The sequence below is a fragment of the Nicotiana tabacum genome, chromosome 18 (assembly GCF_000715075.1).
Source record: "Nicotiana tabacum cultivar K326 chromosome 18, ASM71507v2, whole genome shotgun sequence".
NCBI classification, from domain to species: domain Eukaryota; kingdom Viridiplantae; phylum Streptophyta; class Magnoliopsida; order Solanales; family Solanaceae; genus Nicotiana; species Nicotiana tabacum.
The window spans coordinates 72980152-73052240 of record NC_134097.1 but is presented as its reverse complement, the minus strand read 5'-3'; the positions used below and the strand labels follow the sequence as shown (position 1 = coordinate 73052240).

Here is a 72089-nt window from a genome sequence, read left to right as displayed (position 1 = left end):
AGAAAGGAAATGAGAATTTCAAACACAAAGGGAAACAGAATTGGATTGATAGAGGTTTTATGTATCTGGTAGTCTTTTCTCTTATAACATTTGGATTCAGGAAATGGAATTTCTCCATCTTCTAGGTGTCTTCCTTGTCAATTCAGCATTTTGGACCTGCGAACCAATTTCATGGGATTCTAAATTTGTCATCTTGGTGAGTTTGCTTAACTTTTTCCACCCTGAAGTCCATGCCGAGGATTGCTTTGGCTTTGTGATCTTATCAAACTGTCTCTGTAAGCTATCCATGTCGTTTTGGAGTTCTAGGTACTTAGTTTTAACAGTCTCGAGTTCAAACTTAAGAGTATTGATGTCTTTCTTGGCTGTAGTCCATCCCTCTTGAAATGATTGTGGTGTTGCTTCGAGCAATGATTTGCGATTTGATACCAGAGGTTGATAATGAGAATCTCCTGCATCTTTGAGTGAGTTGTTGGATATTGCATTGCTGATCTTCACCTGCTCAGAAAATAAGACTTGCACCACTACTCTTAGTGGGAGCCGTTCGTTCTGAGCAGCGTGCATGCAAGCATCAATAGAGAGTTTCTGGCAGTCCATCACCCTGCACAACCGCTTTCTTTCATGTTCGGAGAGAGTTGGATGGGCCTGTCATGTTATATAGATACTAAGTTTCTGCAAAAAATGAAGTATTTCGTACAGTTTCAACCTTGAACCATGACCTTTTTCTATTTCTTTGCTGACATTTGAGTTGGATGTTTGTAGTCCCTACCATTCTTTTTGTCCCAAGCCCAATAAAGAAAGGGCTAACTTAGAACAAAGTTTTCGTGTTGTTAATTCCTAGGTGTTGTGCTATCGTACAATGCAGAAAATATGATCACAAATGACATTAAATAGCTGCAATTGAATAGCTGGTGAGATCGCGCTCTTATCATATCATACTTTCACCAGATCGCGGTCTTATCATATCATACTTTCACGATTTGTAACATTTCAGTTCTTGTATAGTGCTTCCTTTAGAGGACTTGTTCTTTACTCATCATGTACATGTATATAAGAACGGCAGCAATGCTTAAATTTGTTTGTGTTTTAATGGGAAAATAGGATATAAATGCAGGCTTATAAACATTAGTGTAGAACAAAATAACTGGCTATGGTTGAGAGCAATAACACTAGCTGAAACTACAGGCTCAACATCGATGACTTCAAGAAATAATGATGCGTGAATTTAAAAGATGTAGAAAATCGAAGGAATTGGATTGAAATACCTTAAGATAGGAATCAATTGCTCGATATAATCCATCATCACAAGTTCTTGCTGATTCCGGCAAAGCCTCTGCCAAGACCTGAAATTTTGTCAAGGAAAGATTTCTATCTCTGGATACTTCTGTGAGGTAACTGTCTACAAGCCTTGCTACTCTCATCTTAGCATTGAGATTGCTACCTCTTTGATTTCCATCATGCATATGTTTATCGGAAAATGAACTTCTACTGGGGCTTGAACCTTCTGTCTGTTCTTGAACTAAGAAATGTTCCAAAAGCCTCTGAACAAGATCAACATCATACAAGGTGTCAGTCTTATTATAGGACGGTATGAGAAGATCAGCCAATGTAGCCTGCTCAAATTGCATCCCGACCCGTTTCTCCAATTCTGTCACAAGAGCAGGAGCCACTTTCAACAGGTTTGCCATTCTCAAAAGACGAAGAAGGAAGCTACACGAAACGCTGTCCTTCTGTTGTGGGATTATGCTAATTAGGCTTTCGATAATCATCCTTTGATCTTTGGCCTGAACACTTGGTACTTCATCTCTAGTTCCTGACACTATCATATGAAGACCCCCTTTCCAACTATTGCTGCTACTGCCATTACTATTATTGCTATTGCTACCTTCATCCGGCGATCCTGATCCTTCTTTAATTAGCCCCGGGAGCCATTTAGCAGCATAGTGCATAAGGGCAGCACCAATTAGTTCATGTCTCATACCCTTTACCTTAATAGCAGTAATCACTCTGACAAAGTGATCAATTCTGAGAATAGACACATCTTCAAACCACCAATCAGGAGGTACTACTTGCTGGTTTCTGCTCGGGCTAGAATCCTTCATTTCGTTCCATTTTGGGCTGGAAACATTAGGGGGTTTGCCTGTGTATTGCCATTTTATTCCTTTTGGATTGGCGCAGGCTTTCCAAGCGATGGACTCGCTGCATCTTCGAACGATTTGGAGGTTTTCTGCCCATGGTGATAACTTGGCACAACTCTTCAATACCTGTATGGAGTCTCTCCATGATGATAAAACCACATAGCTGAGGAAAGCTTCAGTCTTGAATATAAGGTTTCCTTCTTCTAAGTCCTCAGTCATTTCTAGGTACTCTGCTGTACAACGTAAGCCGGAGATATTGGTTGCTGTGAGATCAACAGCAATTCCATAGCAGAACTTTGCAGCTAACTCAAATGCCTCAGGTCCACCTGGTAGGTCATCTAAAATTATTTTGCTCAATTCTTCATCCCTTGAGTCATATATGATTCTGTTCATCTTTCCACTTCTAGAAAGCAAAGGATACTTTTTTTGAGAACAAAAAGGATTAGTTAGTCATTTAATTATCTAAGACAAAGGTCTGAAACAGAAATTAAAACAGTTTTGATCATAGGGTATATCTACCTTGTGTAAGTGGAAACTAACATCTCCAATTTGAACTAAAAGGTCACTGGGGATATCAGTTGCTACATACCTATAAGCCATTGAGCATTTTCATCATTTGCTTCAAACTAAATTCAGATAATCTATGAAGTAACACAGTTATAACATGATGGCATTGAAACAAAATCACAAAAATAGAAATGGTACATACCAAGACTGTCCTTTTTGCTCAAAACCATCAGTCTTGACACCATGTTTGGTACTGCTGAGAACTCCATTCCCATAGTCTCTTCCACTGACAGACTCAGTCTCTGATTCCCACATGATGAGAAGCTACAAAGAAATTAGCAGGAAATCTGCAGCAGAGAAAAAAGCAAGAACAAGAAGATAAGCTGGAGTGAGCTAGTAAAAAAGAAGAATTCCACATGGGTATACTTGGAATTATCTCTAATTGTCGGCTTTTTCAAGGCCCTCTACAAGCTGTGAAGTAATGGGCATTCTATTTGCTACTACTGTGCTGTTTCTTTGGGATCACTTCTCACTAATAATTCCATTTTTCTGTTACCCAAGTGTAGTTATAGTTGTTGTTGTTTGACACAAAGATAAGTGCCAATTCTAACTTGTTTGTGAGCCCACCCAACTTGTTTGTGACTAAGGCGTTGCTGTTGTTGTTATTAATTTGACACTCAAATAACATGCCGACCCCAACTTGTTTGTGACTGAGGGGTTGAGGCATAGTTAGAGTTGTTGTCTGAAAGTCAGATAACTTCCTTTAACCGTAAATCTTCACTTTCTCATTAAGCATTCTCTTTACCTCTAAATAAACAGTAGAGTGCACGGACTTGTTGCAATAAAAAAAAACATTCTCTTTCTGAGAAGAGAAAGAACCAAAAATTATTAATGGAATAGGTTTGGTGTTTCTACAAAATGGATACATCAAATTTAATATAGGAGAATGGGCCACAGTTTTAATTTCATACTGAAGTGTAATCATTTTCTGGGTAAAACATTTCTGGTAACTATAGGAGGCTTTTCCAGAGTCCGGAACCTAAATATTATTTTTTTGGACTCAAATTACCTTAATAGGTGATTGGAATGCCATTAGGGTCAATAAGGGTCACGCAATTGCTTAGTAATCACGCCCAACTATGCCTTATAAAAGGACAATGCGGACGTTGCAAATATAACCTGAGTATTTATGCCCAGAGTCGAATCCACAGAGAATTAACCTATCAATTACTTTCGTTGGACTTACTAAATTCTTTAGAATCAACTTCCCCAAACGTTGTGAATAACAGTTGATGGTATATTTAATAACTAAGATTGAAAGTCAATAAACAGTTGTAAACTAAATATGCTTAAGTTGTGAACAATAATAAGAAGGTTCTAAGGTAGTGATTTCCTCTATTGATGGAATCCCTTCTATTTATATTTCATATAGATTTACCAACACATCTCTATCAATCATGAACACTCTTTTTACCGTGAATCTCTCCCGAGTAATCACGATAATTTACTAGACGCACTCTCCCGAGATACGCTAGCTGGCTTTGTTTATTACTGTTCACTTTAGATTGCACCCAAGGCTTCGTTATCCCTAATCCCACCTTTAAACCCGCAGTTATAGATCCCTCTTATACTTTGGGAGTGGTGTTGTTCAACAATCACCTAAATATGCACTCTCTCTCGAGTTATGCACACTAATTAGGCACAACTAATTGAGGATCCTGTCAATTAACTATAACAAACACGTAGTTGAACAAATAGAGATTAAACTGGCAAACTATATTAACATAATCAAGAGGTTCATCCTTCAATAGGTTCCATCAAAACCCTAGACAAATGATTTAGCTACTCATGACAATGGGTAAATAAACTATGAAAACATTCATGATCAAAATTGCCAGAAAAATAAAGAGAAGAAGAAAATATGATATTTTGGGTGATCTCTCACACTTGTTTTTCTTGCCAAGGTACTCTCTAAAACATTACATCCTCCCTTGGACGAGTTCTATTGTTTAATATAGGGTTTTGGGCTAAAAATCCCGTGTCTTGAACTTCAGTCCCTCAATTTTTCGCTTCCTATCGCGGTCCTACCGCGGTTACGGCAGGACTGCGGCCAACTAGCCTCTCAGAATCCGCAACAGCCTTCTGTCGCCGTCCGACCGCGGTTACGCCGGGACCGCGGCAGTCCATCTCCAGTTCTGGTTTTGCTGCCTTCGCATAGTGCACTTAGCGGATATTGTAAGATTGGCCTCTTTTTCTCCGTAATTGATCCCAAAAGTACTCCATAGACTTCTTTTATTGTATATAGCCTGCAAAGCATGAAAAGCACTAATCAGAGCATTTTGTTATCACTTTTTACCATAAAAACTATACAAGAAGGTGGTTCTTTAGGGACTACTTATAGTCCAATTCACCTATTATCAACACCCCACACTTAAATCTTTGCTCGTCCTCGAGCAAGTTGAACCACACTTCTAGACCTAATCGTTCGATGCATTACCCAGTTTATGTTACACCCGCCATTATGAAAGAACAATCTAAGCAGTGCAACAGCCACACCTCAGATGAAGACTCTAATGCCATGCCACACTCGTGCTTACTCTAGTTACTCTAAACAGAGGTGAAAACTTGCTTTTTCTTCCTGAGTCACATGCCCTCACATCACATTTCTGAGAGAAGTTCCACACACATAAAATCAAGCAACAAGGAACTATAGATAGAACGAATCCACTCACTCTCAGCAAAGAACATTCACATGCCACACAGATACACCATAAGCTTGCCCTTAGTGTAATACTCTACTAATCGAGTTGTTCAGTCCAAGATCAAGAGGTCTTTATTTGGTTATAATGTAGGCTAAGGGACGGGTAGGATATATTTGGATATAGTGACTAACCTCCCTAAGCACTTTTAATACAATCGTTCCCTTTATTCCAATTTCCATGTTCAACCCAATCATTCTTCCACACTTGTTTCATAGGCTACCCCCACTTTTCTTTAGGTGCAACTGACCTCTTTTTTTTTCTTTTAAGTATTTTCCTGATTTTCCTTTTCCCACTCCATTACTACCCCACACTTTGACTTTTATATGCTCTTTAACGATTCAAGTGCTTCTAGGAGGTACAGGTTCAAACAGTCAAACTATTCAAACACAGGGATGTAGGTTATTGTAAGGTTATCAAAGAACAGGCTTCAGGCTCGAAGGGGTTAACTATGGCAATATGTACATGTGGATTCATAATTATACAGGCTACACAAGGAACTGCCTCAATCATCTCTAAGGCCAAACAACTTCTACTTCGCTTTGCAAACACACAGGGCAAGTTCTAGGTATCGCATGCAAGCACAGAATACAAGTATTATCTCACACACACTTGGCATGTAACTCATTCCGAATTAGTTTGTCAACAAACTCACATGAGCGTTCAAGAAAGACAAGGTGTGCAGAATTAAGGCATAAAATTACGAGTCTACAAACGAGCCTAGACGTCGCACCCTCAAGTTCGTTTTAGTTATTTGCAGGTGTGTACATTACGGGTTGCATTCTTGCCTTCACCCATCTTGGTCCAATAGAGTCCTAAGGGTCCTAAAAATATTAAAGAAAAATCTACCTAACCCGGTTCAAGAAAAGCCCTTGGAAAAGAACCGTGGTCAAAAGAAAAACCAAGGAGGAATTACTACACTACCTAAAAAGAAAAATAAAATAAAATAAAAATCTAAATGGACTACTTCCCTCAAGAGTACTTTCCAAGTGGTCCGTCCTCAGGAAGAGTCTCCTACATTTATTTATTTTACAACCAATGTATATGTACACTAACAATACACCACTAAAGTAAGTCTCCCACCCCACACAAAAAGAATATGACATGTCCCCATGTCATAACACAAATAAAGTGTAGAAGGGTAAGAAGACTTCCCTGAGCATCACTCGGAGTCGGAGACGGTGCTGGGATCCACATGACAAGCCCTCCCCAAAGCACGGAACCAAGCTATCATCCGGCTCTCAGACCTGGCCTGCCGCTGAGACATGGCATCCATACGCACATGCAGGCCATCCACCGAGGAGCGAAGATCTGCCACCTCTTCCTCCAAAGAATGCAACATGGGTCGGCTAGACTGTGATCTAGAGAACCCTGCTCCAGTATGGGGTCGCCGAGACGATCCGGCTCCATCACAGGATCTCCTGGATGGTGCCATGGGTGCTGGGGCGTCATCCTCATCATCAAGCTCAATGGTTGTGGGTGCATCTCTGCCCACTGTGATCTTTGAAGCTCTGAATGCCGCTTTTGCGGGCAAAGCTCCATCTGTAGGATTGGTGGTGACACCATCTAGCAGACACAACCTCATCACAAGTGAGGGGAAGTAAAACCCCTTAGATAGCAGAGGTGATCGAAGGATCATTTCATCTTCAATAATTCTCGCCACATCAAAGTCTTTCTTGGTGACGAAGCACCATACCAATAGAGCCCGTAGGTGGTTCACATCTGTCGTGTTGCCCGTAAGCAATAACTGGCTACAAATAATGGTGAACCAGAGCCTCATGTGTGAACGACTTGGAGTGAAGGGTAATGTTTTCCTGTAGCCAGATTGGTCGACCCCCTGCGCAGATTGTCTCAATCATAGTGTCCCAAGTGACCCCTTGGGCGTCGTGGTAATGATCAATGTCACCAGTGAACTAGGGTAGCTGCAAGACCTGGCGAATCTTCAGAATTGAGGCATCTACCACCCTGCCCCGCACAATCACAGATTGGCACAAATGTTCTGGGCAGTTCGCGTAGAACTCCCAGACTATTATTGGGTTTGCCGTCTCAGGTTCATCAAACAAGAACTCCATCTCCCTTCGTCTGATTTCCTCATACATGTCTGCTTTTTCCATACGGAGGGCAGCCCTGTCAACAGGAATCTCAGGGACAAAGCTTTTGGTTGCCTTAGCATGAAACACGTCCTCTGCCTCCTGTGACTGGAACCTGGTGGTATCATATATTGACATTTGGGAAGTTCTTGCCGAGCTCTTTCGCCTTTTGCGGGCCATATTACCTACAAACAATTCAAGGTAACAATCAGATGCATCCTAACATGTGCCAGTCGGATGGTACTCAGACTTCACCACCTGATGGCACCAAACAATTTCCTTTTGTCAATCAATGCCAGTATACCCAATTAGTAAGGTGCCCAGAGTTGACAACCTCCACTATTGCCCTCACACCACTATTAATTCTACAATTTCGCCATATAATACCCCACACAATCTCCCACAAGGGAATCATGTCAAATGCTACCACCACCACAAACTAAGAAGGGCACAAAGTGCTCCAAATTTTTACAACACACCCCAATTTTCGGCCATTTAGGCCCCTCCACCAAGCTTCACCCTAAAAAATTTGTTTAGGCCTCCAAATATTCTAAAAATCACCCCCAAGTTAAGCACAATGAAAACCCAACCATTTAAGCATCAATCATGGCCAAAAGAAGCAAATAATGGAGAAAAGTAAAGAAAAGAAAGAAAAAAAATAAAAAAAATTTACACTAAAACACTACCTAGGGTTTAATTGAAACTAATTTAGACTACTCATTACACTAAGTTATGGAAAAGAAAGAGAAAAGAATAGAGAAGCTTACCTTGAGGATGAATGGAAGGGATAGGTTGTGGAGAGAGAGAGAGATGGAGAAGAAAGGAGGGGAAACAATGGGGGTTTTAGGGATAAGAGATGGTGTGAAAGAGAGAAGAGAGGAGAGAAGGGGATGGGGGTTGCGGGTGGTTTGAAGAAAAGAAGGGTTTGGGGGAATAGTGGGGGATTAGGTTTATTAAAAGGAGGGGAAAAAAAGAAGAAAAAAAATTCTGCACTTACCTGGCCCGCGCTGGTCTTCCGCGGTCCTACCGCGGTTACGCTGGGACCGTGGTAGACCTCTTTCAGAGGGGGTATTTGACCGCGGTCCTACTGCGGTTACGCTGGGACCGCGGTAGACTTCTTTTAGAGGAGGTCCTTGATCGCGGTTACGATGGGACCGCGATCTGGGCGTGTTCCTGCTACTTTTTTTATGCATTACACTTACAACACATTCGTGGGTTGCCTCCCACGCAACGCCTGATTTAACGTCGCGGCACGACGCAGATGAGCACATTTAAGGCTCGCTCGACCTCTGTGGTTCAGTCAGGTGTAGCTCAGACACTTCCTTTGGTTCGCTCATGCCCACATATAGTTAAAATCTCTGCCCATTGACTCTAAATGTACGAGAGTCTTTCTCTGTGGCAATCTCGACAGCACTTGAAGGGAAAACTTCGACCACTCTAAATGGTCCAGACCATCGTGCCCTGAGTTTACCCGGAAATAGCCTTAATCGTGAGTTATAAAGCAACACCATATCTCCAGGATTGAAATTTCGCTCCACAATGTTCTTGTCATGCAACCTCTTTATTGTTTCCTTGTACAACCTTGTGCTCTCAAAAGCAAGATGTCTGAACTCATCGAGCTTACGCAATTCTGTGATTCTCGTTGTGCCCGCAGCCTCGATGTCTAGATTCAGCTGTTTCAGTGCTCACCACGCTCTATGTTCAAGTTCTACTGGCAAATGGTAGGCCTTCCCAAATACCAACTTATATGGTGACATACCAATCGGTGTTTTAAAAGCAGTTCTATAGGCCCAGAGTGCATCATCTAACTTTTTCGCCCAATCAGTTCTTGTGGCGTTCACAGTCTTGGTTAGCACACTCTTTATCTCTCTGTTGGACACTTCAACCTGCCCACTAGTTTGCGGGTGATAAGGGGTAGCCACCTTGTGGCGTACATCATACTTTGCAAGCAACTTCTCGAAAGCTCTATTACAGAAGTGAGTGCCTCCGTCACTGATAATCGCTCTTGGTGTCCCAAATCTGGTGAATATGTTCTTCTTCAAAAACCCCACCACCACTCTTGCATCATTAGTGGGCAACGCTGCAGCTTCTACCCATTTGGACACGTAATCCACAACAACAAGTATGTACTTATTGCCATAGGAGCTGACGAAGGGACCCATGAAGTCAATCCCCCAGACATCAAATACTTCCACCTCTTGAATTGGGTTTATGGGCATCTCATGGCGACGGGAAATGTTCCGGGTCCGCTGACATTCATTGGAGCCCTTCACCCATTGGTGCACATCTTTAAACACTGTTGGCCAAAAGAATTCGACCTCAAGCACTTTCGCAGCTGTCCCGACCCCTCCAAAATGTCCTCCATAAGCCGATGCGTGACAAGCCTGCAAAACAGAAGATTGTTCTATCTCGGGGACACACCTCTGGATCATATTGTCAACACAAATTCTAAATAGGTAAGGCTCATCCCAATAATACATGCGGCAGTCATGATAAAACTTTTTCTTTTGTACAGATGAAAGGTCATAGGGAACTATACCGCAGGCCAGGTAATTTGCAAAGTCTGCATACCATGGCGCTACCTCAAGATTAGTAGCGAGCAGCTGCTCGTCTGGAAAGGTTTCCGAATATCTTCAACCTCAACTGCATTTTCAGCTCCCTCAAGTCGTGATAGATGATCAACGACTTGGTTCTCTGTGCCCTTACGGTCATGAATTTTAAGGTCGAATTCTTGAAGCAGCAACACCCAACGAATCAGGCGCGGTTTAGACTCCTTCTTCTCAATCAAGTACCTGAGAGCTGCATGATCAGTGTATACAATTACCTTAGAACCAATCAAATATGATCTGAACTTGTCGAAAGCAAACACCACAGCCAACATCTCCTTCTTAGTCACAGTATAGTTCAGCTGGGCTCTACTCAACGTTCTACTAGCATAGTAGATTGGATGCATCATCTTGTCCTTCCGTTGTCCCAGCACTGCCCCCACTGCGTAGTCACTGGCATCACACATGAGTTCGAATGGTTGCTCCCAGTTAGGGGCAACAATGATAGGTGCTGTGACCAGTCTCTTTTTCAGCTCCTTGATGCTACCCTACAATCATCAGAAAACAATAAAGGGTCTAACAACTTACAGAGTGGGTTGGTAATTTTTGAGAAGTCTTTTATGAATCTCCGGTAGAAACCGACATGCCCAATGAAGCTTCTGATTGCTTTGACTGAAGTTGGAGGAGGTAGCTTTGCTATTACATCCACTTTAGCACGATCCACCTCAATTCCTTTGCGTGACACCCGGTGCCCCAAGACTATGCCTTCTTGTACCATGAAGTGACACTTCTCCCAGTTCAGAACCAAGTTAGTCTCGATACACCATTTCAGCACACGCGTCAGATTTATCAAGCACTCATCAAATGAATTCCCCACCACTGAGACGTCATCCGTGAACACCTCCATTATGTCCTCTACCATGTCAGTGAATATAGCCATCATGCACCGTTGGAATGTGGCGGGTGCGTTGCATAGGCCAAAAGGCATCCTCCGAAAGGCATAAATGCCATAAGGGCAAGTGAAATAGGTCTTCTCTCTGTCCTCCGGTGCAATGGAGATCTGGTTGTATCCTGAGTACCCATCCAAAAAACAGAAGTGTGACCTCCCTGCCAGTCTGTCTAACATCTGATCAATGAAAGGAAGTGGGAAGTGGTCTTTCCAGGTGGCTAGATTTAGCTTTCTATAATCCATGCAAATTCTCCAGCCCGTGACTGTTCTTGTAGAGATCAATTTATTGTTATCATTCTTAACTACCGTCATGCTACCCTTTTTAAGTACACATTGAACTGGGCTAACCCAGCTACTGTTAGAGATTGGGAAGATAATTCCCGCGTCTAGCCACTTTATTACTTCCTTCTTCACCACTTCCTTCATGTTAGGGTTCAACCTTCTTTGGTGTTCCCTGGAAGGTTTGTGTCCCTCTTCCAGTAGAATTTTGTGCATACAGTAGGCAGGGCTAATCCCCTTTATGTCTGCCATGGTCCACCCAATGGCAGTCTTGCACTCTTTAAGTACCTGAAAGAGTTGTTGTGCCTGCACATCTAACAAACTAGATGAGATAATAACAGGTAATGTGGAGTTAGGTCCAAGGAATTCATACCTGAGATGGTTGGGCAATGGATTTAACTCCAGCTTTGGTGGTTCTTCGATAGATGGCTTGGCTGGAGGAGTCTCTCGATTTTCCAAGTGCAAGGGCTCAAATTCTAGAGTTCTATCCCAGAACCCTCTACCCTCTAATGCCAACACCCATTCCGCCAGTTCCTCTCCATTCACCTCATCCAAATTCATTAAACATGTAGCAAGGGGGTCCTCAATAGTTAGCACCTCATCATCAGTCTCTACGATTACATCCACGACATCAATAAGAGAACAATTGGCGAATTCACTTAGTCGCCTCATAGATTTCTGCACATTGAATGTTATCTCCTCATCGTTCAATCTCATCGTGAGCTCCCCGGTTTCACAATCAATGAGAGCTCTCCCTATGGCCAAGAATGGTCTTCCCAAAATTATGGGAATCTCTTCATCCACTATGCAGTCTAAGATCACAAAATCTGTAGGGAACACAAATTTTCCTACCTGAATTAGCACATCATCCAGTATACCAGAGGGTCATTTCACCGTCCTGTCAGCCAGCTGCAACAACATAGAGGTGAGTCTAGCTCTTCCAATGCCCAGCCTATTGTAAATCGCTAGGGGCATAAGATTGATGTTGGCTCCTAAATCACACAGTGCTTTAGCAAAAACAAAATTACCAATAATGCATGGAATTGTAAAGCTCCCTGGGTCATACAGCTTTTCTACAATTGGTCTAGTCACCACTGCACTACATGTCTGAGTAAGAGTAACTGTGGCCAAGTCTTGGAAATCAAACTTTCGGGACATCAAGTCCTTCATCATTTTTGCATACCCAGGCATCTCCTTCAAAGCTTCAATCAATGGTATGTTTACCTGGATTTGTTTTAGCATTTCGAAGAACTTCTTGTATTGTTCCTCCTTTTGGTACTTAGCCAGCCTCTGAGGGAAAGGTGCAGGAGGTCTCTTCTTCCCAATCAACTGGGATTGATCCTTATCAGCTGCTACATCAACTACTGGTTCCTGGACTGTCTCAGCTTCTTTCTCGGTCGCATTCTGAATGTTGTTCTCTTCCTGGGCAGGCTGGACTGGCACCTCCGTCAGTTTCGTTGACTCATCCAGCTCAATGGGCACTGGTATAAGTGTCTCAGCTTGTCTAGTTTCTCGAGCCCTCTCTTGCTCTACATCCAGATCTTTGCCATTACGTAAACTTACCTCCATCAGCTGCTTTGGGCCTTGATCTTTTGGATTTATCTGGGTGTCTGCAGGTAGTGTCCCATGAGGACGATTGTTCAGAAACATAGAAATTTGGCCCACCTGCACTTCAATATTCTTGATTGCTGCATTATGTGCATCCACTCTCTCATTAATCTTTGCATTAGACCCAATAACCTGCTGCATCATTGCCTCAAGTCTAGCAAACCCATCTTCCTACCTTCCACCATGCTGCTGCTGAGGAGGGTGATACCCCTACTGCTGATTCTGATTATTATATCCCTATGGCCTTGGGTAAGGTGCCATATTGTTAGGGGGTCTCATACCTCCCATGTTTCCATTGTTGAACTGTGGATGGACAGGCCTGTATTGTTGATTTTGCTGGCCCTAATTCTGACCACCCTGTCTCTGGCCTCCATAATTAGACACATAATTCATGTCTTCAATAGTGGTGATGATCATGTTCTGCATTCCAATGGTTACCAATTGGCTGACTAATGCAAGATGCGCACAAGCCCTCATTGGTAGTATCTACGATGTGTACTTGCTGCTTCTGCCCTGACTCTTCCACCTTTTTGGTGAGTATACTCATTTGTGTCAATAAGATGGCCATATTTTCAGCCATATAGTTGGATGGATCTAAGGGCACTGAGTGAACCACTGGAGTGATAGGTGCATTCCTGGTTGTCCATCCCGAATTTTGTGCCATCTTGTCAAGCAGACTCTGGCCTTCTCTCCATGTTTTGCTCAAAAATGCTCCACCAGCTGAAGCATCAACAATGTTCTTCACGCTATCTGACAATCCCATGTAAAACCGCTGCCCCAACATCAGATCTGGAATACCATGGTGCGGGCATATAACCAGCATCCCTTTAAAGCGCTCCCATGTTTCATGCAGTGTCTCCATTGGTCTCTGTTTAAAACTCAAAATTTCATCAATTTGTTGAGCAGTCTTATTGGGTGGGTGAAACTTGTTATGGAATTGCCTGACTAACTCATCCCAAGTTGTTATAGAATTTATGGGAAGTGAGTTTAGCCAAGTTGGGCAGCTCCTGTCACTGAGAATAGAAACAATAACAGCTTGATTGCTTCAGGAGTTACGTTGGGCTGCCTTTGGGTTTTGCAGATAGAGAGGAAGTTCTTCAAGTGCTGCTGAGGATCTTCGACTTGCGACCCTGAAAATAGTCCCTTGTTCTGCAACAAGTGCAGCATGTTATTCGTAATTTGGAATGACTCAGCCTGTATCTGCGGAACTACAATGGCTGTGGACAGATTTTCAGCTGTGGGTTGTGCCCAGTCATAGAGAGCAGCCTCTGGCACTATTGGTACCGCTGGGTTTTCCTCGTGATCCCCCATGACTGTTTCGAATTGTGTAGTTGTTGGTTGTTGTTTGTTTTTCCGATTAGCCTGATTCAAGGCCTTGAAAACTTTCTCGGGATCTGATAATGCTTCAAATACTTCACCAGATCTGGATGAGTTTCTAGGCATGCACTTCTGCAACCAAGTCAACAAACGTTAAAATTTCAATGTAAAAATTGGGTATAGAAAAAAAAATGACTACAATAAGAATTTTTGTACTTCTTTCAATTGTAATTGATAACACCATTAATTCCCCGACAACGACGCCAAAATTTGATCACGCCCAACTATGCCTTATAAAAGGACAATGCGGACGTTGCAAATATAACCTGAGTATTTATGCCCAGAGTCGAATCTACAGAGAATTAACCTATCAACTACTTTCGTTGGACTTACTAAATTCTTTAGAATCAACTTACCCAAACATTGTGAATAACAGTTGATGGTATATTTAATAACTAAGATTGAAAGTCAATAAACAGTTGTAAACTAAATATGCTTAAGTTGTGAACAATAATAAGAAGGTTCTAAGGTAGTGATTTCCCCTATTGATGGAATTCCTTCTATTTATGTTTCATATAGATTTACCAACACATATCTATCAATCATGAACACTCTTTTTACCGTGAATCTCTCCAGAGTAATCACGATAATTTACTAGACGCACTCTCCCGAGATACGCTAGCTGGCTTTGTTTATTACAGTTCACTTTAGATTGCACCCAAGACTTCGTTATCCCTAATCCCATCTTTAAACCCGCAGTTATAGATCCCTCTTATACTTTGGGAGTGGTGTTGTTCAACAATCACCTAAATATGCACTCTCTCCCGAGTTATGCACACTAATTAGGCACAGCTAATTGAGGATCCTGTCAATTAACTATAACAAACACGTAGTTGAATAAATAGAGATTAAACTGGCAAACTATATTAACATAATCAAGAAGTTCATCATTCAATAGGTTCCATCAAAACCCTAGACAAAGGATTTAGCTACTCATGATAATGGGTAAATAAACTATGAAAACATTCATGATCAAAATTGCCAGAAAAATAAAGAAAAGAAGAAAATATGATGTTTTGGGTGATCTCTCACACTTGTTTTTCTTGCCAAAGTACTCTCTAAAACATTACATCCTCCCTTGGGCGAGTTCTATTGTTTAATATAAAGTTTTGGTCTAAAAATCCCGTGTTTTGCACTTCAATCCCTCAATTTTCCGCTTCCTATCGCGGTCCTACCGCGGTTACGGTAGGACCGCGGCCAACTAGCCTCTCAGAATCCGCAACAGCCTTTTGCCGCGATCCGACCGCGGTTACGCCGGGACCGCGACAGTCCATCTCCAGTTCTGGTTTTGCTGCCTTCGCGTGGTGCACTTAGCGGATATTGTAAGATTGGCCTCTTTTTCTCCGTAATTGATCCCAAAAGTACTCCATAGACTTCTTTTATTGTATATAGCCTGCAAAGCATGAAAAGCACTAATCAGAGCATTTTGTTATCACTTTTTACCATAAAAACTATACAAGAAGGTGGTTCTTTAGGGCCTAATTATAGTCCAATTCACCTATTATCAAGTGGTAACTCACATAAAGGGCAAACTTATGGTACTTAGCTATATGCTATATGGTCTGACGATTTGACTGCCACATATAGCGTCTTGTTATTGTATGCTATATATAGCATTTTCTTTTCATACGCTATACCCCAATTTAAATACTGCCCTTCGTCTTCTTCCCCGACCACCCTTTCCCCCATTTTTTTAAAACCCCATTCTGGTCCCCCCTGCCCATTATTAAAAAAAATGTGAGCCCCTCCCGTCACACAAAAGGTTAAGAACGTAGGTCCCACATCGTAGTAGAGCATTATATTGTTGTGGTTTAACTCCTTCGTCTTCAAATTTTCACACAAAACACTCACTACATCGAGGTATTTCGATTTATTTCATGTCCAAACTTGTATAATAATGTATATCACTGGCTATTGAATGTGTTTTCATGTCGTTTTGTGTTTTATTTGCGAAACTAGTATGTTATATTTATCCGGACTTAGATATTAGTGTTCTAAAAAAATGTAAAATTGAGATTTAATTTTTTACGTTAATATCCGAATTTAGATATTAGTGTTTCCATGTCGTTTTGTGTTTTATTTGCGAAACTAGTATGTTATATGTAGTTTTGTTAATGTTATGTGATTAGAATGTATTTGTTGTTTATATTTAGTTTATTTAATTGCGCAGTAAAATGTAGAAACTTCTAGCGTAGTAAACTGTATAGTATTTTAGTGTAGAATCCTTGTAGTTTAAGTATTTCTTATAATGTAGATTGTTATATATACTTTATACAATTAAATAATGAAAATTATAAAACAAACGCACACAAAATTATCAAAAAATTGAATTTGACACACATAAATATTTATGATAAGTTGGTGCTACTGGGCCTCAAATATCGAGCATGGAACTCAATTGTTATATATACTTGGTACAATTAAATACTCAAAATTATAAAACAAACACACACAAAATTATCAAAAAATTAAAATTGACACACATAAATATTCATGATAGTTTGGTGCTACTGGGCCTCAAATATCGAGCCTGGAACCCAATTGTTGTATATACTTTGTAAAATTAAATACTCAAAATTATAAAACAAACGCATACAAAATTATCAAAAAATTGAATTTTACACACATAAATATTCATGATAGTTTAGTGCTACTGGGCCTCAAATATCGAGCCTGAAACCCAATTGTTATATATACTTTGTACAATTAAATAATAAACATGCAATTAATGTTGTTTAATTTACAGTTGACGACATGAACACGCCTATACATCCCGGCCTTTACTCTCGTGAGCTATTAGTGCTTCAGGGCGATCATAGGTCTGCCCATTTTTGGGAGGGAGAGTTACTGTCCCAGACTCTCTGCGCTAGGAGAGTAGATGACCTGTGGGATTTTCTGAGGCATAGAGATCTCCACGAGCGTGTAGTCCATCGCCTCCAGGATACGAGATTCTATAGGATTATTGAGATCGGGCAGATACAGGTTGATTGGGCTTTGATCACGGCATTGATTGAGCGGTGACGACCGGAGACGCACACTTTTCACCTTCTCATTGGCGAGGCTACCATCACGCTGCAGGACGTAGAGGTTTTATATGGCCTACCCGTTGATGGCATGCTCGTTTCACTGCCTATTGCTATGAGATTTATGTCGCGTGATGCTTATTTGGACATGCTGCAGCAGCTCAAGGGTTTCAGGCCACATGACGAGACTACATCGTCGGGTGCTAGTCGGTTGACTTTGACCCCTATTCGACAGCACCTAGAGCTACTCCACCCCAATATCACCAACGATACAGAGGAGGTACATATCACCCAGTATACGAGTTTGTTGTTGCTTCTTCTATTTGGAGGGGTCTTGTTCCCGACACTCCGGGGAACCTAGTCAGCCTGAGATTTTTGCATCATCTTTACTGCTAGATGAGTTACCCTATTACAGTTGGGGTGCTACTGTTCTCGGCTACATGTATAGGCAAATATGCTGGGTGAGCATGGGCACTCAGAGAGAATTTTGTGGTTTTATGTCGCTTCTACAGGTGACAACATAATCAAATAAAGTGTTCATCAGTTCCAACTCTACCTAGTTAGACATTATCTTAAACATTACATCAACTTTTTATATTAGGTTTGGGCTTAGGAGCGGTTCTTGCAGTTTCAGCCACCGCGACCACAATTACCTCCTACTGTAGCACCTCCGTTTCTCCCTCTAGCCAGGAGGTGGGTTATCCGCCGTACAGTTTCACGAGAGTATGATGCTCATCATAATCTCCCCCTCTGCAGGGATGTGTTGGATCTGCTGGAGGGCGCACAGGTAAATATGTACCTAAACTTACCTGGTGTAGATTAACTTAGTGTTGCGCATACTCACGTTTCATGTTCTTATTTGATAGTTCATCTGGACACCATACAATGACGATTTGATAGCTTCCCTACCACCTTATTGCTTGGTCGGCCGATTGATTTGGAGCACTTCTGCCCCACTCATATGCCTCGATATTGTGGAGCATCATGCCTCAGAGTGGGTACTTCGGCAGTTTGGCCGTCCGCAGTATATACCGAGGGGGCCTATATGGGAGCCTACACATTATCAAAGGGATGATCGTTGCAGGGCGGACGACGTATTTATGGCATGGTTAGCGGCGCAGATCCATATTTGGGACCATCGAGATAAGATGATTCTGCCCCCACCTACACATATCCAGGAGGTTTATCTTTAGAGGTATATGTCCTGGTACTACCACGTCACCCGAATTTTTATCGGGAACCCTATTCATCAGGCTGGCGGTCGGTACGTTCCATACACCGGGCGACACGAGGCCCTGGTATGTTTTCTATTATTATTCATTATATAACTGTATTTTAGTGCAATATATGTAGTTTATATTTTATATGTTGTGCAGGCTATTGGACTACACACAGTCTATCAGATGGGACTATAGATGCAGGATTATGTCGGCGATCCTGCGGATGCCTTGCAGGATTATAGCCGTCGATTTGTAGAGTTGGCTGCCCGGACACTGCAGCGAGCCCGAGAGGATCAGCGTTTGGCACACATGCCTGATTATGTGGATCTAGAGCAGTATGAGCGAGGCCCTGGTATGGCACGAGGTGGTGGTGCCCGACGAGGTGGAGGTGCCCGACGAGGTGGTGGTGCCCGACGAGGCGGGGGTGCCAGACGACGTGGCGGTGGGCGGAGAGGAGGTGGTCCCCAGCAAGGGGGCGTTGAGGCCCCTGCTGATTATGTTGCTGCCGATCTGCCGGGTGGCCTACATGAGACGGACATGCCGTCATATAGCCTTGGGATGGATCTCACTCGAGGGACTTTGCAGGTGACCCCGTCAGGTCAATTATTGATCACGGGCACGCACCTTTCTGGAGTGGATTGAGATACATACTTTCCACGCCCGTCTACTGTTGCTGAGGAGCGGCCGACCTGAGATTTACAGAGTGGGCACCAGCTGAGTTATGGTTCATCATCACGTTCATAGGTATGGTTTTCATAGTATTGAATTAGAATTTGTCTTTATTTTCCATAACTTTGTTAATTTCCTTTTTAAGGCTGAACGCGATGTTGACATGGCTGCGACAGATGATTACATTCAGGAGCTCGACGAGATAGTTGTACGACAATTCAAATTATTGTGACTTATTATATACTTTGTTATTCTGAGCTTTTTATTCTTATGTAGGTTTCTACTGGACTGACGGCCCCTTCTTCTGATCCTGTCAGCACCACTGATAATCATGCAGCGGCGCATCCGGCTATAAGGAGGCGACTTGATGATAACGATCCCGATAGCGTACCCAGGCGGGATGAGATGCGCCTCAGGCCAGCGGTTGCGTTGAAACACATTGGATGAGGGACACATTGATTTTATTCTTTTTTTTTGTATTATATGTAAATAATATTTTTGTATATACATTAACAACAACTTTTATATAATATGTGCATTAATTTTTTATTTCTCCGTTAATTAGTTAGTTTCGTACTACAACACAAACACAGAGTTTCATCATCGTAGATGTTTAACTCCGAGTAAAAAGCAGCCCCTTGCGGAGTGACAGAATACAGATATCTTCCGGTTACTTTAAGTATCACTGAACGTTTTCTCACACCCATTTTTTTTGCGTAACAACGATATCAATTTATCGTACTCTATTGTAAGTGGTAATTTAACATGACCACGTGGAGATAAACTATACCTCACAGAGTTATTCTCCATCACAACCTCACCCCCAATATAGTGAAACTCTTATTCTACGCTCTTCAGACATTACGAAAAAAATGCTTCAGAATGCTTTTCAACAAGAAAAGTTGAACGGGAGTTAGAATTTTATGTGAACGAATTTTCCTAAAATCCCAATCACTTTATATAGGAAATGGCTAGCCCGAGATATGGAATTTTTTTGCCGTATAGCGTTCTTTAAATATACGCTATAGACATTTAAATTATTGTGTTTGTCAGTTCACTTATTGGTGGGTCCATATTCAGGGTATAGTGCTTTTTTGGGTGTTATATGTATAGCGTATGAATAAAAGACGCTATACCTTAACGACAGACGTTACCGTTAATGTATATTGTCTTGTTTTTGCACGCTATATATAGAAATATATTTTTTTTAAAACACCTATTAAGATAATTTGAGTCCAAAAAAATAATATTTAGGTTCCGGACTCCTTTTCCAGATATATGTGGCAGCTTTGAGATAATGATTATTCTTTCTCTCTTTGTATATTATTTGTCGTTTTCTTTTGATTGATGGTCGTAGGCATGGACCAAGAGAAATTGCCAATGCCAAGTCATTAATTAGTTTAGGGGGGAGAGAGAGAGAGACAGCAGTTCCCCAGGCCCCTACATATACGACAGATGGTTTCTTCTTTCTTGTGAAATTGGCTCTCTACTTTACCTCTCAATACGATATGTCAATATGTAAGTTATATGCTTTGGATATGCAAATAATTTTTGCACCTAAGTGTATAAAACTTTTTAAAATTTGTTATCTTAAAAGCTTAACAGTTTGTTTGGATGGTTGTTACCTAATGTATCGTATTGTTACTTTAAATATGATGTTTGTTTTGATTGTTATTTAAATTTTATTGTATCGTATCGTTAAATTTGTCGTTATGTAACGACGAAATATGTCACTATATGTAACGATCAATCTGGTGTGGTTGCGTTCTTATCTTTTTCTTTCAATCTCACCCTTCATTATAATTAAATAATTTATTTTATCATTTATTCAATATTTTCATATAATAATTTTATCCCGTATCATAATTTTTGTTTATAATATTGCAAGTTTATTCTTCATATTGCTGGTGCGTGATATCATAAAACGACGTCAGACGATATAATCTATCCAAACATTGTATTCATTAAACAATAAAATACAGTACAATACAATACAATATGATACATTATGAAACGATATGTAACAATCATCCAAACAAGCTGTAACGGATAAAAATTTTGTGGAGTCATGATATTTGTATGGTTATAAAAGTTTCTCATTAAGGGTAAAATGATTAGTTTAAAGTGGATTATTTCCAATTGTAGAAATGTGTCATTCTTTTTGGAACAGACTAATAAAGAAAATATGTCATCTAAATTGAAACAGATGGAGTAGTTAATTTTCTCGCGCTTCATGCAGTCGGATAAATATTTTTATAAATTGGGTTGACATAAAAGGAAAAAAAAATCTATGGTGTCTATCAGTTGATTTTCATGTTATGAAATCAAGATTATTATGGATGAAAAGAATAATACCACACCATTAATGTACACAAGATATATGTTTTATTTAAGTGTGAAATGCATAATTTGGAGTAGGAATCCTACTATACTACCCTTTTCTCTATAAGGAACATTTATGTAGACAAACCAGTTTGAATCGTATTATCAAGAAGTCATATTTTGAATTGAGTTAAAATTTTATAATCAATTACAGTGTCGGGAGTTTGAATTTTAATAACTTGCTAGCTTGTCCAATGAATCTTTCCTACTCTTTTGTTGATTATGAAGAAAAAAGAATCTTCTTCTTTTACAAATTTTATAATCTCTATTGTCAGCAGTATCAAAAGGAAAAATTAAAGATAGGAAAGAGCTCTAGTTACTCTAATTGTTGCAGCATGTGTTTGATCTTTTTAACGTTTGATAATAAGTAAAATGATAAGCCGAATTTTTGGTCATAGATAACTTAATTCCTAGAACTGGTGGCACAACAGCCAAGCAAGATGCTATAAGGATGTTGTACACTTTGGCTGTTAAAATACAGTGATCGCTGATTTATTAATTTAATAACTCAATAGCTATTCAAAAAATGTGAACTACAAATTACTATCACTACTCCTTTTTTTTTTTTTTTTTTTTAAATGAGTGAATTATTTCTATTGTTTCCTAGATTAGTTAAAAGGAAGAAGACAAACATTGCCATTAGTTTAGACACTTTTCACTGCAATGATTGATAGAGATAAGGTTCGTGGTTTCCTTCTACTCCACATTCATTCCTATCCCTTTTTATTATTTTTAGTTTTTCTGAAAGTGGCACTGGCCGAAAAAAGCCAGTTCATTGTTCAATCAATCAGAAAATCATGGAACAAGAATGTAAGAAATCATATAGATTGGCATTATATTACCCCCAGATCTTCTTTATCAGTTCTAGGGACTAGGAATGTGCGATTCGATCCAGTAAAAGAAAATGGAAAGAGATTTGATTTTCTAATCTGAAAAATAATACTACAACTATGACTGCTTACTAAGAACCATACCGCACTTATTTTTATATTTCATTAAAAATAAATTTTGAATTATTTGTTGATGCAAATCGGCAGAAGCTATCAATCATTGCAGAATTAAGTGATAGCTTTGTTAGTACAACTGTTACCTTGTATCCTGCAAGAACAAAGGTACATTTCCTCTTATCATGAGAAAATAGTAGTAACTGTTTAATATCTTACGCATTTGTGAAGCAAGAGAAATTTGATTCATTAAGTCATGATCACTCTGATTTGTGTTGTGTTAAGTGGTCAAATTGGCGCATTATATATTCCCATTTGACACCTCAACGGAAGAATAATAGCTTGTTTGGCCAAGCTTCTTTTCGGTCAAAAGTGTTTTTTTTTGTTGCCAAAAGCACTTTCGGCCAAAAATTGAGATGCTTGGCCAAACTTTTGGAAGGAAAAAAAGTGCTTTTATTAGAGAAGCAGAAGCAGTTTTGGAGAAGCAGAAAAAAATAGCTTCTCTCCAAAAGTATTTTTTTGAGAAGCACTTTTGAGAAAAATACACTTAGAAACAGTTTTTTAAAGCTTGGCTAAACACTAATTGCTGCTCAAAAATGCTTTTCAAACTAATTAGCCAAACACAAACTGCTCCTCACTAAAAATACTTTTAAAAAAAGCACATTTAAATAAAAAAACACTTTTCAAAATAAACTTATTTTTCCTCGAAAGAAAGTGAATTATCGACAAGTGACAACTGACAAGACAATATCCATCTTGATGAATGTATGGGAAAAGATATGGATAATTGGAGTGAGCTATTGCATGTGGGCTAATCTATAAAGATTGTTGGATATTGGTGTGACAAGATATGTTGTTAAACCAATGGAGGAGCCCATTAGATTATAATTAGTAATATATGAATATGATAGTGATGCCAATTGCCAGCTTCAAGTTTTCAAACCTGCCTAATGTGAAAACTCGAAAGTGAGAGTTTCTTTGTATTTTTAGTCAAAAGAAGCAAATTCGGCCCAATAAACGCCTTGGCCATCAATTTAAAATTGTGAAATTTTTAAAAACCACCGTTGTTTAGTCGCTATTAACTTTCTATAGCTACCATATACGTAATTACTTCGTATAGCTACTATTTAATTGTTACAGTGGTGTATTCGCTGTATTCGAGCTACTGTATTCATGAATATAGCGGCAAAAAGCGCCTAAAAATCAGGGTAGTCCAGCTGTACGCGCATGTATTCACATGTATTCATGAATACAACAGCAAAAAGCGCCTAAAATCAGGACAGTCCAGCTGTATGCACATGTATTCGCGCCATGTATTCATGAATACAATAACGACAATCACCTTAAAAATAGGTATGTCCAGCTGTCTAAGAGAGGAAAAACATATATAGTGTATTTCATGCCGTATTTCATGCCTAAATGGTAGTATATACCACAAATACTTATTTTGCTATAAAATATAAAAGATTGCTATAGAAAATAATATTTTAAAATTTTTTTGATTTATAATAAATAGGGTGTATACCTTTGCTAAATGAGATAAAATTTCCTTTAAAATTAGAATGTACAATAGAACCGGCTAGCCAGTTTTCGAACTGGTCATTGAAAAATAGCCAGCGTTTGCAAAGTTATTGAAAAATAGCCACTACTCTGTTGCAACACGGAAAGTTCCAGCATAATATACTGGAGATTGGTGCATCTGTGTATGAATGTTTCTGTTTTGAATTAATATACAAAATATTTCTATTTCTTCTCTTCGAATTCGGACTGTGAGCACGTGATTTTTGTTTCGCACGACAATCGCTCCAAAAAGAAATAAAGAAATAATAATTGGCCCTGCTGTACAATTTTTGGATTTCTGTGCGGCACCTTGTTGATTTATTTGTGACTTCGGCCCATTTTTATTTATTTACTTTATTAAAACAAAATTCAAAAATATGTGTCCTGCATAATTCGAACCGTAATCCGGTCGTTAGATAGAAAATCATGAATAGGCATCTTCGTCCGTGATTTTATTTTGTCTGACTTTACCTGTTTTGAAATATTTTAGTGTGTGTGCAAATAATTGTATTGAGTGTGTATTTAATTTTAATTTGATTTTTTGGCTTAGTTTTGTTTTAAAATAAATAAGAACAAAAGGAAATAAAAAAAAAATATAAAAAAGGGACCCTTTCCCTTCCGGACTTGGGCCAATTTTAACAAAATTGGCCCAAACGAACAGCCCAAAACCCAGGCCTGACCGGTCCAGATCACCTGATGCCCAGAGAATCCAAACGACGTCGTTTTGGTACAGGTTGATCTGGGCCGTTGATCTCAAATTGATCAACGGCCAAGATCAATTCCCCATAACCCACCAATAAACCCGACCCGTCTCACCCGGACCGACCCCAACCCTTTACCCTTGAAACGACACCGTTCCACTTAAGCTATCAGATCCAGACCGTAGATCTAGATTGATCTAACGGTCGAGATCAATCCACCCACTAACTATATAAGCCTAGATCCATACCCTGCCCCCTAGCCAACACCCCCGCCTTCGTCTTCACCAAACCCATCCCCTTCAAACCCTAGCCGCCCCTGCACACCTTCACCAGAAACCCGACGGCCTGAACGCCGGTGACCTCCACCTGAACACCATAGAACCCCCATGCCATCCTGAACCTAAATCTACCAACCACACACTTCGAATCACCCCCAGGTCCTCGAATCTTCATTTGAAGATTCGAGTCAAAACTCGATCTACACCAACCAACCCCAGCTTCATACCGGACACTCCCCGGACCCTCCTCGTGACCAAACCATACTTGGTTTGGTCCGAATCTAACCAGGGAAACACGAATCCCAGATCTAAGTTTCTGAACTCCAGTTTTCCCTGTGCATGTTCCGTGCTTTGTTCAAACCGAAGAGATTAAGGTCTAATGGACCTTAATCGAGGTGTTTCTCATCCGAGAAACACTTCGTTTAAAAGTCCATTCAACCTTAAAGGAGGTCTGTTCAAACACCAGTGGATTTTTCTGATTTGTTCCTTAAAAAGATTTGAGGTGAGTCTTGTTTTCTTTTCTTTATTTTTTGTTTTATTCCGTGTGATTTGTTTTTAAAAGTCTGTTCATATTTGTTTTAATTTTATCAACTTTTGTTTGTCCACTTTGTTTGAACTTCTGTGTTTGTCTGAATCACTCTCCTCCTATTCTGATAAGGCATGTGTATTGGTTGTATTCCAAATTTGTACTGACTAACTAATCCCTCGAAGTACGATTCTGTTTTAATCAGTATAATTCGAACCATGTATCGATACTGTTTAAATGTCTGATTTTTGGCTACGATTGTGTATGTTAATGCTAATATAGTCGAGTCGACATGTGTCGTCAATTAGTTTCAACTGTCTGAACAAAGTAAATCGATTTGCTTCTGATGAACATTTGCCTTGAGTCAATTAAGAACCAGTTTTTGCTTACTTATAGATTGTTTGAATTGATCAGTTAATGTAAAAAGGATTGTTTATGCTTAAATTCTGAATTGGAAGGCATGTGCACTTGTGCACAGCATGTGCATTGGTGCACCTCATGTGCCTTGTGCACAGCCTGTTTTTCTGCATTAAGAAGGCTTTTTAGTTTTAAATGGTTTGACAGCATATGCTGTCAGATATATTCTACTGCCCATATTTGCTTTTGGTTAGTAAAATGGGAAAGTTTAAGGCTGCCAGGGGAATGATGGGGTTTTATACTTAATTAGCTAAAGTGGAACTGAAAAGAAAAAGGCACATGGGAGGGGTGTTTGATATACTCTAAACAGGCTGTTAAAAGGGGTAAGGAAGGCTTATAAAAGGGGAGGACATCATAGAATTAAGAGGAGGACCTAGGGGAAATATACGGAGATATACAGAGGGATTAGAGATAGACATATACAGAATTAGAAGGGGGCTGATAGAAGAAGAGGGGAGGAAAAGGGATACCATCTGATATTAGAGTAATACACAGAGAGAGGGAGATTGATAGATACAAAGATTTTGATACACACACACACACAGATAGAGATTGATAATAAAGGGAGGGGAATACACTGATAGAAGAGGGATTTGATAAGAAAACAGGAAAAGAGAGTTGTCTAAAAACACACGGACAAAAATAGAACAAAGAGAGACCTAACACAAAAAGGGGAACTGCATTTTTCTCATCTTTTGTCTTGATTCTCAACTGGTCTGGATGTGCCTGTTCCATATTGACTTATCCTGAGTCTTGTTTGAGATTACTGGCTGTGTGAAGTGTCAGTCCAGTTCTGGACCCATTCTGGTTAAAATCTGATTCCATATTGCTGGGAATTTGCTACATTCTGCCATCTTTCATTGGTTCTAAGTTGCATTCTTGCACTGGGTTTTGCTTCTATTTGGTTACATGCTGTTGCTGCTGCTATTTGGTTTCCTGCTGCTGCTGACCTTTCCGCTCCATTTCTTCTTTGCATTTCAGTATTCAGTGTTCTCCAGCTACACATTTCAGATCCAATTTTGGTGTTAACTGTAACAATTCAAAAGCATGAAATGAAAGGAGTTCTTGAAGAAGATTTAGATGTCTGTTTCGTAATGTTTGTGGTATACTGATTTCTGTTGTATAAATTGATTAGCGTGATTCAGTAATGAAAGATTAGTTAGATAATACTTAATCAAGTTTAGCCTCTTGCATCTTAGTTCATATTTGTTTGCCAGTACAAGATGTAATAGTATAATATATAGAAGGTGTGGATAATTGGCATAGAACTTTCGACTGGTTTCCCATCAAATAATGACATGTATAGGATAGAATATTTCCACCTACACAATAATGTTCTGTGTTATTTTCTTTCCATTTATCAAAACCGTTAGGCAACATATAGGTACATGTTCGAATCCCCATTAGTAACAATGCCTAGCATTCAATTTCCTTAACCTAGTTTAAATAAATCTAGTTAAGCTCGATTCGAGAAAATATTCGGATTAAGTATTGCATTCCATCCACCTCCATATAGCTTCTTTGTGCAACCAAAATATTTCGTAAAGTATGGCGTCTTTTCATTTTTATAAGTGATCAGAAATTGACAAGAATCCAGATTAGGCAAAAGCCTATAATTGAATTAGCATGTACCTTTTCTTCTAGTTTTAGAGACAAATGCATTAGAAATGTAGCCATTTTAGGATATCCTTTCTAAAATAGAGATGAGCCTCGCCAAATAAAAAATGCAAAATTGCGGGGCCCTCAATAAATAATCATGATAATTATTTAGAATTCAGGATAGGCCATTTAATAAATTTCATGGCCTTCAACAAAATAATAACGCGTTAGACTCTTTAGGCGCGGCTTAATTAAATCATATTCTTAAATTCGGGTGCACATTGATGTGACCCAAATCCAAATCTCAACGAAGTCCAAATGTGTCGACGATCACGGGTGCATTGATTGTGACGTGGTTCGAGATGCATTTTCACGACGTTGCAATTCTATAAAAATAAGTGATAATAATAAAAGCGGTTCAAACTTAATAAAAGCACATAAGTCACAACATGTATTTAAATCAGATATTTAGCCATTATAACAATTTAAGCGACCGTGCTAGAACCACGGGATTCGAGGGTGCCTAACACCTTCCCTCGGGTCAACAGAATTCCTTACTTAGAATTTCTGGTTCGCAGGCTTCATTTGGAAAAGTTGAAAATCTCCTCGATTTGGGATTCAAGATAAACCGGTGACTTGGGACACCAAAAGCCAAACCTTTCCCAAGTGGCGACTCTGAATTAAATAAATAATCCCATTTCGAATATTGTCACTTAAATTGGAAAAACTCCACCCGCGCACTTAACCCTTCGGGGCCGGGCACGCAAAAAGGAGGTGTGACAGCTCTGGCGACTCTGCTGGGGATTATGACCCAGAACCACTGGTTCAAGGTCCAAGAATTCGAGCTTAGAATAATTGTTATATTTGGCTTTATTATCTGATCTTTATTACATGTTTTGCATAAAAGTGCTAAATGTTGTCTTTTACCGCTTTTGATATTATCTGAACTGTATATAAACTGTGCCGAAACCCTTCTTTTCTTACCTCCGGGGAGAAGCTCGCTGGTCGAGACTCCCTATTCTGTTAATGTCAATACTTGAAATAAGAAAGAGGTCGGACAAGTTACAAAGCCGGATGTTCTCGCGGGTCCCCGGTACGTAGCCCCCTCCTCGACTCGAGTTGTCCGCTCGGGTACACAGTCTAGAACAAATACCAAGGTTTAAACCTAGTATAATGAAACTTCATGCCGGATCCCTAGTAGGAACGCTTATTTGCATAATATTGCATTTGACTTAGGGGACTCAACACAGGGGTTGGGTCCGTCTAGGACAGGCAACCTGAAATGGAAAAGACCATCATGCTGCATTCCTATCTGTGTTGTGCATTTATTTGCTTCGGTTCCGCATGCTGACCGGTTTCTAAAAAAAAAAAAAATAGCAGTGTAGGGAGATAATTACTTATTTTGGAAAAATAAAACCAATGTCCAAGTAGTGTCGAAACCTCGTCGGAATTTTTCCAAAAAAAAAAAAAATAAGAATAAAACCAAAAGTTGCCTTTTAGTCTGATTTATTAAAAAAAAAAACATATAAAAATTGTTCTTTTCTTTTAAGAAAAAAGAGGGTATTTATTTCAAAAAATAAAAAAAAATGGAAAACTCATAATTCAAAAAATGTGTTGTTTCTTTTGTAGTACCCTTTTATAAATTCGGACTAATAGTCCAAATATTGCAAAAAAAAAAAAAAAAAATATTTTTTTTTTAGTATTTATCTTTCTCCAAAAATAATAAAAATACTTATTCTTGATTACTAGGTTTATTTGATTTTCTCTATTCACGATATGACCGAACTACGCGGGTCTGATTCTCACCAAGTGTGAGATACATAGGCAAACCCCATCGGTTCCGGCCCCAATTTTTTTTAAATTCAAAAAAAAAAATATTTTTCTTTAGAAAATAAAAAAAAAAAGAAATAAAAAAAAATAGAAGTTTTCTTTAAAATCAAAAAAAAAAAATATAAAATAAAATAAATAGTCTTCTTCTTTCTGAAGTCTTTCATATGAAAAATGAAATAAGCAGCAACAAAATCAAAAATAATACTCTTTGCTTTCTAGTCTCTTTTTGTAAAATGTCAAAAAAAAACAATATTTGAAAAATTAAATTTCAAAATATTAGGATTTTCCTTTAGAAGTGCTTTTGTAAATAAATAAAACTCAGAATTCCACATCATTTTTTTAAAAGTCCCTCTTTCAAAATTTAAGAGGCAACATCATATACATTCTTTCTTCCGTAGAAAAGGTAAAACAAAACAAAAAAAAAAATCAACCAAACATATTTTTTTTTTTAATTTCCAGAATTTAAGTCAAAAGCAAAATAAACTTTTTAGAAGTCTTTCTTTAAAAATAAAACAAGAATCAGAATAAACAAAATTTTCTTTCTTCTTTTAAAGTAGTTCTTTCAAAATCCAAAAAAAAAAAAAAATCAAATCTTTTGAGCCCTATGCTAAATGAGCACTTGCTTCTTTATTTTATATATTTGTTTCGAACTACGTAATGATCTGATTCACGTAGGCATCGTGATACGTAGGCAATCCTCATCGGATCCGGTCGCATTTTTTTACTGCAAAATAGAAAAAAATATAATAAAAGAAAAAAAAATGCCGGAATGACGCATGCTCTCGTAGCAAACATATAGTAATCCACTTAACTGTATAGGTGCATCATGCCCAACGTGAGATTAACTATCTGTTATTTGCTGCAAATTAACCGTGCGCTTGTCGATGAGTATATCCAGGGTTTTTTGAAAGACGGTTGGTTTGGTGAAAGTCTGGCCTCGCACCCATACTTCACAAGGTCAAGGGGAAGTGTTCAGCTGCCTGTTGTTAGGACCAGAAGCGGTACTCACACTTACTTCACCAGGTCAAAAGGAAGTGTGGGAATGTCTTCAGAAATTCCATTGCAAACAATCCCTGTTTCTGAGGAGAGTTCGATCTCAGCCGTCCTCACGCCTGAATCCGCAACTGCGGAGGAAAATAGAATCCTACGGCTCCGCATGCTGGAAATGCTGGACGACTGGAATAATGGGAAAGAGCCGCCAAGTGTCATCCCCGGATTCCCTGAATTATTCTCCAGGTCAAGTGGGACTTTAAATGTTCCCATAAATTATCCTGCTACCCCATTCGGGTACCCAGCCACCTCAGCCTTCTCTGCTGGATCGCCTTCTGACCCTCATCCCCGAATGTCAGCCACCGATGCAAGCATGAACATCTTTACTGCATCGCCTTGCCCGATTACGGCACAGCCTGCCACGTACAAGCCAAGCTTTGACTCATCCTCTTTTACATTCCAAGCACCATCGTTCTCAATGGAACCAACTCGATTCGCTACCAGCACTAATCCTCTACCGCCTCAGTGCGAGCTTGCGCCCAGGCAGGATCAGAGCCCCAGGATTGCAGAACAAAATGAGATTGCCAAAAGAATGAGAAGCCTTGAACAAAGTTTGAAGGATATGCAAGGACTGAGCGGACAAAAGAGCGTCTCTTACGCCGACTTGTGCATGTTCCCTCATGTGCACCTGCCAACGGGTTTCAAGACCCCAAAGTTCGAGAAATACGATGGGCACGGTGACCCCATTGCACATCTTAAGAAATACTGCAACCAATTGCGGGGAGCCGGCGGAAAAGAAGAACTGCTAATGGCATATTTTGGGGAAAGTTTGGTGGGAGTCGCTTCGGAATGGTATATGGACCAGGACATATCTCGCTGGCATATATGGGATGATCTTGCCAGAGACTTTGTAGGGCAATTTCAATATAATATTGACATCGCACCAGACAGAAATGCTTTGTCAAACTTAAAGAAGAAACCCTCGGAAAGTTTCAGAGAATACGCCATCAAATGGCGTGAGCAAGCGTCAAGGGTAAAACCTTCCATGGACGAGATAGAGATGGTCACTACTTTTCTCCAGGCTCAAGAGTCCGACTATTTCCAAAACATGATGTCGGCCATGGGAAAGCCTTTCGCAGAAGCGATTAAGATTGGAGAGATGGTGGAGAACGGTTTGAAAACGGGAAGAATTTTGAGTCAGGCAGCCATAAAGGCAACCTCCCAAGCCGTCCAAAGCGGGTCTGGAGGAATAGCAAGAGGGAAGAAGAAAGAGGAAACATCCATGGTAGTGTCAGAGGTGGGAGAATATCATAATCCCGGGCTTTGTTCTTCGGAAAGAACCTCGCAACATTATTTCCCCCACCAAAATGCGACCTACGCTCCTCAGCCTTACATGGTTATGAGCACCCAGCCTTATATCCAGCGGTCACAACCAGTCAATCGGGGGCAGGCCCCACATCCTAGGAATCAGCCTCCTCACCGAAACCACTACAATCCTCGACCTCCTTAGAATAATTTCCGTCCTCGGGAACCACCCAGGAGACCCAACTACACACCAATCGGTGAACCCTATTCCGCCCTATTCCCTAAGCTTGTCCAAATGAATTTGTTGCAGCCCATACCACCAAACGGGCAGAACCCGGGATCACCATTATATCAGCGGGGTGTCAGATGTGCGTACCATTCAGGGGTAGAAGGGCACGACACCAACGACTGTTGGACATTGAAACAAGCTGTAGAGAATCTGTTAGACCAAGGGAAGATTGTGTTGAGAGACGAAGATATCCCAAATGTGACCAATAATCCGTTGCCCGCCCACGACAACGGGCCGATAATTGGGATGATTTGTGAAGACGAGGAAGTCGATCTGGCACTGAAAGCCATAATTGCTATTACTGATACAGAAAAGGGACCCAGGGTAACTCCGAAACAAGAAAAAGGAATAAGTGATGTATTCAAGCAGGCCTCCATGGTATGGGGGACGGTCAAAACACCTCGGCCGAATGAGCCAATGTTTGTCGGACGCATACCACAGGAGCCAAAATACAACAAAGAGGAAGATGATAAGGTGTCCCCGCTCGACGAGAGTGAGGAAATATGTGAGGCAACAAGGGAAAAGCTATGCGAAATGCACATGGTCCAGCCAGGAGAGGGCACTAGCACCGTTGAAGTATCGTACATGGGGCCAAGCACCAAGCTTCAAAACTAGAAGGCTACACCATTCTTGATCAAACGGAAGTCCTAATGAACCTGTCTTGCCACTTTCTCTGCATCACGAGTAACCCCCGAGGGTGACTCAGATGTTTTTCTTCAGTTTCATGTTTTTAATTTCCTGAATGTCGACCTTTTTCCTTATCTTCCCCAAAATGCCAAGAAATGAAATCATGCTTGATTACTCACTTTCTTCTTCTATGTTTTCTTTTGTGTTCTCTTCAATTCTGATAAATGCAGCTTTAAATAACATGACATGTTTGCGGACTTCATGCCCGGATCACGAGAACTCCGATCAGACTTCAAATAATGAGTCAAAATTTGAGATATAAAGAATTTGAAAAGTAGGAACAACTAAAGAAAATTGGTTCATGGTTTGGAAAATGTCCGTCACTAAAGCAGAGTTTGAGAGTAGTAAATGGGTTTAGACCCGTACAGAATGATAACCTTAATAACTGCGGTTTGTCACGGGCAATTATACCCAGAAAGAATGGTCCATACGTCATTGAAGAACGTTACCAAATGGAGCATTTGTATCTGGGCGACGTCGAAAGAAACGACGTCAGCCTTGCTTGGAAAGCAGGTGCAGCGATATGTCTAAATCACTCTGGCGATATCTTTGCACATTTTGAGATGACGAAGGCTTTCATTCTCGCTACCCAAACACTATCAACCCTTTGCAAAACCCATTTGAGCTGGTTACTCTTCTTTGATTACCCTCTTTGGAACCTGAAAATATTGTTGAAAATAAAGTGAAAAAAAAAAACAGAAACAAAAACAGAAACAAAACAAAAACAGAAACAAAAACAAAAAAACAAAAAACAAAAGTGTTCCTGAACTACGTTTGACTTGATTCCGAAAGGATACGTAGGCAATCTCTCCTTGGGGTTCAGTCACACCAACAAAAATCCGGGAATTCCCCAGAAGGTAAAACTGGGGCTGAAGTTATAATAATTTGGCAATAATCCCACCCAAAAGGTTCCAAAGCTGCAGTTCAATCCAAATTCTTTTCACCCCAAACCTTTTTAAAGTCCTTCTGATCAATCAGCAAAGTATTTCAAAATAGGAAGATGGAATTATTTGGGTCTGATACAACAAAATGAGGAGAATAAAGATGAGAGAGTCTTGTCGGTAAAAACCTTTGGGCACCGTGAGGCGACGAGAGAAGAGAAATTGAAATGAGAGAGCTTGTTTAGTAAAAACTCGCAAGGAGTACTAGCAGGCGACAGTAAGAAGAGAAATGAGAGAGGTCGACTAGCGAAAACCCGCAAAGGGCGTTGTCGGCCAAAAAGATGATTCCACCTCAGAAAGTCCTGGCAAGGTTCCCGGGTTTTTGAAAAAATATAGATCTGTTTTGATTCATGAGGAAATGCAAGTTCTCGGAGGTCAGGCATCCAGTCCAAAAGGCATGTCATGTCAGTTTGAAACTGGCATACACTCCAGATAAGTCCCTCTTTTCTCCCCGAAAGGGGCGTTTCTCTTTAAACTCATATGTTCTCCTTTACATAGTTTTCTTTGAGTTCTTTTTTGATCTAACTCTTAATTCCGTAGTAATCGCAAAGAAAGGTGGAAGGACCGGTTTTACAGGGCTCCGTTTGGCGAGAGTCGAATAAAATGTACAAACTCGGTGGCGCGTCAGTCCCATCCCGACTGGCCATGATAGTTGATTTGCTTCCAAAACCGACAAATCCCCACAGGCTATCCCTTGTACAATTCCCCAAAGAAGTCCACCCCAGCACATCCCCAGCAAGTTTGCTAAAAAAAAAAAAAAAAAAAATCCCCACAGAGTCTCCCTGATAAAATCCCCACCAAAATCCCCAAGCAGAAAGGGACAGAAAAGCCAAAGCCTTATAAGGCAAATCATCACAAAATCTGGAAACGCAAGTCTGAGTAGTCCAAGAGTTTTCGCATGTGAAATCCAATCAATAGCAGAGTTTCTCAACAAGAATTGGGCCAAGACAAAGCAATTGGAACAGTCAAGACCCCCAAACCAACCGCCATTTTCAAACTAATAATCTTTCTTTGTTTAGGAAAATTGAGACAGGTGCGACACAAAGTAGCTGTGCAAGAAGCAGGTGTAGCCCAAAAGAGATAAAACGCACAAGCATTAAAACAACCCCGCAGCAGAAAACGACCAAAGGTAAGTTTCCCATAATATTTTCATGCATTTTGATGAATCCTCCCGGCATAACCCGATGAATCTCCCCGGCATAACCCGATGAACTTTCCCGGCATAACCCGATGAATCTCCCCGGCATAACCCGATGAAGCCTCCCGGTATAACCCGATGAATCTTCCCGGCACAACCCGATGAATCTTCCCGGCATAACCCGATGAATCTTCCCGGCATAACCCGATGAATCTTTCCGGTACAACCTGATGAATTTTCCCGGCATAACCCAATGAATCTTTCCGGTACAACCTGATGAATTTTCCCGGCATAACCCGATGAATCTTCCCGGCATAACCCGATGAATCTTCCCGGCATAACCCGATGAATCTTCCCGGCATAACCCGATGAATCTTTCCGGTACAACCTGATGAATTTTCCCGGCATAACCCGATGAATCTTTCCGGCATAACCCGATGAATCTTCCCGGCATAACCCGATGAATCTTCCCGGCATAACCCGATGAATCTTCCCGGCATAACCCGATGAATCTTCCCGGCATAACCCGATGAATCTTCCCGGCATAACCCGATGAATCTTCCCGGCATAACCCGATGAATCTTCCCGGCATAACCCGATGAATCTTCCCGGCATAACCCGATGAATCTTCCCGGCATAACCCGATGAATCTTCCCGGCATAACCCGATGAATCTTCCCGGCATAACCCGATGAATCTTCCCGGCATAACCCGATGAATCTTCCCGGCATAACCCGATGAATCTTCCCGGCATAACCCGATGAATCTTTCCGGTACAACCCGATGAATCTTCCCGGCATAACCCGATGAATCTTCCCGGTATAACCCGATGAATCTCCCCGGCATAACCCGATGAAGCCTCCCGGCATAACCCGATGAATCCTCCCAGCATAACTCAATAAATCTTTTCGGCATAACCCGAGAACCTTTCCATGCAATCAGCATTAGGGTTTTAAACCCTAAACTGAATTTTCCTTTAGTCAGCATTAGGGTTTTAAACCCTAAACTGAATTCTTCCTTTGTTCGGCTTTAGAGTTTTAAACCCTAAACTGAACCTTTCCCCAGCTAGCCGGTATTAGGGCTCCAACCCTGAACTGAGCATGCATATCCTCTTTCATCAATTTTATGAACTTCCTGGTAAATAATTAACGAAATTTTCCTAGTGAAACTGGGGCAGAAATTTTCGTTTGTTTGTTTGTTTTTCCCGCAGGTCTAACCTCGAGCCACACGGATCGAAATGACCCACGAGATGAGTCTCGACTCAGAATCAAAGAAGAAAAAAAAAGACAAAAGAAGACATCTCGAGATATCAGAGTGAATGGAGAGCAGATCGACTCCAACATTTGACTAAGGTCCTAAACCCTGCCAATTGCGTCTCACTCAGTATCCCAGAGGTTAAACAAGTCGCCGCAACTCGCAAGCATCAAGATTCAGATCGGAGTCTACAAGCAGAATCAGCTAAGACCTAAGATCAAGTCGTAAAAGAATCATAGATAGGAATCTTGTAACTAGCAGTTGACATACATATAAGTAGTTAGTTCAGTTTCTAATTTTTGTTTGGTTGTAATAAGGCGGTCAGTGACGCGGCAGTGACAACAGCAACAGCAGTAGCAGCGAGCATTGCAATCCCATGGTAGTCCCAGCTACCAAAACTTCTCGAACTACATTGACCTGATTCCTGTTTAGCCCAGGATATGTAGGAAATCTTTGAAGCAAGATTCGGTCAGATCTTTCAAAAAAAAACATGCTTCATACGGAGTGGTCTATAGGCAAAAATCGCTCATACATGCTCACTTTATCTTTGCACGAAAACCCTTCGTGTTTCCGAACAAAGAGGGGCAGCTGTGAGCACGTGATTTTTGTTTCGCACGACAATCGCTCCAAAAAGAAATAAAGAAATAATAATTGGCCCTGCTGTACAATTTTTGGATTTCTGTGCGGCACCTTGTTGATTTATTTGTGACTTCGGCCCATTTTTATTTATTTACTTTGTTAAAACAAAATTCAAAAATATATGTGTCCTGCATAATTCGAACCGTAATCCGGTCGTTAGATAGAAAATCATGAATAGGCATCTTCGTCCGTGATTTTATTTTGTCTGACTTTACCTGTTTTGAAATATTTTAGTGTGTGTGCAAATAATTGTATTGAGTGTGTATTTAATTTTAATTTGATTTTTTGGCTTAGTTTTGTTTTAAAATAAATAAGAACAAAAAGAAATAATAAAAAAATATATAAAAAAGGACCCTTTCCCTTCCGGACTTGGGCCAGTTTTAACAAAATTGGCCCAAACGAACAGCCCAAAACCCAGGCCTGCCCGGTCCAGATCACCTGATGCCCAGAGAATCCAAACGACGTCGTTTTGGTACAGGTTGATCTGGGCCGTTGATCTCAAATTGATCAACGGCCAAGATCAATTCCCCATAACCCACCAATAAACCCGACCCGTCTCACCCGGACCGACCCCAACCCTTTACCCTTGAAACGACACCGTTCCACTTAAGCTATCAGATCCAGACCGTAGATCTAGATTGATCTAACGGTCGAGATCAATCCACCCACTAACTATATAAGCCTAGATCCATACCCTGCCCCCTAGCCAACACCCCCGCCTTCGTCTTCACCAAACCCATCCCCTTCAAACCCTAGCCGCCCCTGCACACCTTCACCAGAAACCCGACGGCCTGAACGCCGGTGACCTCCACCTGAACACCATAGAACCCCCATGCCATCCTGAACCTAAATCTACCAACCACACACTTCGAATCACCCCCCAGGTCCTCGAATCTTCATTTGAAGATTCGAGTCAAAACTCGATCTACACCAACCAACCCCAGCTTCATACCGGACACTCCCCGGACCCTCCTCGTGACCAAACCATACTTGGTTTGGTCCGAATCTAACCAGGGAAACACGAATCCCAGATCTAAGTTTCTGAACTCCAGTTTTCCCTGTGCATGTTCCGTGCTTTGTTCAAACCGAAGAGATTAAGGTCTAATGGACCTTAATCGAGGTGTTTCTCATCCGAGAAACACTTCGTTTAAAAGTCCATTCAACCTTAAAGGAGGTCTGTTCAAACACCAGTGGATTTTTCTGATTTGTTCCTTAAAAAGATTTGAGGTGAGTCTTGTTTTCTTTTCTTTATTTTTTGTTTTATTCCGTGTGATTTGTTTTTAAAAGTCTGTTCATATTTGTTTTAATTTTATCAACTTTTATTTGTCCACTTTGTTTGAACCTCTGTGTTTGTCTGAATCCCTCTCCTCCTATTCTGATAAGGCATGTGTATTGGTTGTATTCCAAATTTGTACTGACTAACTAATCCCTCGAAGTACGATTCTGTTTTAATCAGTATAATTCGAACCATGTATCGATACTGTTTAAATGTCTGATTTTTGGCTACGATTGTGTATGTTAATGCTAATATAGTCGAGTCGACATGTGTCGTCAATTAGTTTCAACTGTCTGAACAAAGTAAATCGATTTGCTTCTGATGAACATTTGCCTTGAGTCAATTAAGAACCAGTTTTTGCTTACTTATAGATTGTTTGAATTGATCAGTTAATGTAAAAAGGATTGTTTATGCTTAAATTCTGAATTGGAAGGCATGTGCACTTGTGCACAGCATGTGCATTGGTGCACCTCATGTGCCTTGTGCACAGCCTGTTTTTCTGCATTAAGAAGGCTTTTTAGTTTTAAATGGTTTGACAGCATATGCTGTCAGATATATTCTACTGCCCATATTTGCTTTTGGTTAGTAAAATGGGAAAGTTTAAGGCTGCCAGGGGAATGATGGGGTTTTATACTTAATTAGCTAAAGTGGAACTGAAAAGAAAAAGGCACATGGGAGGGGTGTTTGATATACTCTAAACAGGCTGTTAAAAGGGGTAAGGAAGGCTTATAAAAGGGGAGGACATCATAGAATTGAAAGGAGGACCTAGGGGAAATATAGAGAGATATACAGAGGGATTAGAGATAGACATATACAGAATTAGAAGGGGGCTGATAGAAGAAGAGGGGAGGAAAAGGGATACCATCTGATATTAGAGTAATACACAGAGAGCGGGAGATTGATAGATACAAAGATTTTGATACACACACACACACAGATAGAGATTGATAATAAAGGGAGGGGAATACACTGATAGAAGAGGGATTTGATAAGAAAACAGGAAAAGAGAGTTGTCTGAAAACACACGGACAAAAATAGAACAAAGAGAGGCCTAACACAAAAAGGGGAACTGCATTTTTCTCATCTTTTGTCTTGATTCTCAACTGGTCTGGATGTGCCTGTTCCATATTGACTTATCCTGAGTCTTGTTTGAGATTACTGGCTGTGTGAAGTGTCAGTCCAGTTCTGGACCCATTCTGGTTAAAATCTGATTCCATATTGCTGGGAATTTGCTACATTCTGCCATCTTTCATTGGTTCTAAGTTGCATTCTTGCACTGGGTTTTGCTTCTATTTGGTTACCTGCTGTTGCTGCTGCTATTTGGTTTCCTGCTGCTGCTGACCTTTCTGCTCCATTTTTTCTTTGCATTTCAGTATTCAGTGTTCTCCAGCTACACATTTCAGATCCAATTTTGGTGTTAACTGTAACAATTCAAAAGCATGAAATGAAAGGAGTTCTTGAAGAAGATTTAGATGTCTGTTTCGTAATGTTTGTGGTATACTGATTTCTGTTGTATAAATTGATTAGCGTGATTCAGTAATGAAAGATTAGTTAGATAATACTTAATCAAGTTTAGCCTCTTGCATCTTAGTTCATATTTGTTTGCCAGTACAAGATGTAATAGTATAATATATAGAAGGTGTGGATAATTGGCATAGAACTTTCGACTGGTTTCCCATCAAATAATGACATGTATAGGATAGAATATTTCCACCTACACAATAATGTTCTGTGTTATTTTCTTTCCATTTATCAAAACCGTTAGGCAACATATAGGTACATGTTCGAATCCCCATTAGTAACAATGCCTAGCATTCAATTTCCTTAACCTAGTTTAAATAAATCTAGTTAAGCTCGATTCGAGAAAATATTCGGATTAAGTATTGCATTCCATCCACCTCCATATAGCTTCTTTGTGCAACCAAAATATTTCGTAAAGTATGGCGTCTTTTCATTTTTATAAGTGATCAGAAATTGACAAGAATCCAGATTAGGCAAAAGCCTATAATTGAATTAGCATGTACCTTTTCTTCTAGTTTTAGAGACAAATACATTAGAAATGTAGCCACTTTAGGATATCCTTTCTAAAATAGAGATGAGCCTCGCCAAATAAAAAATGCAAAATTGCGGGGCCCTCAATAAATAATCATGATAATTATTTAGAATTCAGGATAGGCCATTTAATAAATTTCATGGCCTTCAACAAAATAATAACGCGTTAGACTCTTTAGGCGCGGCTTAATTAAATCATATTCTTAAATTCGGGTGCACATTGATGTGACCCAAATCCAAATCTCAACGAAGTCCAAATGTGTCGACGATCACGGGTGCATTGATTGTGACGTGGTTCGAGATGCATTTTCACGACGTTGCAATTCTATAAAAATAAGTGATAATAATAAAAGCGGTTCAAACTTAATAAAAGCACATAAGTCACAACATGTATTTAAATCAGATATTTAGCCATTATAACAATTTAAGCGACCGTGCTAGAACCACGGGATTCGAGGGTGCCTAACACCTTCCCTCGGGTCACCAGAATTCCTTACTTAGAATTTCTGGTTCGCAGACTTCATTTGGAAAAGTCGAAAATTTCCTCGATTTGGGATTCAAGATAAACCGGTGACTTGGGACACCAAAAGCCAAACCTTTCCCAAGTGGCGACTTTGAATTAAATAAATAATCCCATTTCGAATATTGTCACTTAAATTGGAAAAACTCCACCCGCGCATCTTACCCCTCGGGGCGGGGCACGCAAAAAGGAGGTGTGACACCTGTATATACTGAAACTCCAGTATAATATACTGGACTTCCAGTATAATATACTAGACTTCCAGTATAATATACCAGAGTTCTAGTATATTATACTAGAGTTCCAGTATATTATGTTGGAATATTTTTCGGATTTTGAACAGTGTTTTCATTCAGATTTATCTTTACATGAAAAGTGACTAAATTTCGATTACTTTTGAAACTGTGGCTATTTTTCAATGACCACTTGTAAATCTGGCTATTTTTGAATTTCTCCCAAGAATGCATGATATATGTTGTGATCGTCAATTCATAATATTGTAGAGAAATTTAAGAAAGAAATAAAAACTTTTGAAACTTGTAGTCTAAAACAAACCACATATATTTATTTGACTATAAATCATCTCATTAATTAATAGTTGAAAAGCTTTTAAGTCAAATTATCCAACTATAGTAATGTATCATTAAAAAAAGCACATGACATAAATTAATTGACACAGAGGGAGTACAAGGAGAAGCATGCACTTAGCTACTACATTGACATCCACTAGGAATAGCATGATCTGAATTCTTCTTCTTTGAGGCTAACTCTTCCTTCTTCCTTATTCTCACCTCACTGAGAACACCTCTAGCCCATTCAGAAAAATATGTCTCATTGTATCCAATTTTGGCACCTTTATAAACGGCCATGCAACGCCTATCGTCGTCGGAGTAAGGGCAGGGATCACCATCAGGGTCACGCCAAGCTCCCTCGTGTTTCATCCCCGACCAGCTAGCTATCCAGTGATACACATATTGGCCTACGCCTGCAAGTTTGAGCCACCCTTTGGGAAAAAACTCTAACACACTGCTGTTTTTGTCCATGAGGAACATGTTTGTTAATTGTGCTCCGTGTGGGGATATCAGTATGTCTGTCAAACTCATCACCTTCACCTGTAAACATTAATCAATGTGACTTTTCTCAGTAAATTTACTAGAGTATATGAATTGACGGATGAATGCAAAATATCAAGAAAATTGAAGTAGCGACATTATGTTTGTAATAGATCCAATGTTTGTTAGGAGTTATTTTGATCTTGTTATAGATATATATCTTTGTAGCAAATGTAGAGAATTTCTAATCTGATGCTAGAAGAGAAGCTAGTTGTGTGCATAATATTGGACTACGAGCTTAAATGGAGCGACATGAATATTGCAAATTTATATAGTCAACAATAACTTGTTTGGAATTAGTGCATAACTGTTCTGTTATTAGTATGTCTATTAAACTTAAGTTTCTTTTTTATAACACAATAGTGAAGGATTGCATATAGGAGTTCGTAACACGCAGCGGAATACAATAACAATCCTAGGCAGATCTTTTCGTGTTTAAAATTTATTTAAATATCAATAGATCGGATCTAAGACGTACCTGGTGAAGAAAGTATCGTTTCAAATTCTTCGATAGTGCAAAGACTCTATGCATATCCACAACGAGACCACCCTTTCTATCAATTCTTTGATCAACGAAACCCGCGAACAAATTGAACAAAATATTGTGTTGAAATTTTTCTCAAAAATCTCAACTCAATGTTAGAAGAACAAGAAACACTTTTCTTGTAATTGTATTTTCTCCCTTGGCTTGTGTTGCACTCTCACTTTCACAAAGTGATTTTTCTTCTCAAGAATTAATAATAATGATAAAAGAATATCAAATTACCATATATATTTTATATCAAATAACGTTCACAAAAATATGTTCAAATCATCAAATATGATATTGGATCTAGGGCATATCTACTATATCCCTAACAATCTCCCACTTGCACTAGAACCAATCGCTCTTGTACTTCATTCCCAATTTTCACTTGTGCTTGTCAAACTCCTTTGCACCAAGAGCTTTAGTGAATGGGTATGGGGCATTTTTCTTTCCATCAACCTTTTGAATCTAGACGTCTCCACGTCCAATGATTTCTTTTATCAAGTAATCCCTTGGCAGAACGTGTTTGGATTTTTGGTGTGATTTTGGTTCTTTTGCTTGAGCAATGGCTCTAGTATTGTCACACAATAATAGAATTGTACCTTCTATTGAAGGAACCACACCAAGTTCAGTTAAGAACTTTTTCATCCATACAGCTTTCGTAGCAGCTTCACTAGCTACTATATATTCTGCTTCAGTCACTGAATCAACTACTGTAGCTTGTTTGGAACTTTTCCAACTCACCGCACCACCATTTAAGGTGAATACATAACCAGAAATAGATTTGCTATCATCTCTATCTGAAGAGAAACTTGCATCACTTTAACCTTCAAGTTTCAACTCAGAATATCCATAAATGAGGATATGGTCTTTAGTCCTTCTTAAGTACTTGAGAATGGTCTTCACCCCCTTCCAATATTCCTCACAAGGATTTGCATGATTCGACTAGTCACTCCAAGTGCATAAGCCATATCAGGACGTGTACATGTCATGGTATGCATGATAGCTCCCACCGCACTAGCGTATGAGATCCTACTCATGCGTTCTCTCTCTTCAGGTGTTTTAGGACAATCCTCCCTACTGAGAGTAATTCCAGTGCCTATCGGTAGATAGCCTATTTTGTATTTATCAATATTATACCTTTTCAGAATGGTACCAATATATAAAGATTGGGAAAGTCCAAGCAGCTTCCTCGATCTATCTCTATAGATCTTTATTCCTAATTTATTAGTTGTTTCTCCCAATTCTTTCATGGAGAACTGTTCAGATAGCCAAATCTTGGTACATACAATGTCGGTATGTCATTCCCTATGAGCAATATATCATCAACATACAACACTAAGAATATAATTATGCTCCCACTAACCTTTTTGTACACACAAGGTTCTTCTTCGCATCTAACAAAATTGAACTTTTCAATTGTCTTGTTAAAGCGAATATTCCAACTTCGAGAAGCTTGCTTTAGTCCATAAATGGATCTTTGTAGATTGCAAATTTTATTATGATCAGACAAAGATGTAAAACCTTTTGGTTATGTCATGTACACATCCTCTTCTAGCTCACCATTAAGGAAAGTTGTTTTCACATCCATTTGCCATATTTCATAATCATAGTATGCTGCTATAGCAAGCAAAATCCGAATTGATTTGAGTATTTCCATGGGAGAGAAAGTCTTGTCATAGTCGACTCCTTCTTTCTGACGATATCCTTTGGCAACAAGACGGGCTTTGTAGGCCTCCACCTTTCCGTCTGCTCCAATCTTTTTCTTAAAAAACTCATTTACAACCAATAGGTTTTATATCCTTTAAAGGTTCAACTAAAGTCCATACTTTATTTTCCTTCATGGATTCCATTTCGGATTCCATGGCCTTTTGCCACTCCTTATAATCAGAACTTTGGATAGCCTCTTCATAGGTCTTACGATCATCATCATTATGATCAGCCTCATTTGATACATTATCTTGTACTATTAGATTTAATCTAGTTGGTACATGACATTCTCGTATAGACCTTCTAAGAGGTGCTTGTACAACCTGTTCACCTTGTACTGGATTTGGTTGTTGTTCAATTTGGTTTGGAACTAGTTCATTAACCTGTTCTTGAACTTCAACCGTTGAAGATGACAACTTCCTTGGCAACTTTAAAACATCCAATAAAGGTTCTTCAACTTGGGTCTCATGATCTTTATATTGTGTTGATTCATTAGTTTCTTGAACTTCATCAAGTTCTATTTCTCCATTATAATTTCCTTCTAAAGAAATTCTCTTTCCAAAAAGGTTGCTCCTCTGGCCATAAACACTTTATGGTCAGTAGGGTGATAGAAATAATATCCCATTGTTTCCTTGGGATACCCAATGAACCTACACTTATCAGATCTTGAGTCAAGTTTATCAGACTGTAGTCTCTTAACATAAGCTGGACAACCCCAAACTTTAATATGTTTAAGGTTAGGCTTACATTCTTTCCATATCTTATATGGCGTTGTAGAGACTGACTTAGTAGGAACTTTATCAAGTAAGTATGTTGTTGCTTCCAAAGCATATCCCCATAAATTTTTTGGAAGATCAGTGAACCCCATCGTAGATCTCACCATATCTAATAAGGTTCGATTTCTCCTTTCAGACACACCATTGTGTTGTGGTGTTCCCGGATATGTCCACTGTGAGAGAATCCCATTCTCTTTGAGATATCTGGTAAAATCTTCACTAAGATATTCTCCACCTCTATCAGACCTTAGTACTTTGATACTTTTACTAGTATGCTTCTCAACTTCACTACAGAACCTTTTGAACATTTCAAAAGATTTAGACTTGTGTTTCATAAGATACACAAATCCATATCTTGACATATCATCAGTGAAGGTGATGAAGTAAGAATATCCACCTCTAGCTTGAATTTTTATGGGCCCACAAACATCTGTATGAATTAGTCCCAATTATTCAAAAGCTCTTTCTCCACTTTCAGTAAATGGAGATTTGGTCATTTTTCCTTTGAGACAAGATTCACAAGTTGGATATGATTCAAAATCATACTTGTCAAGGTACCCTTCCTTGTACAACTTGTTAATTCTTTTCTCTCCAATATGACCAAGCCTACAATGCCAAAGGTATATATGATTTATATGATCATCTCTTTTCCTCTTAAGACTTGAAACATGCATAATCGAATTAGCATTCACATTAGGTAAGACATAAACATTATGTTGGAGATAGCCATTCACATATAAATTATCACCATAATTAATAGAGCAAATGCCATTGCCTATAATAATGCGAAAACCACATTTGTCTAACATAGAAGCTGAAATTATGTTCAAAACAAATTTAGGAACGTAATAACAATCATCCAACATAAGTACTTTGCCCGTAGACATTATTAATGAAATTGATCCTATAGTTACGGCCGCAACTTTTGCACTATTTCTAACTTGTAGATTAACTTCTCCTTTGTTTAGCCTCCTACTTATCTTGAACCCTTGCAATATATTACAGATATTATAACTACTGCCAGTATCATATACCTATAGTGAAGAATTAGTAGTAGCTAAAGAAACCTTGAAAATATTTTTCATTAATGTCTCACCTTGTTTCTTGTCCTTTAGAGTTGCAAGATACTCCTTGTAGTTTCTCTTCCAATGCTCTTTCTTCTTACAGTGAAAACATTCAGCATCATATACTAACTGCAAGTCAAATCTTCAGAAAGCTCTTTACCAAGCTTGTACCCCAACTTCTCATGTTCTTTGGTAAGAACAATCATATGATTGACAAGGGGTCCAACTGGAGAGTTTTCAATGTCCAATTGTGTATCAACCATCTTCTTAAGATATTCAATGATTGCAGTCGGATCCATATTCTGATGTTTCCGCTGGAGTTCAGAAATCATAGAAGCGAGAATGATGTGTTTAATAGCAAGACATTCTTCCAAGTGTTTCTGATAAACCTTGGTGCCTTGAACATCATTCTCTGGTAGGATTATCTATTACAACCCATGTTTTGTACGTGAAAATACGGCGTAAGTCAATTGATGTAAGCTCAGAAATGAGATCCTCTTTGAAAGTATATAAAGTGATTTGATGGCGTTACATCCCATTTCTTTTGCAAGAATTTAAGAGTTAATATTCAAGGAAAAATATTTTTAAGGGTACATGTTGTTACACCCTGTACTTCATACGTCACTATCATTATGGGATTATCTAATGTAAGCTCAAAAAGGATGAAGTCCTTCTACAAGGAGAAGAAAGGTTTGCCAAAGTGTTAAGTAAGTTAAGGTGAATATGAGACTTGTTAATCATGATTTAAATATTTTTAAAGACATGATATGACTATGATGTTTGGATATGAAATATAAAGTTTGAGAAAAATCGAATTTAAGTTGCGGAAAAACCGACTAAGGATTTGTCTTGTAATGGAGCTTTTTGAGAAATAAATTTCATGAGCTATATATGATCTTTTTGGGGCATATTATATATCAAATTGAAGGTTCATTCATACGATATACGAATAAAAAGATATAAGCATATGAAGGAGGACCTATGCGAGAGTGCCAAGTGGCACCTTTTTGACTTTTGGGAAAACGGGATATTTACATCCCAATCTCGTCTCCTTCTCCGTTATTCCAGAGACCTCGACCAAATAGCACCCCCAAACTTACCCTCAAGCTCCCCACAAGTATTTCCAATAATATTATCATCCCGGGCACGAAATCATGTAGCAATAACATCAAAATGATCCCTGCGACGTAAGTAATGCTATATCACCTCTCTTTTTCTTTATAGTTTGAGTTTTGGAAGATATTTAATAGTTAAGAAAATTCTTAAATTCTGGTTTTAAGCTCTTAAATATCAATAAAGGTCGATTAATTCATTTCATAATAGTTAGAACTCACAGGACGGTGATCGGAAACCATGAGTTCGAGTTATTTGACTTGTAATTGGACTATTTTTTTGGGCTGTTTCGTGTAGCTTTTGGGCTGTCTATTTTGTTGCTATCAAATGGTGTTTTAGGAGGATAAATGGTGTGGATAAACACTACATAATGGCAAAATCATGGATTAGTAATTGTGTTTGACACTACTATAGTCGTCGTTTTGGATATGAATTGATTGGGGTGTATTGGGCTGCTGTAAGCTAAATATAACATGGATTTCGACTTGCTTCTACTGTATGGGATAATTATATTATGTTCCTACAGGTTCTTAAGTTTATCTTTGTATTAGTTAAGTTAAATGGATGAACTAGACATGAACTAGTGAATAAAATTGCTAATTAAGAATAATTGGAGTTGTGGATCGTTTTCTTTGTTATGGATATATGGTATAAGGTTGGAATTATTGATGAATGAATTCATTATAATGTTAATGATACTATTAAGTTAAAGTAAAAAGTCTATAAGGGTGATATGGGGTATACATATTCCAATTGGAGCTTGCCGCTCGTCGTAAAATAATTATGACTTGTTGTTATTTTATGGTGTCTTGTTATTGATAATTATGTATTGTTGGATTTCTTTGGTAATTGTTGTTGATATATGGTATTGGAGGAGGCTCTTGTTACAGGGGAGATGCTGCCCGAATTTATATAAACGAGCTACAAGTTTAAGTTGCAAACTTAACCTTTATTCAATACGGATTTTGAATCTCCTTATGCAATGGTAGATTGAGTTGAGTTTTTTGAAGAGGTTCTTGGGAGGTATTAAGGACTCACCATGGTTAAGATATGTTAAGGCACTTACTTCTTTCTATTGGCATGATCTAAAGTGAAACGAACATAAACGGTATGCTAATTCATAATGGATCTATTCCTAGAAACTAAGGTTGTCCATGTTGTTCTTTCCTTATAAAGTTATTCTAAGTAAGTGTGTATGATCCTTAAATCCTACTAAGGTTTATATTGATGGTAGGGATGTCCATAATGTTAACCGAAGATGCAATGACCTTACGCCACTCCAAAAGGTTTAGAACGTGATTCTATGAGTCCAACATACATTATATATGTATCTACTTTAATCTACCGAGCCACGTTATAGTCGGCCAGGTATGACACCTATTGTGCAACCACTGATCAGTTGGATTAACGAGCTCCACATGGACAGGTACGATTCTACCGAGCCTTATGACGACGGGGTACATTTTTATCGAGTCTTTTTTGAGGCCAGGTACGATATGATGATGATGATGCCCACGGAGGCATATGTTTTTAAAAGTTTATGTATATATATGTATCATGCATTTCATGTCAGTAGCCCTCGGACGCACTCAGATGTTACAGGTTATATCTCCTTTATCTCTATTTACATTACTGTTCTTATTTACGTTTTCCTGCCTTACATACTCGGTACTTTATTCGTACTGACGTCCCTTTTGCCTGGGGACGCTGCGTTTCATGCCCGCATGTCCCAAGTGATAGGTTGATAGTCCTCCTAGTATGCTATCAGCTCAGCAGAAGTGTTGGTGCATTCCACTTGCTCCGGAGTTGCCTATTTGGTCAGTATGCTTTGCATATGTATTGCTTGGTATGGCGGGGCCCTGTCCCGACCTTTATGATTTTATGTACTGTTAGAGGCTTGTAGACATATGTTAGGTGTATAGATACTTGTATGGCCTTGTCGGCCTATGTTTTGAATTTACAAATGGTCATGTCGGTCTTATAGGCCTGTATATCACATGTATAAGTTTGGATATCATGTTGGGTCGTCATATGTTGAGTATTCCCTTATGTTTTATTCTTGTTATCTCATGACGAGGTTTCTGCCTCATTTACTCATGATAGAATGATAAGAAAGATATGTTACGTTGGTACTCGGTTGAGTAAGGTACCGGGTGCCCATCGCGGCTCTTCGGTTTGGGTCGTAACAGAATCTTTGCAGGCTTATCGATCACATCAATGAGCTTTTCATGCATGAGAACAATTCTCAAATTTCTATACTAGTCATTAAAATTTGGTCCTTCCAACTTGTTGGTCTAAAGTATTTCACGCAGTGATATAATAGACATATTGAGAAATCTAAAATATAGAAAAGAAAAGGCAATGATATAAGAACATATTTGCATATATTATAAAGACATGGACTTTTATCTAAATGATATTTCCACTAATTATTTTAAACTATTTACCCTCATTATAGTTTACGAAATCTTTATTTCTGTTAGTGGAGTAAAAGAATCCTTTAACAATATGTATGAGCCCCTTGGAAGTCAAGTCGTTTCTCACATATATTTTAAAGGTAGGTACTCTTACCAATTGTATCCCCATAAAATTTCCTTAAATAGCTCTATGTCAAATAGTCCCCTGGTAGTCAGGTCGATCCTATTGACATAGTTGAGTTCAACCATCATGATAGCAAAGAACTTATTAAATTTTATACTCCCCGGGTAGTCCAGGCGTCTAGTAAAAAATTGAATAATTCTTTCAATCCATGCATCTAATGCAATAAATAATTTTAACATATTCTCGAGCTATAAGTCTCCTGGTAGTCAGGCCTCTCCTTATAAACAAAAAATAAGTAAAATTATTTACTTTGATGGATAGCTCTAAAATAAAATATCTAATATTTTATTATTTAAAAACCCAAATTTTAGTAAGAGGGAATTGTTACTAAAACAACTTTTAATAACATGAAGATCAAATCTTTATATCATGTGAATTTAGTTCAAGTTGTCTACATGCTTAGTCCTAAATTGATTTACATCACATGTAATAAATAATTCAAAATTATATAACGAACAAGCACGTGACATAAAAACAAAATTCAACATTCTTCTAACATGTTTAATCTATATATCACATATATCGCAAAAAGTAATTCATGCTAGAATATCATTATTAATTAACATCTCATGAACTAATAACAATTAAAAATAATAATAGAATCATATAATCTATTATAGATTCCCGTCGAATCTAATATAAAATTTCAAATTCAAGTTATGAACTATCTCAATAGTTATATGAATACATATTTTATCCACAATAAAATAATATCAGCATTCAAACGATTTGACTATTGCACAAGACACATGTATTATGGTTTGAACTCTTCAACTATAATATTAAAATATTTCGTAAATAAATTTTAGACACAACAAACCACGGCTCTGATACTACTGAAGGATTGCATATAGGAGTTCGTAACACGCAGCGGAAGACAATAACAATCGTAGGCAGATCTTTTCGTGTTTAAAATTTATTTACATGTCAATAGATCGGATTTAAGGTGTACCTGGTTAAGAAAGTCTCGTTTCAAATTCTTCGATATTGCGAACACTCTATGCGTATCCACACCGAGATCGACCCTTGCTATCAACTCTTTGATCAATGAAACCCGCGAAAAAATTGAACAAAATATTGTGTTGAAATTTTTCTCTAAAATCTCAACTCAATGTTAGAAGAACAAGAAACACTTTTCTTGTAATTGTATTTTCTCTCTTGGCTTGTGTTGCACTCTCACTTTCACAAAGTGGTTTTTCTTCTCAAGAATTAATAATACGGCAAATTTTCTTCATCACCCTTTATATAGCATCACCTATAAACCCTTTTCCTATTTGGGTGAGGTAATAATATTCTTAGGTAAAAGTTTATTCCAAAAATAAACTTCAATTAAATTTTATGGAAAGTTGGAAATCACCATTGTTTCCAGGGAACTACGATTCTAGCACATGAATCATGATAGAGCTAGGATAATTCAGAAAAATACATCAAGTTTTATTCAGTGGCAGTTTTACATACTAGTTATATTTACACAATCAAATCAGTAAAAACCAGTGGTATGTAATTAAATACTTTAAGTACGATTGTACGTTGATAAATTGAAAAAGACGGGGAAAGAATCTTTTGAAGTTGGAAAAATTACAGTATATATAAAAACATTTTTAACCCTATGAATAGCTAAAAGTTAATTCATAAGGATTAGAGACCCCAAACAAAACATACCAAACAGGGTAACAATAAATTACAGATAAGAGTAGAGGAAATAAAGTATAATAATGATGCTTTTAATAATGGGTTTATAGTGGGAAGGGATATGGTTATTTTAAAGGGGAGAGAGGACCCCTTTGTTCACATGTCACCCTTGCTATTTGTTCTTGTGATGGAATACTTGACTGGAGCTCTTGGCAAGATGAGTGAGCTGCCTGACTTCCATTGTCATCTAATGTGCAAAGCAACCAAACTAACACATCCGATCTTTGTTGATGATTTGATGCCTAGGCTTGTAGCTAACCTGGAAAAATCTAACATATTCTTGGCAGGTGTTGACGAGGATAACCGGCAGAGGATGCTAAGCAGCACAGTATTTTCTTTATTCTCACTGCCTATAAGATACCTAGGTTTGCCTCTCTCCTCTAAGAAATGGAACAACGTGCAATGCCATGCACCGGTGGACAAAATCACCGAAAAAAATAAGATGTGGTTACTCCAAATTACTCTCTTATGCTGGCAGAATACAAGTTATCAATGCTTTTCTCTTCTCTATTTATAATTTCTGGGGAGCTGTTTTCATCTTGCCATAGAGTGGTCAAGAATATTGACAGGATATGCAGAGGATACGTGTGGGAAGACTCTGTAGGCCAAAGAAAGTTATCCCTTGTCGCATGGCAAAGGGTCTGTATGCCTAAGAAATATACCACTTGTTAGGACCGTAAAAAGCAAGTGTCATGCGGAAGCTAGCAAAGCAAACCTTGAACGACGATAAATCATACAACAAAGGAGAAATATACCAAAAGAGACACAAACATTTAACGTGGTTCGGTCAACTAACCTACGTCCACCGCGGAGATGAGCAATCCACTATATAAAAAGAGAGTACAAAATATCGAGAGAACAACCTCACGAAGAGGCAAACACAAGTGACACACTAACACTTGTCCCGTAAAGTTCTCCCCCTAAATACTACTCTCAAATCCCTATGACTACATTGTGGATGCTACTGAATGAGAAGGACGGATCTTCAATTTATAGAACTCCAAACCTTTTCCTACAAGAAAAAGGACTAGCCAAGTATAGGAGAATTATAATTTCCTTCTATAAAAAGGAAAACCCAATTAAGGTAATTATATTGCCGTTTCCTTCAACAAATAGGAAAACCAAATATGGTAAGAAAATTATGGCAAACACCTAAGAAGTATGGGGGCTTGAACATTAAGGAATGTAAGCAGTGGAATATCACTTCAGTTGGCAAACTGTTATGGTAGGTGGCAACCAAGAAAGGTGTCCTATGGGTGAAGTGCGTAAATGAGTTTATATGAAGACATGTCGAAATATTTGGGATCATCAGCCTCCGCAGGATTGCAGTTGGTATTGGAAAAAATTGAATGCTCTAAAGGAGCATATGGCACAATGGTATAGTAGAGGTGTCTATCAACTGATGCTAGTGGCATGTACTCAATGTCAAGCAGCGCCATGGCGTTGATGGGAAATATGACTAGGTTGAGGAAAGCAGTGCTGATTTGGAGTGTTGTGATGCTGCCTAGACAAAGAGTGATCACTTGGCTAACAATCCAGGACAAGCTACTGACCAAAGAAAGACTGGTGAGACTGAATATACCTATAAATGGAGATACCAATTGCCTGTTATGTTATCAGGTTGCTCCTGAAACTCATCAGCATTTATTTGTAGACTGTAAATGGATAAATAACGTAAGGGAAGCAATGATCAATTGGTCAGGAATACCTATTCCATCGCAGACTGTTAACAGAAGCTTACAATGGATCAAGAATAGGCATTGGAGCCAGTTTAGGAAAGAAGTAGCAGCAACAATACTTGGAGCCATGATCTATTATACGTGGCAAGCTCGGAATTGGAAACTTTTCAGGAAGATAAATGTAAATAGTGCTTTTATAGTGACACAAATACAAAAAGAGCTTAGGGAGAGAACTAGTATGTTAGCAGGTTCTAGGAGAGCTAGAAACTATCCAGTTTTGGTACAAAGACGGTGTAATTAGAGTGGTGTAGTTGTTCTGCTGGTTTTTGAGATCTAGATGTTCTGATCAGATAGGATTGGAATAACTGGATGCTTCTAGTTAGTAAATCATTTGGTTGTTATGGTAATATTCACAAATTAAAAAAAAAAGGGTTTATCTTACATGTACTGATACGGTAACAGAATTTTACATAACCCATTATTATGAAAAAGCAACCTATACTTATCTTTTATAGAAAACTAAAGTATTTAATGATAGACATAGAGTTTACCTGTTCACAAAAAGTGAGATTACTGGAGTAAGCAACTATGAATCTGCAGCCCTCCACCTTCTGACATTCCTTTTCAAAGATTTTAATCACAACTGATTCATTCCTGAAAGATCTTGGTCCAGTCCTCATATACATTGTCATTCCGACCACCGGCAATCCCCCTTCGTTCACCTCCGACAACCTACCTTCTAAGCTCACATTACAGTAAATTCTGGCCTTACACCTTAGTAAATCATATACTTGTATCCTTTTCTGTCTAGACATGCCCCCTTCATTATGTCTCATCACCACAGCATCCTCAAAACAAGAAGCAATCATATTGTTTTCAGATTCTTGATTTCCATAATTTGTTTCAATATGAAGTGGTTCACCAAATGTAGCTTCCATTAAAGATTTCAACCAAGGTCCCATTTTAATCCTAAGTTCACCCCAATGGTACAAAATCCATCTAGGTGGAACAAGTGAACATTGGTTTTTAATATGCCATGCTACAAATGGTACCATAGCTGACAAGCCATGCCAAATGTTATCATAATTATAGTGATTGTAAGATACAAATGTGAGACCTTTTTTTAAGGTGGAATTGTAAGGCAATGTTTCAGGCCATGCTAGTGCATAGTAATTCCATGCACCATCATGAGTGTCATTACCTTTAAGGCACAAAACTCTACCTTTTGATGCATTTGAAGGGAATCTTTGATATTGGACTTCACCTTCTTCATGTGTGTCATACATGGAACTCATGAACCATGTGTGTCCTTGTTGAGCTGTGGAGGAGTAACGTAAGTCTTTCAGAGGAAGAAAAGTAACTGACTCGCGGAGTTTCACGGCCATTGATTTGGTGAGATTATCTTGATCATTGTTGCAGTTGTGATCATGATTGAAAGTTGATATGCTTGTACTTGTGTTGATGATGACTTTTTGCCATTGATTCAAGAATGTCCATGATGGCAAGAGAGATGAGAAAGGAGAAGAAGGTGGGGTTTGTAAAGATTGAATTTGGAAAAGAATGAAAATAATGGCACAAGTGATTAGGAGATAGATGGAGAATTTTGGTGAGTAGAGTGAAAAGAGTGAATTTGTCTTAGAATGTTGTTTGGGATGGTAAGGCTTATACTTGTGGTTACTGATGGTTCTTTCTTGTTGTGATAAGCCTACTGATCTGGTCATTTTTGGCATAGTAAAAGGAAAGGTATTAAATGTGAAGCTTTAATGAAGATTGAAAATGGAGATATTTGTTGACGATAATGGATTTGAGTACTGAGAAAAGACACAAAAATAGAAGTATGTATACATGCATTCCTTGTGCAGGAGGAACGTGGGTAATGCGAGGATATGAACCTAATTTTGCCACCATTAGATTTAAAGGGATGAAAAGGAAACAGAATTTTATGACTATCCAAAAAAGAAATAAAAGAAGAGATGCCACTAATGAAAAGTACTATAGGAGTTTAGCACAGTTTAACCATAAATTTATTACTGTACTACTACAATTTCCCAAGAATTTGGGTTTGGACTGTGTAAAGTGCAAATCACAGCCACCATTTTGAATTAGTAAAAATATACCTGATTCCCCACTTAATTACAATGCAGCTTCTAGAATCTAATGCACTAACCCCGTCCTGTTGTCACCCCATCAACAACAGTTGTTATTATTATTGTTGTTATTTTAGTCAACGAAATTACATATGGTTCACGAAATCTTCACAAACTTTCATGTTCTTTTTAATTTAACTGATATCAAGAGGATGAAGGGTGTTAATAGTTGATGAGTGATGCCTCCCAAGCACACAAAAAACAAAAGACCCCTCGGAAGAAGAGTTTCAACAATATCGAATTCATATTAGTACGTTTTGAACCAAGAGCAAACTACACAATCACTTAGTAAGGATGCCCATCAGGTCAGTTATTCCAAATAAATACACATAAGTCTGGCTAAATAGACTAAACAAGTCTAGAATAATTGCAGAACTTTTATGAACCAGTCTCGGCTAAAGGCACAACCCAACAGCAAATAGCCTACAATGAACTGCCAATCTATCTAGAAACAAAATTAATTAGTATAAAAAAAAGTACAACTCTTTCATCCATGATTATTGTCTCTGAATGCTGCTGCATACAAATACTTGCAAGCATTCTCAAATTAATATGTTTGATCTCATGGTCATGCTACTGTGATTCATCTATAAGGTCACAGCCTTTCTGAATTAGAAGCAATTGGAAAGCTGCAGCTCTCTCGTCCAACCCAACTTCGCTATAAGCCTTTAGAAGTCTATTGCAGCTGGAGCTATCAAAATCTGTCGCAGCAGATTGCTTCCACTGATCAATAATTTCTCCAACTTCCTTCATATGTCCAAGCATGAGATATGAGGAGAGTATGCAAACATAATTTCTGCTAGTCATTTTTTGATTAGTCATCCGTAAGGATTTCCAAATTTGATCAAGCTTGTCTTTATTTCCCAATGCACCATAGAGAATAATAAGAAAGTCATATGATATCCATTCTCTTTGTGTGATACCCTTCTCAGATTCAACTACAGAGTTTGATCCTGAGTTTACAAGGTTACCTGAGGTGATATATATTTTAACAAGATTCCTATATCTTAACCAATGTTCACCAGAGTCACAGCCAAGACTTATTTCATCAAGAATCCGTCTCACCTCATCAATGTTTAGAGCTGCAGCACATGAACTTACCCACAGATTATAAGTAAATAGGTCTGGTGCAACCTTTTGAAGTTTCATCTCCTCAACAATAAGAGGTACTTTCTCTAGCTGTCCAACAGACATGTACAAAGTCATCATCTCATTATAAGTGATAGTGCTCAGAGAAATATTTGCTTCTTTCATTCTTTCAAAGAGGCCCTCAGCTTTGTCAGTTAATCCCAAACTAGCATAGGAGTGGAGGAGAGCAGTATATGTTTCAGTAGTTTTTACAGTGGTAGGAAGTCCTTCAAAATAGCGTTCAGCAGAATCAATTCCAAAAACTTTGGTCATCAAGTCAATGCGGGTGGCATAGTCGGAGTCCACTGCTTCATCCTGATTGTGGTAAACCAGCCATTCTGAGATCTGCAATGCTATAGGATGCAAATCAGTAATTATGCAACAAATAAGGACATTTATATTAAATTAGCAGTTCTCATTTAGTGTCTGGATTCTAAATGGGATAAAAGCGAAGTGAGGTCTCAGGTTCCCTTTGACAACTGTCAGGCCAGGGAAGAGGACTGCATAACCTAGCAAATACAACTCCAGTTCGTATAAATTCCTTACATAACAGTCCTCATCCCTAATCCAGGTACACTACAGAACTATTCCTAATTCAATGGCAATGCATCCCTACCTAATCCGATTGGAGCACCAAAGGTTCCCTAAGGATTAACACATTTCTTGGAACTGGTGTTGTTTTACAGACACGTCAAAGAGTATAAAGAACTCTAGGCAGAATTTGATTCTCAGGTAGTTTGGGCAGCTACAGATGTGATTACTTCCAGTAGTTATAAAATGAATGATTGCAAGGTGAAACAACTATCTCCTACCTACAAGTTTTCCAAAGCAAAATGGCTAACATGTTCAGATATATTCATGGAATTAAAAATTTCATGGTCTTTTCTTCTTCAAAATACAATTTAAAAAAACTCAATGTTCTCCGTCTTGTGGCCAACTAGAGACTTACCTCGGAAATTTCCTGAAAGTTAACTGAACAAAACTGTAATATGACATAGTGTCAGTATAACTAATCTTCACACAGCAGAGGTTTTTATTCTGGGAATTTATGGTGGGAAGGGAAAGAAGGGGAAAACCCTCTGAACTAGTTGAAATTTCAGACATCAGAACATAAGCAAAGAGAGTAAAGGAAAAAGCTGAGGATATGTCGTGCACATATTAAAAAAAAAAAAATCTCTGAACTAGATTTACAGTTCTTTACTTAACCAATTTTGGCTCTATTTTTAACCTGTTCCTAAAACTGGAAGTGAAATAGCAGATAAAGTATAAAGCAAACTCACTGATCCATCACTGTCATCCACTGGCTTTTAGATGAATCTCACTTTTTAAACTAAAAACAACAAAGTTGTACCAGTTCTTGACCAAAGCAGTTGTTATCATTGCTTCGATGAATCTATCGCAATCAATCGCTAACTAGCCTTCACTACCAAACTAGTGGGATGGCTTTATGATCCTCTCTGAACGTTCCGCTCTATATCCATTTCATTCCAATGCAAATAAAAATAAAAAAAAACTTGGCAAACACCGGAACCGTATAAGTGCAACAACAACAATTAAGTCTTAATCCTAACCAATTGGTATAGCCTATATGGATCATTCGCTTCCATTGCGTCCTGCTCCTAGTTTTGTCTGCATTGCTTTCCAGAGAATGCAGGTCTTTTGAGGCAACTCTTCATGTTTTGTGATATCACTAGAGTTATGCTAGATTGCATGCATCTCGACTATTCAATTGGGTACACATATCCTTTAACTAGTACAGGTACTTGGTAACTTCACCTATTAAAACTTAGACAAATTGAAAGTAATCAGCTAACCTTTTTGGCTTTACTGGTATTGTGATGCTGGTCTCCCATGATCTTCATTCCAATTTCATTGACAAGTAAGCTAGACCTAAGATGCTCTCATTCATATTCCTTCCGTTTCAATTTATGTGAACCTATTTCCTTTTTAATCCATGCCAAAAAGAATGGCCCACTTTATTTGGAAACAATTTATTTTTATGCAATGATTTATAAGCACACAAAATATATGTGCCTCATTTTACAGCATAAGTTCAAAAGTCTTCTCTTTTTTCTTAAATTCAGTTACCAGTCAAATAGGTTCACATAAATTGAAACGAAGGGAGTATTATTTTAGTTCTACTTTGTTCCCTTCCTCTGATCATGAGTGTTGCATTTCTGTCGGTGCAAATGAGGTCTACATAGAACAGGGTAAAATTATCACAAACAGCATTCTTTTAGTTTGCCCTCTATAAGTGCTACATGTGCCTCCTGTCAAATTTGATCATTTCTAATTGACTAGTCTTGTATGATTAAGTAGCTATTTTAACATCCACATATCTAAAACACTCATTTTGTCCACATCTCTATGTTTATACCTGGAAGTAAAAGATAACGCGGGGGGGGGGGGGGGGGGGGCAAATTGCGCGTTCAAAGACAAATCTAGAGAAGATTGAGAAGAAAAGAAAAAAAGAACCTCGAGGGCGTGCTTGAATCTGCGTGAGTTGCGGAGTTGTTTGGAGATGTGACGGAGGTCAGAGATGGAGACTTGTCGGCCTTCAGTGACCCATTTCTGAAGCACGTTGGTGGCGCTTCTTTTGGGCACTCTAAGACTGAATATTCTGCTCTTTAAATCATCTCCCGTTTCACCCTTTTCTTCCTCCCCAGTGTTAGAGGAGGAGTCTTCATAGATAACTTCAGTTGTTGAACTAAAAGATCTGAATAGACTCCTTTCTCTGCCACCAGCTTTTCTGAATTTCCCAACAGAAAAAAAACGAATCAGGTAAGTTTAAGAAAAAACAATATAAGTGCAGAAATATGGAGAGAATAAGAGGGTGGAGGTGAATACCTTGTGAGAGTGACGAAAATGGAGCGAGCAGCCATGGAAACTACGCTTCTTCGAGGTGTGTCAGCGAGCACCAACTATAGCTGTAGGAATGGAAAAAATGACAAATATTGCCCCTTATGTTTGCGGTAGGTTTAAATAGCTACGTTTTTTCCCGGTAATTATAGGATTACAACTTGTTTAGATGCTTGTTATATTGTATCTTATTGTTACTTTAGTTTAAATACTATATTTATTTTAATTGTTACTTAAATTTATTGCATCGTATTGTTAAATTTATCGTTACGTAACGACGAAATATATCATTTTATGTAACGACCGATTTGGTGTGGTCGTTACCTTATTTTTCCTTCTCAATCTCACCCTTAATTATTGTTAAATAATTTTATTTTATTATTTATCCTACCTTTTATATAGTAGTTTTATCTTGTATCAATAGTTTTTCTTTAAAATATTTTAAGTTTATTCTTCATATTGCTAGTGTGTGATATCATGAAACGAAGTCAAACGACATAATTTATCCAAACATTATATTCATCAAACGATACAATATAATACGATACGATACATTATGAAATGATATGTAACAACCATCCATAAGTCCAAATATTGTAAGTGATTAGAATTTAGCCACTTTATACTAAACTTGACAAAAATACCCTTTTTCTTTTCTTCCGTTTGCGTTGCTAGCGATTTGATGACATGAATGAAATAGAAAGCTTATTCAATGAGCTATGGATACGACTCTAATAAAGTATAAAGAAATATTCCGTATTTATCGCAAGAAGGATAATAAACCCTAAATGAAAGAGGAGAAGAATAAGAAAAACTTTCTACTATGATCTACTTGTTATAAAATAAAGACGGTAAAATAAAGACAAGTATAGAGAAAAACTGATATATTATTCTGAATTCAAACTGATGTACATAATGAACTGAAATCTCTTCTATTTATAGAAGAAAGGAAGCTGTTGTGTAAGTTGCTACTATACCAGATATGGATAATCTTCTACTGAGAGTAATATTTATCCATAACAGAGTACTGAAAGGATAAGCTCATTGTACCAGGTATAGATAATCTTCTACTGGGGTAATGTTTATCCATAACGGCGTACTGAAAGGATAAACTCATTGTACCAGGTATAGATAATCTTTTATTGGGGGTAATGTTTATCCACAACAGAGTATCGAAAGGATAAGCTTATTATATCCGGTATGGATAATCTTTTACTGGGGGTAATGTTTATCCATAACCGGGTACCGAAGTGATAAGATTCTTCAGGAGGCTTATTTCCAATAGAGTACTAAATAGATAAACATATTTACGACAGAGTCCCATATGGATAAGCTTCTTGAAGAAGCTTATTTACAACGGAGTACTAAATGAACATCCATAATATAATATATTTATAACATTCCCCCTTGAATGTTCATTAAAAGATAATGTGTCTCATTAAAACCTTACTAGAAAAAACCATGTGGGAAAAAATTCTAGTGAAGGAAAAAGAGTACACATATTTAGTAATACGCATTGCTAGGTGCCTCATTAAAAATCTTATAAGGAAAACCCCATGAGAAAAACCTTAGTAAGAAAAAAAAAGTGCATCGCGTATTTTACTCCCCCTGATGAAAACCTTGTTTCAAATATTTGAGTCTCCGCATTCCAATCTTGTATACCATCTTCTCAAAATTTGAAGTTGGCAAGATTTAGTGAATAAATCTGATGGATTATCACTTGAATGGATTTGTTGCACATCAATGTTATCATTTTTCTGAAGGTCGTGTGTGTAGAATAATTTTGGTGAAATGTGCTTCATTCTATCTCCTTTTATAAATCCTCCCTTCAATTGGGCTATGCATGCAACATTGTCTTCGTATAAAATTGTGGGTCTTTTCTCACATTCCAAACCATATTTTTCTCGAATACAATGAATTATTGATCTCAACCATACGCATTCCCTACTTGCTTCATGAATAGCTATTATCTCAGCATGATTTGAAGAAGTAGCAACAGTAGATTGCTTTGTGGAGCGCCATGATATGACAGTACCTCCATATGTAAACACGTACCCGTTTGAGATCGAGCTTTATGGGGATCAGATAAATAACATGCATCTGCATAACCAACAAGATCTACACTATCTTTGTTAGCATAAAACAAACCCATATCAAGAGTTCCCTTTAAATATCGCAATATATGCTTAATCTCATTCCAATGTCTTCGTGTAGGAGAAGAACTGTATCTTGCTAGTAAATTAACAGAAAATGCTATGTTAGGCCTTGTAGCATTAGTAAGATACATTAGTGCATCAATTGCACTGAGATAGGGGTGCTTCGGGACCAAGGAGTTCCTCATCCTCTTCTGGAGGTTGGAACAAATCCTTATTCACTTCAAGTGATTGAACAACCATTGGTGTACTCAATGGATTCGCTTTGTCCATGTAAAAGCGTTTTAAGATCCTTTCTATATATGCAGATTGATGGATAAAGATCCCGTCTGCTAAATGTTCAATTTGAAGGCCAAGACAAAATTTTGTCTGTCCAAGATCTTTCATCTCAAATTCTTTCTTAAGATATTCAATTACCTTTTGGAGCTCTTCTAGAGTTATAACAAGATTTATGTCATCAACATAAATAACAAGTATCACAAATTCTGATGCCATTTTCTTTATAAAAATACATGGACAAATAACATCATTTATGTAACCTTCTTTCAGCAAATATTCACTAAGGCGATTATACCACATGCGTCCAGATTGCTTTAAACCGTACAAATATCTTTGTAATCTAATTGAATACATTTCCTGAGATTTTGAATTCGCTCCAGGCATTTTAATTCCTTCAGGGATTTTCATATAAATTTCATTATCAAGTGAACCGTACAGATAAGCTGTAACTACATCCATTAGATGTATTTCAAGCTTTTTATGTAGTGATAAACTAATGAGATATCGAAATGTTATGTCATCCATAACAGGTGAATATGTTTCATCAAAATCGACTCCGGGTCGTTGTGAGAATCCTTGTGCAACAAGGCGAGCTTTGTATCTTTCAACTTCATTTTTATCATTCCTTTTTTCGCACAAAAACCCATTTATGACCAACTTTATACCAGCAGGTGTTTGGACTACTGGTCCAAAGACCTCTCTTTTAGCAAGTGACTTCAATTCTGATTGAATTGGCTCTTGCCATTTTGGCCAATCAGATCTTTGTCGACATTCTTCGACAGATCGGGTTCAAGATCCTCACTATCTTGTATAATATTAAGTGCAACATTATATGCAAAAATATTATCCATCACTATTTCAGATCGATTTAAATTAATCCCATCACCGGTAGAACTTATTAAAAGTTCCTTACTCACTTGAGCTTCAGGTTCATTGATTTCTTCAGGAATCTCAGAACTAATCAGATCTTGGGTCTATTCAGGCGATCTCTTCATAGTATCTTTTTGATCATTTGTCGATTTTCTTTTTCAAGGATTTCGATCCTTAGAACCCAAAGGCTTACCACGCTTCAGGCGTGCTTTAGGTTCACTAGCTCTCATGCTAGTAGATGGTCCTACTGGGACATCAATTCGAATAGGCACATTCTCTGTAGGGATATGTGACTTAGTTATCCTTTTCAAATCAGTAAATGCATCTGGCATTTGATTTGATATATTCTGTAAATGGATGATCTTCTGGACCTCCTAACTACATATAAGGGTACATGAATCAAAATGAGATAATGATGAAACTTTCCACACAATTTCTCTTTTGATTTCCTTTTTCTCTCCCCCTAATTGTGGGAAAATTGTTTCATCAAACCGACAATCTGCAAATCGAGCAGTAAATAAATCTTCTCTTAGTGGTTCAAGATAGCGAATAATAGAGGGTGATTCAAACCCAATATATATTCCTATACTTCTCTGTGGCCCCATCTTACTGCGTTGTGGTGGTGCTACTGGCACATATACAACACATCCAAAAATTCGTAGATGAGCAATATTTGGTTTATGATCAAAAACTAATTGTGACGGAGAATATTTATTATAATATGTCGGTCTTAGATGGATAAGTGATGTTGCATGCAAGATAGCATAGCCCCAAACAGTAGTGGGCAATTTTACTTTCATAAGTAGTGGTCTTGCTATCAATTGAAGGCATTTAATAAATGACTCGTCAAGGCCATTTTGAGTATGAACATAAGCTACAGGATGTTCAACTTTTATGAATCATCCAAAAGCTTGAGATGAGAATTCTCCAGCATTATCAAGGCGAATAGCCTTTATAGGATAATTTGGAAATTGTGCCCTTAATCGAATTATTTGGGCTAATAGCTTTGCAAACGCCAGGTTGCGAGATGATAGTAGACACACATGAGACTATCTTGAAGATGCATCTATTAGAACCATAAATTATCTAAACAACCCACTTGGTGGGTGAATAGTTCCACATATATCCCCATGTATACGCTCTAAAAAGGCAGGGGATTTAATGGCAACCTTCATTGGTGATGGTCTAATAATCATTTTGCCTTGATAACAAGCATCACAAGAAAATTCGTCATTTGTAAGAATCTTCAGGTTCTTTAATGGATGCCTACTCGAATTGTCACGACCCGAAATCCACTAAGGGTCGTGATGGCGCCAGACACCGCTGTCAGGCAAGCCAACCATAAATACTTAATTAAATTCTCATTTTAATAATTTTGAAAACTATGATTTTTCTTTCAATTTTACTAGTAAAAGGTGGTCATTTCAAATTAAATATAATGTTAAGAAGTAGATACAAGATACCCCATAATCATCCCAGAACCCGGTGTCACGAGTGCATGAGCATTTACTAGAGAATGAAATAAAATACAGTAACTGTCCAGAATACAAAGTGGACAGAAATGAAAATACAGTACAATACTCTGAAGGAGACTCTGCTGGCTGCGGGTCGTCTCGAATAATGCAGCTCACATAAGTCTCCGTATCAACCATGCCGCTATGCCACTAAGCCACTAGCCACACGTGAACCTGTGCAACAAAAATGCACAGTAAATTTAGTATGAGTACGAAAACAACATGTACCAAGTGAGTATCCCGTCTAATCTCGAAGAAGTAGAGACGAGAGACCGACTTCAACACTTACTAGTGGTCCAATAATAATATAGTACAAATGTGAGAAAATCATAGATTTCATAAAGCAAGAATAAACTCATAAAGCCGGAAAGCAGGTAAACAACTTCTCAAATAGTAAAGGATTTCCAAAGATTTACTTTTCATTATCTTTATCAATTTATCTCCGGCCAGGAAATGCAAATATCAACATTTATAAATCTCAGGCAAACAATACAAGCATGCTCATATCATACCGAGGTTGTACGACCCGATCTAACATAAATGTAAAATGTGCAATGCCGAGGGTAGAACGATGCGAACCATAAATGCATCTATTACCCCGCTCGCGGATCATACATGCCACGCGATCAAATATAAATAAACAATCCCCCCGCTCGCGAATCATACATGCGACGCAAGTACACATAGAAACACATACTCAAACAGTCAATCAAGACATTCATAGAGGAGACAATTATTCAAGGAGATGTAAATTTCCCTTTTTAACAAGTCAAGAAAATGAAGTTTAACTTTTTTAGAAAATCATTTGCCACTTCGATATGATTTAAGCAATTTAAACTATCAATAAGGTTGCACTTATTACAAATAAGCATGATTTTGGGTCCTAGACTACCCGAACATAAGCATAATAGTAGCTACGCACGGACTCTCGTCACCTCGTGCGTACGTAGCCCCCACAATTAGCAACACATATTCAATTAATTCACCTATGGGGACAATTCCTTCTTACAAGGTTAGAAAGGAGACTCACCTTGCTCCGAAGTTCCATAACCAGCATTCCACGCCCTTTCGAAGACTCAATTCGATGCAAAAATGCTCCAAATCTAGACAATAATCATGTAAACCCATTAATAGGCATTCAAATACTCATTATAATCCACTTTATAACAATTCCTAACCCCCGATTGAAAAGTTGACAAAATTGCCCTCAGGCCCACGTGCCCGGATTCCAAAAATTTTCGAAGATAAAGTTTACCCATAATCTCACGAACCCAAATATAAAATTTTCTCTTAATTTTATGCTCAAAACCGTGGTCAAAATTCAAGAATATCAAATTTCTAGGTCTTCCTCAAAACCCCAAATTTCCACTAATTTCCATGTTGAAATCCATACATAATCAATGTATTAAACTCCTAATAAGTGGGGATAACTTACCTTGCCATTGAATGATGAAACCCCCTCTTGAAATCCTCCAAGAATCGCCCAAGCCAAGAGAAAAATGAAAGAAATGGGCCAAATCCCGTCTTAAAACAACTCACTACCCATCATTGCCCTTCTTCGCGAACGCGGAAATGCCCTCGTGTTCGCTAAGCACAACCTGCTTCAGCCCCAAAATTTCTTCATAGAGTTCTCGACCCGACGCTCACGTTTGCGAAGGCCAGTTCCCCGGACCGTATGCGTTCGCGTTCCAGGCCTCGCGTTTGCGTAGGCCAATGGCCTCAGGCCCCGCTCCCCTCTTTCCTTCTACGCGTTCGCGATCTCCGATTTGCGTTCGTGTAGTCAACTCAACCCACCCCTTCGCGTTCGAGATTTCCACTTCGTGTTTGCGAAGGACAAATCTAGCAGCCTCCCACTTTCCTCTTCGCAAACGCGGGACTCCTTTCGCGTTCGCGAAGAAGGAAACTAGATACCAGCAATCAGCAACAACTTTTTATCCATATTTGATTCGAAACTACCCCGAAACACACCCGAGGGCCCTGGGACCCCGTCCAATCACACAAACCAGTCCCATAACTTAACACGGACCTGCTCGAGACCTCAAATCACATCAAACGCATCGAAATCATGAATCACACCCCAATTCAAGCTTAACGAACTTTAGAACTTCAAACTTCTACATTCGATGTCAAAACCTATAAAATCACGTCCAATTGATCTCAAATTTTGCACACAAGTCACATTCAACATAACAGACCTACTCCAACTTCCGAATTGGATTCCAACCCCGACATCAAAAAGTCCACTTCCGTTCAAACTCATCTAAAACCTTCAAATTTCTATCTTTAGCCAAATGACTCCAAAATGACCTACGGACCTCCAAATTCCTTTCCGATCGCGCTCCCAATACCAGAATCACCATACGGAGCTATTCCCACACTCGGAACCCCAAATAGACATTGATAACACTGAAATGCACTTCAACCCAAACTTATGAAATTCTTCCAAAAATGCTAACTTCCACAATAGGTGCCGAAATGTTCCTGGGTCTTCCAAACCCTGATCCGGACATACGCCCAAGTCCGAAATCATCATACGAACCTGTTAGAACCTTCAAATCTCGATTGCGAGGTTGTTTACTCAAAAATCCAATCTTAGTCAATTCTTTCAACTTAGAGCTTCCGAAATGAGGATTTTCTTTCCAAATCAACTCCGAACTTCCCGAAATTCAATTCCGACCATGTGTACAAGTCATAATACATGAAGTGAAGTTGCTCATGGCCTCAAATTGTTGAACAACACACTAGAGCTTAAAACGACAGGTCGGGTCGTTACATTCTCTCCCACTTAAACATACGTTCGTTCTCGAACGTGCTAAGAACAACACTGAAGTAGTCTGAAATCACTGTTTAACACCTCGTGCACCTTCCCTTACTACCACAACTCAGTTGAGCACATTAGCTCGATCAATTCTAAAGATATTCCCTTTTATTCAAGCAAATAAGCTTAGATCCCAATTCCAACATCCGGAATTCTCTGCCAGGCCTGCTTCCAATATATGAACACCGTATCAATCACGACACGAGGTAACAGAACATGATTGCATGCCTTTGCTGAATTCTTGCCATGTATCACCTTATTCACAGGACTATAATAACGTTCTCTGATCATAATAACCAACATTCCCTGAATCTGATGCTCGCAACGCACCTCATAATATACACAGGTTTTGCTCTAGCTCTTACAATACCGCCACGATGGAAGAGACGTGTAGAAATTCATAACCAACTGCCGAATCAACAAATCATTGGGTTTATACTCCTGACAAGAACCGTCACCTCATTCTGAACCAAGTAATGGTTTTTTCTCCTTAATATACTTTATATAATCAGATTGCACTGATCCTAAATCCAATGATCTCGTCTCACCCAGTACGATCTGCTCAGGCAACAAGCCACCCCGAATATGATCAAAAGTCTCATATGATGCCACAATGTGCCAATAAGCTATGAACTCGAATGTGACAAAAGGAAAACGAACTCTGGAAGGGTCTACTCAACTCACACACTAATATTGACTTTCCTTAGAAAATAGGAAACAAGGCACACAAAAATAGCATATAGAAAACTGCACTCAACATCACACTGTTGCCACGTGCAACCCAATCTATATAACATACCCATGGCGGCGTGCCACCTGATCCACGCATAAAATTCACATAAGGAGATATACATCGAGCTAAATTGCTCATTACAACAAAATACCTAATATCGGTTACAAGCACTCTAAGTGCATAATGCCATCCCTGGGGAGACATATAGCGCCATACGCTATAAAACTCAAGCACAACCAAGGTGCGACATATGATCTGAATCTCAAGAGTCATCCTGCACATATAACATCATCTCTACGCGGAACCTCAACACATAAGAAATTTACCAAGCCGTTTCACAAGTCACACATCACAGTGTAATATTACATGAAATAGCCGACGATGAAATAACATCCAATGGCTGAATACTCCTCCATAAGGAGCGCTATGCCGAAATGAACACATCCAGCCTGAGATAGAGCCCATATTCATGCTTAAATCCATCCACAAACCTCCAGCCGATTTTGATCGTACCGAACTAGGTCCATAATCTTTCCTAGGTCCATAATAACCCCCTTTTTCCCATAACACACAAGAACAACCATCATAACCGGAGCAGTCCTCCATAGTCCACAACCCAATAAACCGAGTGTTCTCCAGGCATAAATTCTCAAATTAATGATATCACCACAATCTTCATACTTGGTTTAATTCTTCAATCAATAAAGTGACTACATGCTCCACTTATACAATCTTCCCGTGGGGCACGCTCCCATGACCTTCAGTAACAGATAACTAGTATGCACACCCATAGCACCAGCTGCACTAACGCTAAAAAGTGATCAATAATCCATAACCAGGATGCAAAGCCTTTTTCGCAAAACATCGATCTCCAGTGACGCTTAAGGGAATGCCAGCTTACTCTAAACATTCAAATTGCTTCCCTGCTCATCCGAGGCCATGACATCTTTGTCAACACTGAACCACAACCTTGATCCTCACTTCAAATTCCATATCATTCACTGCACCCAACATGCCAATATGCGATAGAACACGATTTTCATCATAACTCTGGAACCACTAATAGATTAATACTTCATCATATAGAAACTTTTCACTTAACTCATTTCAGGAGAACCATAGCAACACACAAGTGAATTCTCATAACCGTAGAATATGCAATCTTCCTGTAGTAGTCTAAGCCACCATAGCCCTTCCGGGATCCGCCTATACATAACAGGTCATAATGCTAGAATACTTCTAAATAAAATCAATTACGGCAGCCGATAGGCCTCACACGTACCGTCACAAATCACTTGCATAACTTAATCACACTAAAGGAACTAGTTAGTGCCATCATCATGCCAATTCAATCATGGTTAACCAATATACTTCTTCTAACTTATCCTCAATTGTCTTAAAAATAATAATAATAATTCCATTCAACACATAACGAACTCAATCCGCACTCATCCCGAGTGGCGCTTGTAATAGAGATCATGCTATCTCAAATCCCACGAACTACCTCATACCTTCCTTGTGCGCATATTCGCATCTCAACTGCTACATCCATTCTGGTAGTTTCTCTGCGCATTCAGAGTGATTTTCTCTCATTTCCCCAATGTTACACTGCAAGCCGAAGATATCATAGAACATTCCAAGCATCTTTTCATAATCTGCTGCAAAAGCTCGATTCTTAACCATAATTATGGACTCGAGATCCTTAGACACCACACTTTAAAATTTGAATCCACCAGGACCGTTGCTGAGAGACACCTGCTCTGATTTGGTCCCGAATATAATCAACTCCATGAATCATCCATTACATGAACACCCTCTCGATGAAGCACCCGGCTGAATCACTTTCCTTGAAACCCGCATCTATTCAAGGCATTAATCCTGAACCTTCCCCAAGTCTGAACATGGGTCAATAAGGCCAACCATGGCACACCTTTAACAATTCCTTTGCTCAAATTACCACTTATGTTCCTTTCCCTTAGCTGAAATAACCCATCCATATGCTAATAACCTGGAATCTCACAAATAGACGACCATGCAATCCAATCGTAGGCGCTGGGACTCTCCCACTTAGCTTGAAGCTACCATTACATAAATCTGGAACCCACCAAGATTCTTTATCTCTTATTGACACGAACTTTCTCAATCAAACTGCCAGATTCCTCGAAATCCTTCCATTAGCACTTCATGAACACTCTGAATCCCCATCAAGATCCACATATTCGACCTCTTACCGGATGGCCAGTAAGATTCTTCACAGAAGCTTCGCTAACCACGCGACTGCTAACCTGCTTATAGGGGATAACCCACATGTGGAAATCACCTACTATGACATCAATAACCCATCCTGAGCCCGCGCTCATTCACAAGCTGCACAAGTCCATTCGCTCCTAATGGACATCAATTAAATGTGTGACAATATCCTTCCATCCCAAGTCATGCTGTATCCTTCTTCGTATCAAGCAACTCCTTTCCGTCATATCCAATCTCCCACCGCATAATAGCCAATACTTCAAATTAAATCTGTAGACCCAATCACTGTCCACTAACATTCCCAAATCATTCCAACTTTCCTTAAGGGTGCGTAGTCATCCTACCACAAAACCCATATGCAACTCCGCCACTCTCCCACTTTGGCGAAACTCACTTTTTTAATCAGCTACTCGACCCTCGCTTCCTATACCTGGCCTTCTAGAAATTTAACTACCGCTCGACACTCCCCACATGCGCTCCCTCATCCTTTGCTGCTCAGTTGTTACTCTAATTCAATCTCCATCTCTGAAATATTTGAAGCATTAGATTGCCACTAACTTTAAATCTTCGAAGACCATCTTTCTCGAGTCGCCCGCATTAGAAATGCTGATTCAATCCTGCACCACCGCACACTACGATCTCTGAAAGTCGCTTCTCCAATAACAATTCACAATACCCTGCCCAAAGGCGAACTAAAGGGAGCCACATCACCGACGATCTTAACATATTCAATCGAGGACAACGATACCACGTCACATATGAAAATTCCACCACACTTGAAAACACTAAGTCTCGTTACTCCATCACTCCAAATCTGGACATTCATTGGCCAATTACTTTTTCTTCGTCGGAAATAAAATACCGAATCTCTGAATCATGCACTAAGTAGACCTCATTTCAAGTCGTTCACTGCCCCAACACATAAGCAAGAATCTTATCACCACGTCGATACTGTGCGATAACCAATCATAACAATCTGCGCATGGCCTCAAACTCTCAGAAGTGCAACTACCGAGCTAAAATGACAGAATATCTTTCTGCAAGGCGATGACAATAGCCCAACCAACTATGCTGGGAGAAACATCCCGCACCACATCTATAATACCATTAAAATTCTTCGATTCTCGATTTATAATAAGCACTTTGCATCGCACAAGATTGAGTAGCAAGGAAACAAGGGCATACGCCTCAAAGGAATCAAACTGCACGATGAGGAATCAAGAAGGGAAGTGCTCCTAACAGCCCTATAACCTCTCGTAGATAAGTACAGACGTCACCGTACCGATCTGCAAGACTCTACCAGACTCTCTCATGACTCGTGAGACCTAAAGGGAACCTAGTGCTCTGATACCATGTTGTCACGACCCGAAATCCACTAAGGGTCGTGATGGCGGCGGAAACCACTGTCAGGCAAGCCAACCATAAATACTTAATTAAATTCTCATTTTAATAATTTTGAAAACTATTATTTTTCGTTCAACTTTACTAGTAAAAGGTAGTAATTTCAAATTAAATATAATGTTAAGAAGTAAATACAAGATACCCCATAATCATCCCAGAACCCGGTGTCACGAATGCATGAGCATTTACTAGGGAATGAAATAAAATACAGTCACTGTCTGGAATACAAAGTGGACAGAAATAAAAATATAGTACAATACTCTGAAGGAGACTTTGTTGGCTGCAAGTCGTCTCGACTAATGCAGCTCACCTAAGTCTCCGTATCAACCATGCTGCTATGCCACTAAGCCACTAGCCACACGTGAACCTGTGCAACAAAAATGCACAACAAGTGTAGTATGAGTGTGAAAACAACGTGTACCCAGTGAGTATCCCGTCTAATCTCAAAGAAGTAGAGACGAGAGGTCGACTTCGACACTTACTAGTGGTCCAATTATAATATAGTACAAATGTGAGAAAATCATGGATTTCATAAAGTAAGAATAAACTCATAAAGCCGGAAAGCAGGTAAACAACTTCTCAAATAATAAAGGATTTCCAAAAATTTAATTTTCATTATCTTTATCAATTTATCTCCGGCCAGAAAAGGCAAATATCAACATTTATAAATCTCAGGCAAACAATACAAGCATGCACATATCATGTCGAGGTCGTACGACCCGATCCAACATAAATGTAAAATGTGCACTGCCAAGGGTCGAACACTGCGAACCATAGATACATCTATTACCCCACTCGCGATCATACATGCGATACGGTCAAATATAAATAAAAAATCACCCTGCTCGCGAATCGTACATGCAACACAGGTACACATAGAAACACATACTCAAACAATCAATCAAGACATTCATCAAGGAGACAATTATTCAAGGAGGTGTAAATTTCCCCTTTTTACAAGTCATAAAAATGAAGTTTAACTCTTTTAGAAAATCATTTGCCACTTCGATATAATTTAAGCAATTTAAACTATCAATAAGGTTGCACTTATTACAAGTAAGCATGCTTTTGGGTCCTAGACTACCCGGACATAAGCATAATAGTAGCTACGCACGACTCTCGTCACCTCGTGTGTACGTAGCCCCCACAATTAGCAACACATATTCAATTAATTC

The 72089-nt window shown here is 38.8% G+C and overlaps 3 protein-coding genes, 1 long non-coding RNA gene and 1 other non-coding gene across 6 annotated transcripts in view; 2 read left to right on the top strand and 3 right to left on the bottom strand.

The window, feature by feature from the left end:
* LOC107791534 (root phototropism protein 3-like) overlaps positions 1-3448 on the bottom strand; it is a 3622-nt gene extending 174 nt beyond the window's left edge. Inside the window, exons 1-5 of one of the 2 annotated variants that reach the window (XM_016613623.2) lie at positions 3069-3448; positions 2845-2989; positions 2655-2724; positions 1263-2555; positions 1-642 (exon numbers count right to left, since the gene is read on the bottom strand). The exon at positions 1-642 is cut by the window's left edge and continues 174 nt beyond it. In XM_016613623.2, coding sequence (XP_016469109.1) covers positions 97-642; positions 1263-2555; positions 2655-2724; positions 2845-2957 — 2022 coding nt within the window. In that variant the 5' untranslated portion in view covers positions 2958-2989; positions 3069-3448 and the 3' untranslated portion in view covers positions 1-96. Of the gene's footprint in view, positions 643-1262; positions 2556-2654; positions 2725-2844 lie in introns of both variants that reach the window. The other variant, XM_016613622.2, reaches the window with a different exon arrangement.
* Positions 3449-13667: 10219 nt separating this feature from the next.
* On the top strand, positions 13668-13774 carry LOC142173115 (small nucleolar RNA R71). The gene has a single exon (XR_012702545.1). It is a non-coding gene; the product is annotated as a small nucleolar RNA R71 (small nucleolar RNA).
* A 13004-nt stretch (positions 13775-26778) lies between these two features.
* On the bottom strand, positions 26779-54483 carry LOC107829624 (uncharacterized). The gene is made up of 4 exons (XM_075236184.1): positions 53314-54483; positions 41205-41601; positions 39219-39338; positions 26779-26999 (listed from the first exon to the last, which is right to left on the bottom strand). The coding sequence occupies exons 1-4, from the start codon at positions 54481-54483 to the stop codon at positions 26779-26781; spliced, it is 1908 nt and encodes a 635-aa protein (XP_075092285.1).
* On the top strand, positions 46749-48846 carry LOC142172797 (uncharacterized). Its single transcript, XR_012701768.1, has 2 exons — positions 46749-46864; positions 48217-48846. It is a non-coding gene; the product is annotated as an uncharacterized LOC142172797 (long non-coding RNA).
* Positions 54484-55197: 714 nt separating the features above from the next.
* Positions 55198-59027, bottom strand: LOC107829625 (pentatricopeptide repeat-containing protein At5g09450, mitochondrial-like). The gene is made up of 3 exons (XM_016657076.2): positions 58885-59027; positions 58513-58786; positions 55198-56382 (listed from the first exon to the last, which is right to left on the bottom strand). The coding sequence occupies exons 1-3, from the start codon at positions 58917-58919 to the stop codon at positions 55483-55485; spliced, it is 1209 nt and encodes a 402-aa protein (XP_016512562.1). The 5' UTR covers positions 58920-59027; the 3' UTR covers positions 55198-55482.
* Positions 59028-72089: the final 13062 nt, after the last annotated feature.

Bases quoted from the DNA above. Each gene is read 5' to 3' on its own strand.
- LOC107829624 (XM_075236184.1), bottom strand. From the start codon at position 54,483: ATGACCAGATCAGTAGGCTTATCACAACAAGAAAGAACCATCAGTAAC. The intron at 39,339-41,204 runs GTAGTAGCTAAG...GAATTGTTACAG, and splicing joins TATTCCTAGTGGATGTCAAT to TTAACACCAAAATTGGATCT. The intron at 27,000-39,218 runs GTAACCAAATAG...GAATTGTTACAG, and splicing joins AATAGCAGCAGCAACAGCAG to TTAACACCAAAATTGGATCT.
- LOC107829625 (XM_016657076.2), bottom strand. From the start codon at position 58,919: ATGGCTGCTCGCTCCATTTTCGTCACTCTCACAAG. The intron at 58,787-58,884 runs GTATTCACCTCC...TGGGAAATTCAG, and splicing joins ATTTTCGTCACTCTCACAAG to AAAAGCTGGTGGCAGAGAAA. The intron at 56,383-58,512 runs GTTCTTTTTTTC...ATAGCATTGCAG, and splicing joins GATTCAAGCACGCCCTCGAG to ATCTCAGAATGGCTGGTTTA.